Below are 60,948 nucleotides of genomic sequence, written 5' to 3'. Positions count from 1 at the left end.
GTCTGGGTGTGGGGTTGGAGGACCCACGGTTGTGACCCAGAGTCTGAGGTCTGGGACTTGGTTCAAGGTCTAGATCTGGGATCCTGTTTGGAGTGTGCGGTCACAGTGTTACCCAGGTCTGGTGCCATGTCGTGCACTGCATCCAAGATCAGGGAGTCACCAGGGTTATAGTCAGGGTCTGAGACCCAAGTCCCTGGGATCATGTTCTGAAGTGCCAGTCTTGGGGTCAGGGACATGGTCTATTGCGGAGCCTGGAATCCGAGTTTTGTTTGGCCTGGGGGGCTCAAGGTCTGAGTCGAGCGTTTTCTTCTGTTGTGGTCCAGGTCTGGGGTAGGGTGACGGCTCTCGCCCGCCCGCCCGGGGTTGGGGTCCAGAACGGGACGCGTCTGAGATAGGGTCTGAGTGGCCGCGGGGGGTCAGGCCGGGTGCAGCCCGCGCGGCCTCCAGGGGGCGCCGCCGCCCGCCCGTCTGGCCCCTCGCGGGCTCGCTGGCGCTGTGCGCGGCAGGCGGGGCCGGAGGCGGCTGCGGCTCCGGGGCGCGGGCGGCGGCGGCGGCGGCGGCGGCGGCGGCGGCCCCACTGCAGTCCCGGCGGGAGCGGAGCGAGCCGGGGCCGGGCCCAAGCCGGCGCCATGGGGCGGCGCCGCCTGTGAGCCGCGGCGAGCGGAGCCGCGGGCGCCGAGCGGGGCTGGGCGGGCGGCGGCGCCCGAGGCCGACGGAGCGGCCGGGCCGAGCGCGCCGAGTCGAGCGGAGCGGAGCGGAGCTGAGCGGCGGGAGAGGCCGCTGCCGCCGCCAAGATGGCGGACCTGGAGGCGGTGCTGGCCGACGTGAGCTACCTGATGGCCATGGAGAAGAGTAAGGCCACGCCGGCCGCGCGCGCCAGCAAGAAGATCCTGCTGCCCGAGCCCAGGTAAGGCGGCCGCCGGCTCCCCGGCCCCGCGCCCCGGGGGGCGCCCCGGCGCCCGGACCCCGCAGCCCCAGACCGCCCGGGCGCTGTCCCGTGACCCCCTCTGCCCCAGCAACCGCTCCGGGTCCAGCAGCCCTGACCTGACCCCTTCGACCCAGGCCTTGTGCACCTGAACCTCGGGCACCCCAACGCCAGCGGTTTCTAGCCTCAGCGGCTCCTCGACCTGCTCAGTGCCCCCTGCCCCGCCATTCGGCCTCCGGTCCTTCCTGCACTCTGCCCGGCCCTCGTCTCTCCCTTGTCCCAGAGGAGCCCCGCGCGCCCCCCAGCCTCCTCCGGCAGCCCTCGGTCCTTCCACAGTCCCCTCCTCTGCCCCCCACCGCCTACCTGGCCTGACAGTATTGCCCATCGTTTTGCTGCCTCTACTCCCAGCCCATCTCCCCTTGGGGTTCCTCTATGCTCCACTCTCAGCCCCTTCTCGGGGACACCTGTGTGAGGTTTAGGAGAGACAGAAGTCTTCCCCACCCTCTCTCTGGTGGGTCACTGGCTTAGGGGATCGCCGCGGTGGGGAGCAGGGTGTGGTGTGTGCCCCAGCCCAGTGGAGGAGACCCCCCCACCCCCTCGCTGCCCCTCTCCCCTCACATTCTTCCTCTGGAGGGCCCTGCTGTATGGTGCCCCATGGTGCTCTTTACTGGGGGACATTCCAGCACCCCTGCAGCAGCTGGACCACGCTGTCACCTCTCTGTGAGACAACTAATGTCATTAGACCTGGTACCAAAGTTGAAGCTGTGCACGCAGGAGGGAAGTGCAGAAGTACACAGGGTCTGGGTGGTAGCTGAGGCTTGTCCGGCATGTCATGGCTTCTAGGGTGTTTTCTCATTGTTTGAGCCTCATGACCACCTATGGACAGGTAGGATGGGTGTGGTTTTGGCCCCGTGGAACAGGTGGGGCACCTGAAGCCCCAGAGGTAAGTGGCCTGCCCGGTGTCACAGGTAATCCTGGGTGGTGCCTGGCCAGCAGATGAGGGCTTCCGGCTTCTAGCTCCACGTTTCTTCCATCACTCTGGCCCGGGCCAGGGTCTGGCTGTTCCGCATCTGCGGGAGCTGTGTGCCCACTACGATTTTGCGTGTCACGTGGCCATACCTGCCTGAGACTTGGATGCTGGTGCCGGGCAGCCCAGGAGCCTGGGCCTGTCCTAGCTGTCGTGGGCTTATCATGCAACTTTGGGTGAGTCCCTTCATGTTTCTGGGCCTCGATTTTCTCATCCGTGAAATGTGAATGGTGAGAAATAAGGCTGTGACTGTGCAGGATCCCCCGTCTTCGAAACGGGGCCCAAAGCCGCGAGGGGGACCGTGCTGTCGGCTCCAGCGCCTTCCTCGGGGCCCTGTTCGCTGGGTTTCAGGTTGACTGGACCCTAGGCCTGAGAGAGGAAGATCGGTCTGCGTTCTGAAAAGGCCGTTAGGGCCCTTTTTTTCCCTAGCCATTTGCAATCAGATTTCTCAAAACAGGAACCAGACTGACTGTCAGCTGGGGGCTGTCCAGGGAGTAGTGACAGTTGGAACAAAAACGAGTTCAGAAATGACAAAGCCACGCGGGAGGAAACGGGGGAGTCAGCTTCTAGGACTTGCAACGGTTCTCCTCGGTGGCCGAGACCTCGAGACCCTCCTCCTGCAGGTTGGAGTTCTGCAAAGGGCGAGGCGGGGCCTTTTCTGGAACTCTCTGCCTTTGGGCAATCTCTCCCCAGAATGCAATGCTCCTGGTGGGGCCCCACCTTGGGCTGGCTCTGCAGGTGTCAGCACCCCGAGAAACGAGCTGTTCCTCTTTCCCTGTATGCTTCACCGTCGGTGGCCGTGATGGCAGTGATAGGAATAATGGTGGAAATGACAATAATTTATTATTTATTTTGACATCTGTCATCTCAGTTGATCCAAAAGCCCACACGTGAGGTTGGCAGGGCCACGCCTGGCGTGTAGCAGCGGCACGACAACTGCCGGCACTGTGCCCTGAGGATGGCCGTGAGTTTTAGGGGAGCAGCAGGAGACCGAGAGCCAGGTGTCCTGGGCTTTCGGGTAGGATCACCATCTGGCAGCGTGACGTTGGGCGCATCGCCCACATCTGCGAGATGGACTAGAGGCTCTGAGCAGTGACCGTCGGTGAGCTGCGGCCAGGGCCGGGCCGGGCTGCTTTGGGCGGCATCCCCGGGCGGCCCCTGCGAGTCCAGACCTCCTGCATCAGGGGACATGCCGGCCTTTGCTTTATGCCGCCCACACCCAGTGGGTCAGACGCCTCCTGCCCTGGAAAGTCATTAGGACTGTCGTTGCCTGGCATTTCCCAGTTTACAGTGCTTTTTACGCCATTTATCTTTCCCATAACTGTGGGCAGCAAGCACAGCAGGTGGTATCCTTCCATTTAATCGTTGAAGTGACTGAGGCTCAGAGAGGGGAGGAGACTTGGGGCGGGGGAGGGGGAACTGGAACCTGAACGTGGGTCCCTGGACTCCCAGGTGCTCCTCCCTGCCGTGGTCCCTTTCCTCCGCACCCCCCTCTACAGCTCTGCTCTCCTCTCGCCCATGTTTTGTGGAATGTGCCAGGCGGCACCCCTCCTCCAGGGAGCCATGGGGCTGGGGGGGGTGGCCCGGGAGCAGCAGGGCAGCGCCCAGCGCTGTCAGCTGTCCTGGTTCACTAGGCCCAGCCCCCACCTCTCTGGCCGCCCTGAGAAGCGAGCGAGTGCCCAGGGGAGGCAGCTCCACACGTGGCGTCACGTCGCTCCCTTGCGCGCTCGGTCAGGGGCCAGGAGAAAGGCTGTGTTTTGTCCGTGACGAGGCGCCATTTGGAGTTGCTCCCACCTCCAGGTGGTCCCTCTTGGCAGCCTCGCTGTGGCTGGTGCCCGGGTTGTGGCTCGGCTGGACACTGGCCTGTCGTCACAGCCCTGACTTCTCGCGGCCGGGGGACAGGAGCTGTTGGGCCCAGGGCCACTTCGATTTGCTACAGGGGCCTCTGCTCTGTCACCCTATAGAATTTGAGAAAACAGACCCATTTTTCCGCCTGTAATGGAAGGAAGCAACTGGAGTTGTGTAGCTGGGAGACAGGAGGCTCGGCTTCTGATCCTGCTGCAGTACCATCTCACAGGGGACCCAGGCACGTCCCTTATCCTGGCCGCGCCTGCCTCAGTTTCCATTCTGGTGAAGCGAGGAGCTGCGCCTTCACCAGTGACCTCTCCGGGTCCATGGTCTGTGCCTGTCCCCGAGCGAGCTGTGTGCTGTCTCCCTTTCCAGCAGCGGCGGTCCTGTAATTATCGTCATTTGCTTAATATGACCATGGGGGCCTTGTGTAATTAATCTCTGGGCTCCTGGCTGAGGAGGCCGGCTTGGGCGGTCCCAGGAGGTGCCTCTGCCCTCCCCGGTGACGGTGGCAGTCCCAGCAGCAGATTGTCAAAGCCCGTGCCTCTTGCAGCCTTCCATTTTCTCGGCTCTTTCCTGGTCCCTCCCCTGGTGGATTTCCTCCTTCCTGCCCTCGTCTGGCTTCCCTGTCTCCCAGACCGCGCTCTTCCTCTGCTGCTTCTTCGTTCCTGTTAACCCTTAGCCTCCAGAACTCCCTGCCCTTGATTTGTGGGGGGAAGGGGTGCAGGGGGAGGCTTCTTCCCCAACTGCTCCCTCCGCTTCTTCATCGGCAGCCTTTATCCCTAATCCAGAGCGTTCCACTCCAGCAGCAGCATCCTCCCTCCGCCTGCCCTTGAAAACAAGACCATCTCCCCGGCAGTGCCCCCCTCAGGGCCTTGAAGCGTCTGCGTTCCCCAGCAGTGGGTCTCTGGGCTGTCTTCACCCATCTGTTCTCCTCTTTCCGGCACCGGTTTCACATTTTTGCCATGAAGTTGCTCATCTGCCCACTGTCGAGGGATTGCGGGCCGCGAGCAGCACAGGCAGGCTGGACTCCGTGCAGGGGCCTCTGGGCTCCGGCAGCCCGGGGACAGCGTATCCCATGAGTGCACAGTCCGCTCCTAGCGGTGAATGGCCGGTGAGGCCGGGGTGTAGGCGCGTCCTGCACTCCGCGGTTCCTCCTGCCCCAGGTAGGCCCCCAGGTCAAGGGGTTAAGCGCCTGGGCTCGGGGCTTTGGGCTGCCTGTGTGTGGCCTGTGCTTCGAGGATGTGACACCCCTGCCTTGGATCAAACAGAAGCCATGGGCCGGACGGAGTCTCTGGGGAACGCACAACCTCCATCACACCTGCCCTTTACTCCTGCAGCCCTTCCCCCCGTCCTGTAGCCCCGAGGGACTGCGTCCTCCGCTCATCACGGAGGATGGAGTTACACTCAAGTTATTGCTAAGCTGTTTCAAACAGGAGATACCAAAAGGGAGTTGTTGGGCAGCAGCATTTTCTAGAACAGTCATGTGCCTTTCCTGCAGCATCTATGCAGGCAGGAGAGCAGGGCACCAGAGCGGGTTTCCCTGTGTAGACAACATGTGGGCAGCTCCGTCCCCTGAGGGGCAGTTCTCTGAGCCTGGGGCCGTCCCAGGTTCGGGGAGGGGCAGCCCCTCCTGGGGACGTGGGGCCACGGGCCCTGGAAGCGTGGTGTTGGTGCATTCTGACGCCGTGAGAGTGAGTTGCAGGGTGTGGTGTTCGTGTCATGTTCATGTAGAGGCCGTGACATGCGACAGGGCCACCAGAGCGCCTCTGCCCGCACATCCCACAAGCTGCTTTGTGGCCACCGTACCTCTGGGAACCTGGATGGTGCGGACCAGACATTCGTGCCCGGCTCGTGCGGGGGGAGGTACCAGTGTGTGTCCCGCCCTCCTCCCCAGCGGGGCTTGCTCCACATCTGGCCGTTTCCCTTGGTCTTTCCTATTTGGTACATGCCCTGTCCTTGAGCTATGAGGACATTGGCAGCCCGGGGAGAGTCATTGAGAAATATTAATAAGAAACCCCAGGGGACTTCCTCCTTCCACTACCACTGCGGTGCCAGGTTTCCTGAAAATACTACAGAGGAGTGCCGTAGCCTCCCCTCCGCTGGCTTGTTAGGTGTCACCTCCCAGAGCAGGGCGGTTCTGGTGTGGCGGTGCCGGATCTGCTGGTCACTGGCCCCCGCGCCAGCTTGCACTGTCCTGGGATTTCAAGGCCACCACCCCTGTCACACAGGTGCACAGGGACCTGGCCCGCCAGGTGCCGGCCAGCCAGAGCTGCCCACAGCCCCAGGCCAGTGGTGGAGGGGACGGCAGCCGGGTCACGACCTGAAGTTCCCTCAGACCCTGCACCCTGCTCTGCCACAGAGGTCATGGGAAGGCGCCTGCCTTTTGGGACGTGCAGTGGCACTCATGCCGTGCGGGGCTCTGGGCAAGCTGCCAGGTCCTTTGAGCCTTGATTTCCTCACTGTCCGAGTGACTGTGTTGGCCTCTGACCCACCTCCTGCAGCCCCTCCCAGTCCACGTAGGCCGCCGTCTGTGACCGTGAGTAGGAGTCACCTGGGAGGCCCAGCCCAGCCTGCCAGGCGACCGCACCGCAGAGCAGAACGAGAGCTTTTGCTTTTCCTGTGAACCACGTGGTGCCAGAAGGTACCGGAAGTTCTCACCCCACTCCCTGCCTGCCGACCCCGTCACCCCAACCCGCACTCTGGGCTGAGAGGGAGGAAATGCCCCCTCCACCTCGTGTCAGCCTGGCCTGCTCCTCAGAGCAGCTAGAGCCGGTGTGAACGGCCCTGGCTGTGGGTGCAGGGCCGGGCTGCTCCCCGCCGTGGTGGGGCAGGCCTCTGCCGAGGGCCCTCTGTACTTGGGCAGGGCAGGCATCGGGCTCCGCTGGGGCCCCTGGGCCAAGCTGCATGAGTGCGGGCGGCTGGTGTGAGCGGAGCCGGGTAGCAGCCACACACGTGGCTCAGGCCACGCTCCTGGGCTGGGCCACAGGCCCTGCTCTTTGAGAACACGGCAGGTGTGGGACAGAGACCCGCAGGGGACCGTCGCTTATGGTCACGGTCTGGAAGGACACGCAGGCTGTGGGCTGCCAGCAGGCGGTCTCCCTCCGAGAGGAGGCACAGCAGACGGCACTCACTGCAGGGCTGGCATCTTAGGAGGCTGCTGCCGCTGTGTCCTCTCAGGCTTTTTAAATGGCCAGCATGGTGGGGGCAGTGCAGCAGTTTGTTGACATCTTCATTTTACAAATGAGGAAACTGGACATTGAATGTTGGTGGCTCGCCTGGCCTCAGGGGAGGGAGGTGGAGAGAGCCCTTTGGAACCCAGACCTGGGGCCCCTGGGAAGCACAGGCAGCCTGTGGCCCTCCCCTGAGGCACCGGGAGCCTTTGGGGCTTCTGGCGGGGAAGGTGCGGGCGCCTGGCTCTCTTGACGACCCAGGACTGCTCTGGGGGCCGCAGGCTCCTCTGTTGGGGCTGCCGACTTGGGCGGGGGCAGAAATGCTGGGCTCCCCGCCGCTCCAGACCCCGCCAGGATCAGGGAGCGGGTGTTGGAGACAAAGATGACCCAGCCTGTGCGGCCACCACTGCCTCCCGTGCCAGCCTGTACTTGCTGCCCCGGTGGGGCCGTCCCCCTGGCACGTTCTCCTAACCTGCCGGCTCCTTCGGCTGCCGTCGCTGTGCGAGCGCACAGGAAACCCTAATGCTCGCGGGCCTTCCCTGCAAGGGCTCTGCCCGAGTCTGACCTTGTGTTTGGTTGGGGGGTGTGTTTATTTTATTTAGAAAACAGTTTTTCTTTTTAAGGAAGAAAGTGAAGTGCTATGGGCTGGGAAGAATGCTGTGGCCTCCCATGCAGGCTCCCGCCGGGGGCAGGGCCTGGCTGCCGAGGAAGCCCGAGTGGGGACCTTGGTGTGTCCGGCTCTTGGCTGCTCTGCGTGGCCCCCGCGTCTCGGGGTGGGGCAGCTCCCTGGCCCCAGGTGGGCACTCCTTTGCTGAGCTGGTGCCAGCCTTGCCCACTCCCAGGAAGGGAGTTTGGGGCTCAGGAGGGCTTCCCAGTGACTAGTGCAGGGGCGGCGGTAGGGTCCCCTGGGCAGGCTGGGGCCGTTCTGCCTGCTGTCTGCATTGCCTGTCTAGACATTCCTCCTGAGCACACCTGAACACCACCTCACCGTGCGCCTCCAAGGAGGATGGACATCTTGTCGTGCATTTTCCCTCAGTGGCTCTTTCTCATCCCCTTCCCTAGGAATGGGGGGCCTACGTGGAGAGCCCAGGGCTGGGCCAAGGGCCGATAAGGGCCCCCTTCCTGGTTGCCTCACGGGAGAGGCCCAAGCACTTGGCCTGTGCAGGGTTCCTGGGCCTACGCCCCTAACTCCCTGCTGCCTGGTCTCGCCGCCCTGCGGAGCCTTTGCTGCCTCGGCCTGGGCCGTCCTGCTGAGCTGAGCTCAGTCCGAGCGCACCCCCCTGGCTGTCCCGGTGTCCCGACAGGAGGTTCCCAGCGGCCCTAGCAGAGCTGGGAGCCCTACAAGCTGGGCCTGAAGCCTCCGGTCCCTGGGGCAGGGCTGTGTCCCAGTTCCACAGAATTTTCAGGCTCCCGCCGTGACAGCAGAGTGCTGGGACTCGGGACCCGGCCTGCCCTCCTGAGCTCTCCATGCTGCTGTTTTCTCTCACGGGACTGTTCCATGCGTGGCTCAGATGTGAGCAAAGGCCTAGCAAGGCCGGGGCCCCTCCCCAGACCACCTCAGGAGGAAAGTGCCGAGCGGAAAACGGCAGGAATCCCCTTCCTTCGAGCCCAGGCCCATAGGCCTCCCGCCGGCCTTGTCAGCCCTGCTTCCCTCCCTCGACAGCCTGGGCCTGCGCCCCACCCAGTTCTTTCCCTACTTCCTGGCCCAGTGTCATCAGATACCTGGGCTTCCTCCAGTGGGTACACCCAGCGGAGTCAGTGAGCTCACTCCCTGCCCTGGACTGAGCTTCCTAAGCGGCCCCTGGCCTGGCCTTCCCCTTTCCGTCCTCAGTCCGCCCACCTGCCCTGGGCTTCACCACCTGTTGACATCCTGTTGGCGCTGGAGGAACCCACTGAAGTTCCTCCTTCTCCACACAGCTTCCCCCGACGGCCCGGAACACTCTTCCCTTCCTGAGTCTCTTCAAACTTACTGGGTCCTACTCAGGCTTTGGTACACTCTGTCCCATGTCACAGAAGCAGGGCCTGTGCCCTGGGAGGGCCTGCCTGGAGGACGGGGTACACAGCACCTCGCCTTCCTGTAGGGGCCCTGAGCTCTGAGAGGGACCGGGGTTGCAGAGAGGAGAGGGCCCCGAGCCTGGACTTCACGATCCCCACATAGCCTGAGGGTCCCGTGAGCCTCGCAGGGCTTCAGGTGCGACCACCCAGCACGGCCCTCAGCACAGGCAGCTGAGAGTCTTCTGCAGGCGCTAGTGGGGGCTGGATGTGACCGCTGCTGGCCCTCACAACAGCAGGCCTGCAGGGCTGGACTGCAGGTGGCCCAGGAGAGGGGAGGAGGCGGAAAGGTGTGTGTGAGGCATGAAGCAGAGGCCCGTGTTGCTTTCCCAGGCAGGGCTCGGTGGGGCTGCGAGACGTGGGCAGAAGCGTGCGTTCGGGCTCCCCACTGCCCTGCTGCCGCCCAGGGCAGGTGTGAGGGACTTGGGAACTGAGGCTTGGCTTTGTTTTGTTTTCTTTTAATTATTTTTAAATATTGAGATATAGTTCACGTAACGTAACATTTATCATTTTAAAGATTATACGTGGTCAAGTAGGTTTGAGCACGCGCACTGTGGTGGGCAGCTCTCCCCGCTGCATACTCCAGAACACGTCCCCCACCCCAAAAAGAGACTCACACCCCTAGCAGTCCCTCCTCTTCCCTCCCCCAGCCCCTGGCACCCACTCATCTGCTTCCTGTCTCCGTAGATTTGCCTATTCTGGACATGTCATATAAATGAAACTATAGACTGCGAGGCCCTTCGTGACTCTCTCTCACTGAGCAGAATGCTTTCAGGGGTCATCCGTGCTGCAACGTGTCCGTCCGTGGCTGCGGCACTCCGTTTCACGGCCGAGCACTGTGTCTTCCATGGTCAGGACGGGCCACGCTTTGGTTGTCTGTCATCCGATGGTGGGGGAGTCCTGGCTTTTGAGATTTGGCCGAGTCCCCAGAGCCAGCATGAGGCAGCGCTGGGACCACACTTCTGGGCAGCCACCTGCTGGCCACTCTAGCTTTGGGGACAGAACCTTAGGGGGCAGGCACAGGCCTCCTCACGTCCCTCTGGTGTGACGTTCCTGGAGGGGGCAGGGACCTCCGCCAACAGGGCCCTCCACTCTGGGTTCTGGGAGGGGAGGCAGCGGCCTTCCAGGGAAGCAGGTCCAGGAGTCCCAACAGGCGTCACGGGGGCGGCCGGTCACCATGGCCCCTCTGTCTTTCAGCATTCGCAGTGTCATGCAGAAGTACCTGGAGGACCGGGGTGAGGTGACCTTTGAGAAGATCTTCTCCCAGAAGCTGGGTGAGTCCTTCCAGCCCCAAGGACTGGGGTGTGGGGGCAGGGGGACCCTGAGGCTGGCTCCCAGGAGGTTTGGCCGCCCCATCCATTGGGGCAGACTGCCAGCGAGCCCATGGGTGACAGCAGGGCTGTGACCCGCTGTGCCTCCAGCCCCTGGCTGTCGGCCCAGGGAGCCCTGTGAAGGGGTGGGGGCCCAGCAGTCTTCCAGGGCCACCGGGGAAGTTCCTCCTTTGGGGTTTTTGTTTTTGAGCGGTGCAGTTTCCCCTTGGCGCAGACACAGCTGCTCTGGGCCGTTGGTAGAGCTGACAGGAAGGGGCGGGGCCCTTCCTGTGGCGCCTGCCGCGCTGCGGTCGCCAGCCACGGCCCGTGGGCACTCTTTGTGAGCGACCTGCTCAGGCCAGGCCTGGTGCTCCGTTCCAGGCCTCCAGGGCCTTCATCTTTGAGTGGGGCCCTGGCCTTAGGGCATGGTCGGGGCGAGGGGGTCTCGGGGAGGCAGGCTCTGGCCACACATGGCTCTGGTTCTCTGGTCAGTTTTCCGGAGAACAGGATCTCAACTCTGGGAAGGGAGTAGCCTGGCCTGGTGGAGTCAGGCTTTGGAGGTCAGGCTAGGGGGGTATGTAAGGAAGCGTACCACTTGGGTCCTCTGCCTGTGTTGTGTGACCTCGGGCACATTGCTTTACCTCTCTGAGCCTGCTGGTGTCCTTACCTGGGACCTGCTCCTCGGGAGCCCTGCTCCCTGGGCCTGTGAGAGGGCCAGAAGAGGCGGTGCCAGTGGAGGCCCCTTGTCCACTGGGAAGCCCTGTCACCAGTCACTCAGAGGCACCGGAAGCAATGGCCACACAGTCTGGCGGAGGTGCCCAGGCAGTGGGGACAGTGCCCCACAGAGGTGTAGAAAACTGCCCAGCATTAGCTGGTCACCCAGGTTGGGCTGGAGGGCACAGGGACCCCCCGCTTGCTCCTCCTCTGCCCTCCACGGGTGCTCCTCAGGCCGCCACGTGCCGGGAGGGGCAAGACCTGGCCTGTCTCGGGTCTTCTGTGAGCCGTCGCCCAGCCCGCCTCACCTCTTCCCTCCCCCGGTGGCCTGTGCCCTTCAAGGCCCCACTCCCCAACCTGCCCGCCCCAGGATCTGCCATGGGGCCAATGAGTCCTGAGCTCTCATGGCCACCGCGTAACACAGGCCCGCCAGACCTCCCTGATCCTGTTCCCCGAGTCAGACCTGACTCCCTGTCCGCCTGTTTCTCGGGGCTGCTGTGAGAAGCAGCCAGGTGACTGAGAGTGCGAGGTCTAGGGAGAAGGGGCGGCCCCTCGGAGGCTGCCTCGCTCCCCTGAGCTGCCGCTCTGGCCTGTCCCAGGTGAATCTCCCGGTGCCGGTCCATTCTGCCCGCTGGGGGTGTCGCCCTCCGGGAGGAGGTGCAGGTCCCTGGACTGCAGTGAGAGGGCAGGGGGCCCAGGTGCCAGAGCCAGCCCCCAACCCCTGCCTCACCGTGGCGCCTGCCGCCTTCCAGCCACCGTCCGAGGGGGCAGATGCTGAGGGAGCACAAGCGCAGGCACCCCGAGCCCGTGTGCAAGAATCCTTAGTGGCGGCAGCCATTGACCCGTCTTGCCCAGCCCGGCCTGGGGCAGAGACCGCCCCTGCTCTCCTTGTGCAGTTCTGCCCAGGGAGCACTGAGCCCACGCCCCCTCCATGACGGGGAGGCCTCTCGGCGTGCGGCCCAGGACAGCCCGATGCTTGCTTTCAGGGTACCTGCTCTTCCGAGACTTCTGCCTGAAGCACCTGGAGGAGGCCAGGCCCTTGGTGGAGTTCTACGAGGAGGTGAGGCCGGCGCTCCGCCTGGAGCAGGGGGCGAGGTGGTACTGCTTTTGCTGAATCTACGGGATGCTGGGCCTAGGCTCTGCGGGGCTAGGGTCACCTCAGGGGTCTCGTCCCCCAGATCAAGAGATACGAGAAGCTGGAGACAGAGGAGGAGCGCCTGGCCTGCAGCCGGGAGATCTTTGACACCTACATCATGAAGGAGCTGCTGGCCTGCTCGCATGTGAGTGCCCCGGACCCGCCTGTCGGCCCAGAGCCACCTGGGCGCTGGGAAGGGATGAAAGGACCCTGCGGAGAGCTCACAGCCACCTCTGTCTTCCCCAGCCCTTCTCGAAAAGTGCCATTGATCACGTCCAGGGCCACCTGGCGAAGAGGCAGGTGCCTCCGGACCTCTTCCAGGTGTGTGCAGGGCTCAATCCCCGCTGCCTCCCGGCCCAGTCGAGTCATCTTTGGCCCCGGCCACGGAGCCGGTTGGGCTCCCCCTCTGGCACAGTCACCAACCTCTGCCTTCCTCCCTCAGCCATACATCGAAGAGATTTGTCAGAACCTCCGAGGGGACGTGTTCCAGAAGTTCATCGAGAGGTGAGAGTGGCTGCATGCGGGAGAGGAGGGGGGACGAGGCCCAGGGAGCGTCCTGAGAAGGAGTGTGGGTGGCGTGGAGGGAGGAGCCGCGCTGCTTTAGGCCCTGGGCTCATCTACGCCCCAGCGCAGGGGCTCCTGAGAGGTCGGCCTGGTCGTCGCCTGGGCTACACGCCTGCCCCTCCCTTCTCAGCACCAGCCCTGTCCCGGGGGATTCTCCAGGGACCAAGGGACCACCTGTAAGCCCCTCCCTCCCAGGGACTGTCTAGCACCTTGCTGGGCCTCTCTGGGCGGAGAAGCATCCGGTTGGGGGGGTGTGCAGACACGAAAGGACGCACTATCCCCCTGCCCCCACCCCATGGCCAGAACCGACCCGCTGGGTGGGCATTGTAGGCAGATTTCAGCTTAAGGTAAGGAACAGTTTCCTTAGGGGCCCAGCTCCCCAGCCGTGGTGTGGGGGCTTCCCAGGGAGAGAGTGCTGCATCGCTGGGGGTATGCAAGCAGGGATGCAGTGAGCGCTGTCCGTGCGGTGGTGGCAGGAAGTCTGGGTTAGGCTGGAAGACCTCCTCGTCAGGCCTGCCTGATCACAGCAGGGTCCCCAGCAGGGGTGGCCAGGCCCTGCCCAGCTAGTGCTCAGGACAGGGGCCTGGCTCGGGGTGGCCCTGTTCCTGGGCAGTCCCAGAAGAGGACCCCAGGGGATGGCAGTGGGGCGGGGCGGGGCGCACCTGGCATCATTCCACTTTGCGTGGCTCATCTGAGGCCGGGCTCTTCTCTTCCAGCGATAAATTCACACGGTTTTGCCAGTGGAAGAACGTAGAGCTCAACATCCACGTGAGTGGGCTGGGTGGGTGTGGGAACCAGGCCCCAGGGCTGGGCAGGTCGGGGAGTCTGCCCTTCAGCCCCCAGTGTCGTGGCTGTGGGGATAGTGCCAGGTTCCCCGTGGGGGTGGCTCACAGCAGGTAAGCATGTGGTGAGGGCGGCCCTGGGTAAGGGGCCCAGGCAGCCTCCGGTGACCCCAGTTGTTGCCGCCCTCGCAGCTAACCATGAACGACTTCAGCGTGCACCGCATCATTGGCCGAGGGGGCTTCGGTGAGGTCTATGGGTGCCGGAAGGCCGACACGGGCAAGATGTGAGCACCCATTTAGCTGCTGTCGGGTGGGATGCCTGAGGGAAGGGATGGCTCCTGGAGGTGCCCCGAAGCTGTGGATGTCCATGGGAAAGCTCTGGGGACATCAGGGTTGCCAGACCCAGGTGGCAGGGTCCCGAATGGACAGGTCTCTGCAAAGGGATATATGCCTGCTGTTCATTCCATGCCACCATCCCCCTCCCCCATCTTGAGTATTTTACCCCTGAGCCCAGAACCCCTGACCCATCAGCACATTCTCCTGTCCTCTCTCTGTCTCTGTATGTCATAAGCTGGTCATAGTGTCCAGTCTTACCTAAAGGAGCCCAGAGGACACGCTCCACCCCCAACCCTGGGCCCCAGAGCAGCCCTGGGCTCTGCACTGCGGGTGCCTCTGGACGGACTCTCTGACCCCCGCCCCCTCCCCCAGGTACGCCATGAAGTGTCTGGACAAGAAGCGCATCAAGATGAAGCAGGGGGAGACCCTGGCCCTGAACGAGCGCATCATGCTGTCCCTTGTCAGCACCGGGGTGAGCAGGGTGGGCTGGCCAGCCCAGCAGCCTTTCGCTCTGGGACCTTGGGCAGCGCCTCAGCTGACTTCCGTCCTGTCCGCCCCCCAGGACTGCCCGTTCATCGTCTGCATGTCGTATGCCTTCCACACACCGGACAAGCTCAGCTTCATCCTCGATCTCATGAACGGTGAGTGTGTGTTCCGGCCTCGGGCGCACTGAGGAGCTCGGGGCGGGCACCGGGACGGGGAGCTGAGCGCTGCCTCCCTCAGGCGGGGACCTGCACTACCACCTGTCCCAGCACGGGGTCTTCTCCGAGGCCGACATGCGCTTCTACGCAGCTGAGATCATCCTGGGCCTGGAGCACATGCACAACCGCTTCGTGGTCTACAGGGACCTGAAGGTGAGCCACCAGCCTGTGCCTCCTCCCCGGGCGCCTGGCCCACTCGGCCGCCTTGGGAAGAGTGTTTGCGACAGGGCCGCTGGCTCCTCCCCGCCGCGCCCTCCCGCCCACCACGCCATTTTCTGGATTCAGATTGTGATTGAGGGGAGGAGGTGAAGCCCCTGCTGGGGCCTAGTCCCTGGACACCCATAACCCTCTACAGTGAAGGCAGCAACCCAGCTGGCATCTTGCCCAGCTAGGCACTGTCCTGAGCCACCGGCAGCCACTTACTGGCGTTCCTCCACAGCCCGCCAACATCCTGCTGGACGAGCACGGCCACGTGCGCATCTCAGACCTGGGCCTGGCCTGCGACTTCTCCAAGAAGAAGCCTCACGCCAGCGTGTGAGTGCCCAGCCCCCGCCCGCCCCTCCCAGACCCTCTACTGAACCTGCTCATGGCCTCCTTGCCCCCACAGAGGCACCCATGGGTACATGGCCCCGGAGGTTCTGCAGAAGGGCGTGGCCTACGACAGCAGTGCCGACTGGTTCTCCCTGGGCTGCATGCTCTTCAAGCTGCTTCGGGGGTGAGCGGGGATGGGGGGGGTATGGGGGAGGCGGGGGCGGGGCCGGACAGAGCAGCTCCTCCCCAGTCCAGGTAGGAGGCTGGGGGAGGAGCCCACGGCTGCCTGGGCGTTAGGAATGGCACCGTCCCCGGCTTTGGACACAGGTCCTTGATGCTCCCTGCCTCAGTTTCCCCATTCCTGTCCTGTGACCTTGGCCTTTGGCCTCTCTTGCTCAGGCACAGTCCCTTTCGGCAGCACAAGACCAAAGACAAGCATGAGATCGACCGCATGACGTTGACAATGGTGAGTGTGGGGGTGCCGGGCGGCGGCCGTGGCGGGGCCCCCATGGGGCCGGAGTCTCCCCGGGGCCTCAGCGTTGCGGAGTCTTCATTCTCACCAGCGACGACCCCGGGCTGCTCATCCCCGCCCGGCCTCCTGCCTGTAGGCTCCCGTCCCCGTGTCATCCGAGCGACATGGCTGCTGGGTGGCAGTGAGGAAGCTGGGCCCCGTCTCTCGCCTGCCCTTCCCGGGCCCCTGCTAACGTCTCACGCCCCTTCCTACAGGCCGTGGAGCTGCCGGACTCCTTCTCCCCCGAGCTCCGCTCCTTGCTGGAGGGGCTCCTGCAGAGGGATGTCCACCGGAGACTGGGCTGCCAGGGCCGGGGGTGAGTGCTGGGCACAGGGCCCCCTCCCGCCAGGTCCCGGGTCCCAGCCTCCTCAGGGGGCTGCCCGGCCGGGCTACCTGGGCCCTGCTGAGGACAAGGGCCGTGTCCCATCCCTGGAACCAGCCTCCTTTGAGGAACTCACAGATTGGGCCACCGCCAGCTCTGTGTCCAGTGTCCGCGGGGTTGCAGCTGCTGGAGCCAGCTGGGGACTGGCTTCCGGAGAGGCCCTTGTAACAAAGATGTAACGATAATGATGATGACAGCAGCTTTTTGTGTTTATTAAACATTTACTAAGTGCCAGGCATGATGTTGCAAGATTTAGGATACTAAACCCACACCAGCCCCGCGGTGCGGGAACTGCTGTCCTCCCCAATCTAGAGATGAGGAAACAGGCGCAGGTTTAAGGAACTTGCTCAAGGTCACACAGCCAGAAAGTGGCTGAACAAGGAGTTAGCTGGGACCGCCTGCCCCACCCCTGGGCACAGCCCCTGCCCGGATGACCCAGTCTTCCCACAGGGCCCAGGAGGTGAAGGAGAGCCCCTTCTTCCGCTCCCTGGACTGGCAGATGGTCTTCCTGCAGAAGGTAACGGGTGAGGGGGGCCGGGGCCGGCGGCACGCCCTGCAGCCCCCGCCATGTGCTGATGCCCCCGCCCCGTGCCTTGCAGTACCCGCCCCCGCTGATCCCCCCACGAGGGGAGGTGAATGCTGCCGATGCCTTCGACATCGGCTCCTTTGACGAGGAAGATACAAAAGGAATTAAGGTACCGGGCCCTGCCTGGCCTTGCGCCTGAGCCCAGCCCCAGCGCGTCCCCATCCCTCCTCTGCCCTCGTGAGACCCTTTGGCCAGCCCTGTCAGCTGCTGGGCTCAGGCTCCTTCTCCCCAAATGTCCCTGGGGGTGGACCAGGTCACCCTGCCCAGGCCCACGATTGATAAATGTTCCTGCCCTGCTCCCACGGTGCAGTTACTGGATAGCGACCAGGAGCTCTACCGCAACTTCCCTCTCACCATCTCCGAGCGGTGGCAGCAGGAGGTAGCAGAGACCGTCTTCGACACAATCAATGCCGAGACAGACCGGCTGGAGGCGCGCAAGAAAACCAAAAACAAGCAGCTGGGCCATGAGGAAGGTGAGGATTTGTAGCTGTCACGGGAGCCCACCGCCCACGTTAGAGGAGAAAAAGGCTCAGGTTTCAAGAACCCAGCCAAGGTCATGGCCAGAGCAGCCAAACCCGGATTCAAACCTGGGCGGGGCCTCTCTCACTCTCTTGCGGCAGACTACGCCCTGGGCAAGGACTGCATCATGCACGGCTACATGTCCAAGATGGGCAACCCCTTCCTGACCCAGTGGCAGCGGCGGTACTTCTACCTGTTCCCCAACCGGCTCGAGTGGCGGGGCGAGGGCGAGGCCCCGGTAAGGATCCGGGCCAGGGGCCGTGGGGCCGGGGCTGGCTGGGCCTGTCCTGTGCCCTCACACCCCCTGCCCACCCCTGCCCGCCCCGCAGCAGAGCCTGCTGACCATGGAGGAGATCCAGTCGGTGGAGGAGACGCAGATCAAGGAGCGGAAGTGCCTCCTTCTCAAGATTCGCAGCGGTAAACAGTTCGTCCTGCAGTGCGACGTGAGTGGGGGTGTGGGGAGGCTGGCGGGCAGGGGCGGCATGGGGGCAGAGTGGCCTTCGGGGCACCCAGGCCCTACCTGACAGGCCCACGGGCGTATGCAGAGCGACCCAGAGCTGGTACAGTGGAAGAAGGAGCTGCGTGACGCCTACCGCGAGGCCCAGCAGCTGGTGCAGCGGGTGCCCAAGATGAAGAACAAGGCCCGCTCGCCCGTGGTGGAGCTGAGCAAGGTGCCGCTGGTCCAGCGTGGCAGCGCCAACGGCCTCTGACCCCCGCCCGCCCGCCTTTTATAAGCCTCTAATTTATTTTGTTGAATTTTTATTATTTGTTTTCCCGCAAAGCGGAAAAGGTTTTATTTTGTAATTATTGTGATCTCCTGTGGCCCCAGCCCCCAGGGCGGGGCCCGCTTGCCTTGGCTCCTGCTGCCACCAACCCAGCCGCCCTCAGCCCTGATGCCCCGGGGGGTGCCCGCTCCCAGTGTCTTCCTGTGGGGGGAGAGCAGCAGCCCCCAGCAGCCCCCGGCCCCTTCCTGGGGACAGTGCCACATCAGGCTCTGTGGGCTGTGCTCTGTGCACAGCACAGCGGGCTGGCTCGGCGTCCCCCGCCCAGGGGAGGCTGCAGCATAGGAATACTACCTGAAAATCCCCACCTCGTCCCCTCCTGTGACAGGGACATAGCCCTGCACTGTCCTGCCTCCAGCCAGTTGGTGGAGGAGGAGCCCACGGTCTCCCTGGCCCCAAGGCTGCCCGCAGTGACTTGGACTCCTGCACCCTCACTTGAGAAGAGTCCCTGCGTCACTGGCTGCCTACGTTCTCACCTTCCCTGGACACCGTGGGGCTCAGCCAGGAGGGGGGCGTTGGCAGCAGGTGCCGCCGCCGTCACTGCAGCCCCGCTCTTCCTCCCACCCCGTGCGCCCGGCTCAGGGACCACAGAAAGGCAACTACGGGTTACGCCACACTGGTCTAGCCTGGCCCTGAGGTCCCTCTGTCCCCAGACCAGGCAAGGCCTTGTCCGCCCAGGACCACAGGGGCCAGCCTGGGTGGCCTGGCAGCACAGCGGGAGGGGCCAGCTGCGCCAGCCTCGCCGCCCCAGGCCGGCCAGCGTGCCCCTGGGCTGTCCAGCCCCCGGCCCCGTGTCCCGTCAGTGCCACCACCCACAGGGCGCCACCTCGCCCGCCGCATGCCCCCTCGTGCCAGTCGCGCTGCCGTGTGTGGTGTCGAGCCTTCTCCCCCAGGGGCTGGGTTGGCTCGCCCTCCCCTCCCATCTGCTCACTCCCCGGGGCGTTTCTTTGCCGATTTTTGAATGTGATTTTAAAGTGGAAAAATGAGACTATGCGTTTTTATAAAAAAATGGTGCCTGACTCCTTGGCTGTGTCACTCTTTTGTGCCCGGTGATCATTTTCAGCCACCATTGGGCTGGGGCCTGGGGGTCAAGGGTCTTGCTGGTGCCACGCCCCCTCTACCGCCATGGAAGGCATCCAGGGCCAGCCTGCCCAGGCCCAAGCCCTCTTGGGCGGGTGGTGAGGCTCCTTCTCCCCCTCTTCCTCCCATCCCAGGGGAGCAGAGGGGTCTTCTGCCCACTGCCCAGGGAAGCAGGAGGGGGTGCCTGAGTTTGGTGCTCAGTGTCACATTTGGACTGACTGTGTACCCCAGCTCACCAGGCACAACGCCGAGGGCGCCGTCACACACAGACAGGCCCCTCAGCCTCCTGCCCTCTGGCTTCACGCTGTACCCTGCCAGCGTCGGGCCTCTCATTCACCAAGACAGTCTGATCAACCTCCTTTTTCTTTGTTCTTTTTAAACTTACGTATTGATTTGTGAGAGAGAGACCAATTTGTTGTTCCTCCTATTGATGCATTCATTGGTTGGCTCTTGTATGTGCCCTAACTGGGGATCGAACCCCCGCAACCATGGAGCATCAGGGTGACGTTCCAACCGACTGCGCTGCCCGGCCGGGGCGTCTGGTCAACTTCCTTTCCTCTGAGTCCCTGCCCTTCGGCCCCAACTCCCCTGCCCCGGGGTGATGTGTGTGGCCGCCTGCTCCGCCCCGTGTAGTGCTCTGCTGGGCAGGGCGGAGGGGCCCATGGCCAAAGCCCAGTGTGGCAGGTGGTGGAGGAAGATGGCCGCTGGGGGTGGAGGCTAAGGAGTCTTGGAAAAGACTTTTTTTTTTTTTTTTTTTTTAATTTACTTGTTTTTAGAGATGGGGGAAGGGAGGAAGATAGAAACACTAATGTGTGAAAGAGACATTGATCAGTTGCTTTTCACATGCCCCCAGCCAGGGGCCTGACCCACAACCCAGGCACGTGCCCTGACCAGGAGTCAAATCATAGATAGACCTTTTTGCTTCATGGGATGATGCCCAACCAACTGAGCCACACCAGTCAGGGAGGAAAAGGCCTTTGAACTGGGCTTCCAGCATTGGGGGGGTGGGGGTGGGGGATGTTTTGGATTCAGGGAAGAGTGAGGCAGTTGGGAGTGCTTCTGGCTGGCAGGAGCACTGTGGGAAGGAGCCAGGCCAGGGAGGCCTTGAATGCCGGGCTCACCATGGCCCAGAGCCCAGCATGCACTTTGTGACTCCCAAACGAAGAAGGGGAATGGACATGGAGTCTGAACTTGGATAGGCTCTGGGGAGGTCCCTCCAGGCTCTGGTCAGGGGCTGGGGTGATAGGAGCTGGCTGTAGAACAAGTCGTTGATTACCATGTGCAAGATGCGTGGAGGGAGGCAGAGGATAGGGGGCAGGGAGACAGCTTCTGCCCAGGGAAGAGATGTCATAATGTGGTTGCGGTTGGAGCAGGAAGAGATGCAAAAAGGCCAGGTGGGAAGGGCACAGCCTACCAGGAATGGGTGGGACCTAGAGCGAGAGAGGTGGGAGTCCAAGATGCCACCTGGGGAGGTCCATGGTGCCATTTAGAGTCATGACAGCAGGAGGAGGGGGGCACCACCAGTCTGAGGGAAAGAGGGTAAATGTGGCCACATCTGGTTTCAGACATGCTCATGTGATAGCATGGAACACTAGGCACAGAGATGTCCCAGTGGGAGCTGAAAGGCAGTCGTGAAGGGGGCATCGGTGCCTGTGGGAACAGACAAGCCTTCAGCCAGGGAGGCGCCTGATGAGGCTGGGGGGGCTGGGCAGAGGAGAGGCCCTGGAAAGGGCTGAGAGGACAATGGAATCAGGAATCGAGGGGCAGTGGGGAGCTGTGTTCCCTATGCAGAGGTCAGATGCTGGGCCGGAGAAAGTCCTTCTGGGGGTGGGGTGGGGATGGAGAGAGCTTGGGGGAGGGGCAGCCCCTTTTAGGAAAGGTGGAGTCTAGTGAGGGCTGCAGCTGTGACAGCCAGCAGGGCCTGGCCATAGACGTCTGGACATTCGGAGGCCTTTGGGCTGCTCTGGGACCCAAGGACATTACAGGGACCTGGTAACACCACAGGATGGGGTGGCAAAGTGATCCCAGATAGTACAGGTACCATCTGGCCAGGTGAGAGGGCAGGGGGAAAATGGCAACCAGCCTCCCAGCCCAGACACTCAGCTCGAACTTCTAGATCAAACCATCTGATCATTTTACCCACAGGGAGACTGAGACAGATGGTCAGCCTTGGTCAAGTCTGGCGCTGCCTCATCACCCAGCAAGGGTAGCACCCCAGGCTAAACCCGGGTAACAGGGCGAGGGCGAGGCCTGCGCGACCTGCACCTTGGTTCCGGTATGGGTGAGGGGCCGGTTCTGATTTCGAAACTCTCCTTCCTCCTCACCCTGGCAACAAAGGGCAGCCGCTGCAAAAGGGATCCACGCTGTGGATGAAAGCCCTTCACCGTGGACAGTCCTCCGGCAGGAGAGGTCTAGAGCTAGCCAGGCCTGCTCTCCTCACTCCCCAGTACTCCTGTCTCTGACTCCAGGGCCCTGGGGGGCCGTCTGCCTGCATGACTGGGCTCAGTCTTGTGGTGCGGCCACCACCAGACACGGGCTCTGGTCCCTGGGGAGGGTGCTTCATGCTAAGCTGGCCATCATTTAGAGGTATCTTGAAGGTGCCCGGGAGGGGAGCTAGCACCTCCCACTTCTCACCCGCACTCACAGGCATAGTCGGTACCCACGGTGTGCTGGAGTAGGAGACGGGCGGGGGCTGGGTTAGAAAGACAAGGGGTGCAAGGGAAAGGGGCAGGACAGTCGGAGAAATAGGATAACCCAGGAGCAGCCAAAAGGCGGCCGGCTGCGCGCGCATGTCCCGAGGTCCCAGTCCCCGCCCCGCGCCGAGCCGCCCCACCCCCCGATCCCCTCCTTCCCCTGCGGGACTCTCAAGGAGGGGTCTGCGCTGGGCCTGGGGCGCCCCCTGCAGGCCGCGGACGAAGCTGTAGTCAGGCCCCGCCTTCCGGACCGCCCCCCGCAGACCCTCGTTCCGCCGTCGTCGGTGGAGACAGGGGCCCGGCTTCCCCGGACGCGCGTGATTGCCCCGGCTGCTGGGCAGCGCCCCCGGCCCGACCCCCGCGCGCAGGAGCCCGGGTGCGGTTGCCATGGCTGCGGGTGGCGATGGGCGCGCGGTCCGAGGCCCCGCCCCGGCTCAGCCCCGCCTTCCAGGCCCGCCCTCCGCACCGCCTGCGCCGCCGCCGCCACCGCCACTGCCGCGGAGCTGCCGGGGTTCGGGGGCTGTGGTGGGCGTAGCTCGGACGCATTGAGGCTGGGCTGGACCGCCCCCGCCACGCCCGCCCGCCCGCCCGCCCGGGATGCGGCGCTGAGGTCCAGCATGGCTGGCCCGGGCCCCACCTTCCCGCTGCACCGGCTCGTCTGGGCGAACCGGCACCGCGAATTGGAGGCCGCGCTGCACACCCGCCAGGTGAGGCCCGCCGGGCACCACGGCCGTCCTCCGGGCCCCCCAGCCAAGGCCGTAGCCTCCATCCTGGAGGCCTCCCGTCCCTGCTTAGTGCCGCAGACGCTTCCCCGCTCACCCTTCCCGGCCCGATCGAAGCCTAGGTGATCTGCCCCTCTCGCTTGAGCCTCTGGTCTCGGCTCCCGGCGTTCGGCCTGGTCCGTCTCCCGGCTTCGCACTGCATCCAGCCTCGGATCCCTCGCCGCGCCACCCCCGAGCAGGCTGAGAACGAGCAGCCTGGTTCTTGACATCCGCAGCTCCACCTTTGCCTGACCAGGCCCCGCCGCTGGGCCCCCTGCTCTGTCCCTGGCAGAGCACAGGAGAGGTGGGCAGGCCCTTCCCACCTGCCCCCTCCCCATCCCTGCAGGGACAACCAGGCTGCCCTCTGCCATTTCCATCGCCTGTCTGCCTTGCTTATTTCTCGTATCGGCTCCCAACTTCGTTCAGCCCAGCGGTCTCATCTCTGCCTCTCCTTACTTGCCCTGTGCTAAGTGTCCCATCTTCCCCAGCATGACATTGAACAGGAGGACCCCCGGGGGCGCACCCCCCTGGAGCTGGCCGTGTCCCTGGGGAACCTGGAGTCTGTGAGAGTCCTCCTTCGACATAATGCCAACGTGGGCAAAGAGAGCTGCCAGGGCTGGGCAGGTACTGCAGAGGGCAGGGGCTCCCCCGAGGCTGACCCTGCGGTTGGTGAGTGGCCGGGCCTGGGACCATGGAGAGAGCGCCCCTTAGCGACCTGGTGCCCCCAGTCCTGCAGGAGGCAGTCAGCACTGGGGACCCCGAGATGGTGCAGCTTGTGCTACAGTATCGGGACTACCAGAGGGCCACTCAGAGGCTGGCCGGCATTCCGGAACTGCTCAACAAACTCCGCCAGGTACAGCAGGGCGCAGAGGTGTGGCCAGTAAGAGGGGGGAGTGCCATGGCAGGCGCTGTGACAGACTGCACGGGGGTCACCCTGGTCACGCATGCCACACTTGGCATCAGAAGGGCACCCAGCTTGTGCGGCATGCTCTCCCAGCACTGTCGACGAGGTCCTCTCCTTTGACCCCTGCCCGGGGTCACGTAGCAAAGAGAGGAGCACATGCCCACGTGGATGAGAGGGGCCCCTTTGGGAGGAAGGTCCTTGCCAGCATTGAGGGTCTCCTAGTGCCAGGAACCTCAACAGACCTTTAGACCACGGGCTTCCTGGGGAATGCAGATTTTCTGGAGGGAGGATTTCATCCAACTCTACGGATGTGGCCTGGACTTCTGGAACACCTGTCCACCCCTCTCAAAACATGCAGGGTCAGGCCTGGGGGCAGGGGGCCAGGGGCTGGAGCTGGGAGAGCACATTACCTCCTGCTCTGCACCCTAGCGGCAGGCGCAGAGGAGGTCCTGGTGCCCCCTTTACAGATGAAGAATCTGGGAGCCAGAGCAGGCAGGAGCTCCCCAGGGCCCCCAGCGGGCCAGTGGCCAGGTGGAGCCTGGCCCCCAGGCCTCCAGATGCATATAGCCTAACGACTCAAAGACCTTTGTAGGGCCCCATCTGGCCCACCCTCTCCTGGGTGGAGTTTGGTTGTGATGGGGGCATAATGGGGCCACAATAGCACATCAGGACTTGCTGAAGGGCTGGGCTTCCAGAAGGGAGTCCGCCGACCAGGAGCCGCCCGGGCCCACCTGCCCCCAGCGCTAGGCAGGGTGATGACAGGCGCTCTCGTCTGTCCCAGGCCCCTGATTTCTACGTGGAGATGAAGTGGGAGTTCACCAGCTGGGGTGAGTGGCGGCTGCTTGGCTCCCAGGGGCCTGGGGTGGGGCCCTTGGGGAAGAACCCTGGTGACCTCTGTGCCCCCTTCAGTGCCCCTTGTGTCCAAGATGTGCCCGAGCGACGTGTACCGTGTGTGGAAGCGGGGTGAGAGCCTACGGGTGGACACCAGTCTCCTGGGCTTCGAGCACATGACCTGGCAGCGTGGCCGGAGGAGCTTCATTTTCAAGGGCCAGGGTGAGCTCAGGGGGGATCACTGTGGCCTCCGAAGACTCTCTTGTCGCGTGTGTAGACAGTGCTGTCCTTTCTGTCCCCTCTCCAGATGTAGAAATGGAGGCTGGGGGTGGAGGGAACCCAGGGGCTGAGGCCGCACTTCCTCGGCAACAGGCGGCTGAGGGCACCATGCTGGCCTTCCACCCGCTGCCTGGGGCCTGGCGCTGACTCGTCCCCCCTCCCCCTGCTGGCAGAGGCAGGAGCCCTGGTGATGGAGGTGGACCACGACCGGCAGGTGGTGCACACGGAGATGCTAGGGCTCGCCCTGCACGAGCCAGAAGCACTGCTGGCCGCCATGCGGCCCAGTGAGGAGCACGTGGCCAGTCGCCTCACCTCTCCTATCGTCTCCACCCACCTGGACACTCGAAATGTAGCCTTTGAGAGGTTAGCTGGGGCTTGGCCACACTGTGGGCGGTGCCCTTGAGGCTCCTGGTTTGGGGGTTCGGGAGGCTGAGCCACGTACAGAGGCTGCCCAGAATAGGGGAGAGGGGTTATTGCAGGTCCGGGGCCCCCCCCGCGAGACGGGTCACCTGCGTGTCCTGTGGCAGCCTTCGAGCCCGCACATGCCTGGCTATACTGGAAGCTGGCTTCCTGGTCAGGGTGTCCCCAGTTTCTTGACTCCTGACCTCACATGTTTTCCCATAAAAACAAGAGTTTGGGCTGTGGTTCAGAGCAGCAGTTGGCACCAAAGTGGGCTCTTCAGTGGTGCGGCTGTGTCCGGGCCAGAGTCCCTTGTGCGTAGCCTAGAACCCGGCTCTTCTCGCCAGAGTGTCACTTCTGTGACTACATATGCCCCCTTTCCAATAACAGACTTCAGAAACACTTAACAGGAAAACCAAATAGTTTTACTGAGATATAATTTTCATATACCATCCAGGTCACCTATTTCACGTGTACAATTCAATGGTTTCTAGGACATTCACAGATAGGCGAATTTTAGGACATTTCATCACCTCAGAAGGAAACCCTGTATCCTTTACCTTTCAACCCTGTCCCCGCACCCCTATCCCCTGTACTTAAGCAACTACTGCTCTACTTTCTCTCTCTGTAAATTTGCCTATTCTGGGCATTTCCTATGAATAGAATCATATAATATGTGGTCTTTAGCTTCTTTCACTTAGCGTAGTGTCCTCAGGGTTCATCCAAGTTCTAGCGTGTAACTGCTTTGTTCCTTTTATACCTGAATACGTTGTGTTAATGTACCACATTTGGTTTATCCATTCGTCCATTGACAGACATTAGGATTGTTTCTACCTTTGAACCATTATGAAAAATGCTGCTATAAACATTAGTTGTACAGGTTTTTATATGGACATATGTTTTCATTTTTCTTGGGTATATACACCTAGGAGTGGAGCCACTGGGTCAGATGGTAACTGGATGTTTGATTGTGTGAGGAGCTGCCAGGCTGTGTACCAAAGGGGCTTCAGCGTTTTACATTCCTGCCAGCCGTGCATGAGGCTTTCAGTTGCTCCACGTCCTCGCTAATGCCCATTGTTAACTTGCTTATTTATTTTTGGATTATAACCATCCTATTGGGTGTGCAATAGTATTTCATTGTGGTTTTGATTTGCATTTCCCTAATGACTAATGATGTTGAGCATCTTTTCACAAGCACTTCGGCCACTTGTATATCTTCTTTGGAGAAATGGTCTGTTCAGACCATGTGCCCATTTAAGAAATTGGGTTACCTTTTAATTATTAAGTTATAAGAGTTCTTTATAAATTCTAATATAAGTCCCTTATGAGACACGTGATTTGCAAATGTTTTCTCCCATCCTTTGGCTTGTCTTTTCACTTTCTTGACGGTGTACTTTGAAACACAAAAGTGTTTAATTTTCATGAAGTCCAGTTTACTTATTTTTTTCCTTCTGTGGCTTGTACGTTTAGTTTCATATCAAATAATACTTTGCCAAATCCAACCAAAGTCGTGAAGATTTTCTCCTGTGTTTTCTTCAGAAAGTGTTACGGTCTTTGCTTTTACATTCAGATCTTTGAGCCATTTGGAGTCACTATTTACATATGGTGGCGAGTACAGGCTCGACTCCATTGTTTTGCGCGTGACTGCCTCGTCGTCCCAGCACAATTTGTTCTCAACACTGTTACTTTCCTACTCAACGGTCATGACATCCTTGTTCACAATCAGCTGAGCACAGATGTCTGGGTTTATTTCTGGACTCTCAATTCTATTCCATTCACCTATATGTTTGTCTTTGTTCTAGGACACATTTTCTTAATTGGTATTGCTTTGTAGTAAGTTTTGAAATCAGAAAGTGTGCATCTCCTTACTATTCTTGTTTTTCAGGATTATTTTGGGTATTCTGGGTCCCTTGCAATTTCATATGAACTCCCGATTCAGCTTGTCAGTTTCCGCAAAGAATTCGGGTTGAATTCTGATTCCAATTTTCAACATTGTGTCCCAAGTGTGGACTTTCAATTGGTTGAATTTATGGATGCAAAGGGTGGACTGTAGTTAAGTTTGGGGAGCAGTCAAAAGTTACACATATTTTCAATTGCATGGGGGTTGGCACCGCTAACCCCTGCTTTGTTCCAGGATCAACTGCATATGTTTTGCATTTTTTTGATAAATTTATTTTAAGTGTTTTATTCTTTTTGATACTATTGTAAATGGAATTGTCTTAATTACAGTTTTGAATTGTTCATTGCAAATTTATAAAAAATAGAACCAATTTTTGTATATTGATCTTATATCCTGCAACCTTGCTAATCTCAAAGAATTCATTTTTAGTTGTAATGGATTTTTAGTATATTTCTTATTATTTTTATATGTAAGATCATGTCATCACTTAATAGAGATAGTGTTACTTGTTTCCAACCTGGATTTTTTTGCTTTTTAAAAAGAATTTTATTTATTGATTTGAGAGAGAAACATCAGTTTGTTTTTCCATTTATTTATGCATTTACTTGTTGCTTCTTTTATGTTTCCTGACCTGAGATTGAACCCACAACCTCCGTGTATCAGCATAATGCTCTAACCACCTGAGCTACCTGGCCAGGGTTTGGATTTGTTTTACTTCTTTTTCTTGCCTAGTTGCTTTGGCTAGAATCTCCAGTAAAGTGTTGAATAGAAGTGGCAGGAGTAGACAGACATCTTTGTCTTGTTTCTGATCTTAGGGGAAAAGTATTCAGTCTTTCACCATTAAGTGTGGGTACCCTTTATTAGGTTGAGGAAGTTTCCTTTTATTTGTACTTTGTTAAGTGTTTTCATCATGAAAGGATTTGAATTTTGTCATATGTTTTTTTCTGTGTATATTGATATAATCATGTAACTTTTAAAAATCCTATTGATATGTGTTACATCAATTGATGTTCAGATGTTGAGTCAACCTTGTATTCCTGGGATAAATTCCACTTGGTCATGCTGTATTATTCTCTTCATATGTTGCTAGATTTGGTTGGCTAGTATTTTATATTCATTTAATAAAGGATTTGTTCTGTAGTTTTCTTGTAATGTGCTGGTTTTAGTATCTGGGCAATGCCTCATAGGATGAGTTGGGCATGTTACCTCCTTGTGTAGTTTTTGCAAGAGTTTGTGAATAATTGGGATTAATTCTTCTTTAAATATTAGGATTTTTTGGTGAAGCCCTCTGGGCCTGGGCTTTTCTTTGTGAGTAGTTATTTTATTACCACTTCAATCTCTTTACTTCTTACAGGTCTATTTGATTGTTTCTTTTTAAGTTTGTTTTGGTAATTTTTGTCCCTGTAGAATTTTTCCATTTCATCTAAATTATCTAATTTGTTTGGGTACAATTGTTCACTGTATTCTTTTATAATCTTTTTTACTTCTGTAACATCAGCAGCAATAGCCTCTTTCATTTCTGATTTTAGTAGTTTGAGTCTTGTCTCTTTTCTTGGCCAGTCTAGCTAAAGGTTTGTTAATTTTGTTGCTCTTTTCAAAGAACTAGCTTTTGGTTTAATTAATTTCCTCTGTTGTTTTTCTATTCTGTATTTCATTAATTTTCACTCTAATATTCATCGTTTCCTTCCTTCTGTTTGCTGTAGGATTACTGTGCTCTTTTCCCAGTGTCTCAATGTGGAAGGTTAGGTTACTGCTTTGGGATTCCTTCTTTCTTACTATAGTCATTTATGGCTATGAATTTCCCTCTAAGCACTACTTTAGCTATATCCCATAGTTTTGATATGTTGTGTTTTCATTTCCATTCACCTCAAATTATTTTCCAATTTCCCTTTTGATTTATTCTTTGATCCTATAGTTACTTAGTTACTATATAAATATATAGTTATTTAGGAATGTGTTGTTTGCTTTTCACATATTTTGTGAGTTTCCCAAATATCTTTTTCTGTTACTACATTCTAATTTCATTCCATTGTGATTGCAGATCACAATGTGTAATTTCTCTCCTTTAAATTTCATTGAGGTTTCTTTTATGGCCTGACATATGGTGTATCCTGAAGACTATTCCATGTGCACTTGAGAAGAATGTGTATTCTGTTGTCATTAGGTGGAGTGTTCTAAGGAAGTCTATTAAGCCTAGTTTATAGTGTTGTTCAAGTCTTCTGTTCCCTTGTTGATCTTCTGCCTACTTATTCTCTCCATTATTGAAAGGGAAATACGGAAGTCTCCAGCTATTACTGTTGAATCAGACATACTTTTATTTTTAACTTTTTATCATGGAAAATTTCAAACATATATGAAGGAAAGAATATTATGATATACTCATTACCCAATTTCAACATTTATCAATATTTTGCCAATCTTGTTGAATCTGTCCTTCCTTACCTTTTTCTTTTTATTTTTCTGGACTGTTTTAAAGATTTTACTTATTTATTTTTAGAGAAAAGGGAATGGAGGGAGGGAGAAAGAAAGGGGAAGAAACATCAGTTGGTTACCTCTCACTCATGCCCAATGATGGACAAAACCCGCAACCCAGGCAGATGCCCTGACCAGCAATGAAATGGCAACTTTTTGCTTTGAGGAATAACACCCAACCAACTGAGCCACACCGGTCAGGGCTCTCTGGACTGTTTTGAAGCATATCCCAGATGGCATTATCATTTCAACAGTAAACATTTTTTGCACGTGCCTCTAACAGATAAGGATGTTTTTATCTTACCCAGCTCCAACACCATCATCATACCTAACAAAATTAACAGTAATTCCTCAGTAGTTTCTAGTCTCCAGTCCTTATTCAGTTGTCTCAGCTGTCCAGGCATCCTCTTCTAGATCCCCTGTGGGGCCCTGGCTGGTGTGGCTCAGTGGATTGAGTGCCGGCCTGCAAAGCAATGGGTCACAGGTTCAATTCCTAGTTAGGACACATGCCTGGGTTGCAGGCCAGGTCCGCAGTAGGGGGCACATGAGAGGCAACCACACACTGATGTTTCACTCTCTCTCTTTCTCTGTCCCCTCCCCTTTCTAAAAACAAATAAATAAAAATCTTTAAAAGATCCCTGTGGGTTTCACAGTGAGAAGGCTAACTGGAGGGGGTCTTTGGAAGGGAAGGTTTTGGCTAGGGTTGGGAGGGGTGCATCCTCATGAGCTTCTGTTTGGTCTGTTTCAGGAACAAATGTGGTATCTGGGGCTGGCGGTCTGAGAAGATGGAAACCGTTAGCGGCTACGAGGCCAAGGCAGGAGAGGCTAGTGGTGGGGGCTGGGGTAGGAGACAAGGCCCAGGAACTCCATTCCTTCTCCACATCCACCTATGTGGAAGGAGAGACAGAGGAGCCTGTGAGCTCCGGAAGCCCTGTGCGGCCATGGGGACTCCATGGGGCCCGAGCACCCAGCCCCTGCTGAGCACATAGGGATCACCGACAGCACAGGCCCCCACCAGGGTACCAAGATGAAACCGGGACCATTTCCCCCTCATTAGTGACTTCCCGGGGTTCAGACCCTGCCTCCTCCACTGCGGGGAGCGAGATCCCATCTGTTCCTCGGAACAGGAGGACTTGGGTCCTATGCTGTGAGGCTGAGTGTGGGGAACTGGCTCTGAGCCCCCAACTCCCCCTGCTCTCCAGGTGTACAGTGCCACCAATGTGGAGCTGGTGACACGCACACGCACGGAGCACCTTTCTGATCAGGACAAGTCGAGGAGCAAAGGTAAACCCAGGTGCGCCTGCCTGCTGCCCGGTCATACCACGTGGTGGGGTCACCCCGGTCTGGGGGAGCCAGAGTATCTGGGACAAGCCCAGAGGTCACCCCATTCCCGTCTGCTCCGTCTCCCACCTGACAGGAGGCTCCCAGGGTGAATGGTGGGTGGGAACAGTCTGGGCGCAGTGGCCCAAAGGCCCCTCATGGGTTCCCACCCTTCTCTGTAGGGGGAAAGACTCCATTCCAGTCCTTCCTCGGGATGGCCCAGCAGCACTCCTCCCACAACGGGGTGAGCCGGGGCTCCGGGGCAGGGGCCGGGGCCGGGGCCGGGGCCGCCGGGCAGGGCCAGGCAGGCGCCGTCCTGAGTGCTAAGCCAGGTCCTGGGGCCCACCCAGGTTCCCGTGCAGCAGACAGCCAGCCCCACCAATCCCACAGCCATTTCCCCCGATGAATACTTTGACCCCAACTTCAGCCTGGAGTCGCGGAACATTGGCCGCCCCATTGAGATGTCCAGCAAAGTACAGAGGTGAGGTCTGGGGGCTAACTGGGGACTTCCCTCAACGACAGGGACCCTGCCTGGTCCACCTGAGCTCTAACAGACTCCTGTCACAGATGAGCCCACTGGACTGGGGGACCCGCTCACTCAGCTGACTTCCCTCTAGACTCTACTCCTGGGCGACAGGAGCCAGGTCTGTCCTATCCATGGTCCTTGGCACCCACCTTGGGGCTCTCCTTTGGTGAACGAGTGAACGAATGGGTGACCAGAACCACCCATGGATGGGTTTCTATTCAGTTTAATGAGCACTCGTGGGGGCCAGCTTGGAGCAAAGAGGGAAGGGCCCACAGCTCTACCACCTCCTGGCTTTGTGGCCAGAGGAACTATTTTCCCCTCCAAGAGCTTGGTCTCCTCAGTAAATGGGGAGTCACACTTGGCCACCTGCTCGTGAGGGTGCCGTGAGGGTCTGATGAGCCGTGACATGGAGCTTACGCTGGGCCCAGCACTGTCCCAGGAACCGCATGTGACTTTCCCAGCCACCCAGTGCATTCGAACCCCAGCAGCGCTGACCCATGGGCTGTGCTGGACCCTCCGAGTCTGAGGCTCTGGCAGCTGTGGGCTGAGGGGGAGGACGGGGCTGTGGACGAGGCTTGAGGCCCGGACCGAAGCCAGCAGCCCAGCCTTGCCCTCATCTAGACCAGCTGAGCTGGCGCAAACTGTCATAAGCTCCAACCTGAGCCCAAGGCCTGGGGACAGCTTGGGTCACCGGGTCAGAAGGACACAAGCTCCTGGGGGAGGCAGGCAGGCGCAGCTGAGCGGAGAAGCGGGTACCCCGGGCCAGGTGAAGGGCGAGGTAAAGGCAGGTGTCCGGTGTGGGTGGGCTGTAGCAGAGGGGCCACCAGAGGTTCCTTGACCCACGTCCCATGGTTGGCTGGGTAGATTCAAGGCAACACTGTGGCTAAGCGAGGAGCACCCGCTCTCCCTGGGTGACCAGGTGACGCCCATCATTGACCTGATGGCCATCAGCAACGCCCACTTTGCCAAGCTGCGGGACTTCATCACCCTGCGCCTCCCACCTGGCTTCCCGGTCAAGATTGGTGAGCCGGTGGTGGGGAGGCGGGGGGCCCCAGGCAGCGCCGGGGAGTGGGGTGGATGCGGCCGCAGGGGCCAGGCCCAGGTGGGTCTGTGGCCACAGTGGCTCAGGCTTGGCTGTCTCCTCACAGAGATCCCCCTTTTCCACGTGCTCAACGCCCGCATCACCTTCAGCAACCTGTGTGGCTGTGATGAGCCCCTGAGCTCGGTGTGGGTGCCGGCCCCCGGCTCTGCTGTCGCAGCTTCAGGTACGACTGTGGAGGGCGGGGGCCACGCAGCTTGCCGGTGCCTGAGTCCCGGGGGCTGAACGTGGCCCCTTGCCGCCCCAGGGAGCCCTTTCCCCTGTGAGGTGGACCCCGCTGTGTTCGAGGTGCCTGAGGGGTACAGCGTGCTGGGTGCAGAGCGCAGCGAGCCCCTTCGGGACGAAGACGACGACCTGCTGCAGTTCGCCATCCAGCAGAGCCTGCTTGAGGCAGGCACAGAGGCGGAGCAGGTGGGGCACGGGCAGGGCCGGACACTGGTGTGGGCAGGGGTGGCAGAGGTGACAGCTCTGGGCTCTGGGTGCTGCAGGTGACTGTCTGGGAAGCCCTGACCAACACACGGCCTGGCACCCACCCTCCTCCCCAAGCCACGGCGTATGAGGAGCAGCTTCAGCTGGAGCGGTGAGGTCCTCTGGGACCTACTAGGTCCATGCCTGAGCCCTGCCCCCCTCTGGGACCTGCTGTTGGGGGCGGGTAGCAGGGAGGTGCTGGTTCCAGGACCCCATGCCCTCTTCAAGGTCGCCTTCCATCAGCATCACTGCCTAGCAGCGAAAGCAGCACATGGGATGGAAAGACAGGGCCCCACCTTGTCCCTTCTCTCTGGTCTCCCAGGTCCCAGCTAGCCCGTCCTTGTCCTTGTCCTTGTCCTTCAAAGCCATGTCCCAGCACTCGGCCCCCTCCCCCAGCTTTGGCACTCACTGGTGTGTTCTCCCTGTCACACCCTGCCTGGAAGGGCCCTCCAGGAAAGCCTCCAGATGTCCACTGAGCCCAGGGGCCCGGGATCCCCTCACAGGACGCCCCCAGCCCCAGCCCCGCCGAGCTTTGAGGAGCAGCTTCGCCTGGCCCTGGAATTGTCCTCGCGGGAACAGGAGGAGCGGGAACGGCGAGGGCAGCAGGAGGAGGAAGACTTACAGCGGATCCTGCAGCTCTCGCTCACGGAGCACTGAGCACTGATCACCCAGCCCCTGGGAGGGCTGTCGGAGCCACTCCCCCACCCGCTTTTGTAACTTATTTATTTATAAACTGTCTGCTACAGAGTTTGGGGCCTGGAGCCCTGGGTGTGGGCTGGCATTGGAGTCCGAGGTAGAAATAAAGAGACCTTCAGCAGCAGGCTTGCTTGCTCGATGTGGGGGAAGGGGAGACATGGTGGGTGGCCCCAGACCTGGGTTTGAATCTTGGCTGCGATCCCCCCTTAGCTTCTCTATGCCTTAGTTTCCTCAGCTGTAAAATGAGGCTACTTTCCACACACACACCCCCCCCCCATTCTCCACCCTCAACCGGAGCTGCTGGGAGGGTAAAATGAGTCAATGTGCCAAGTGCCCATACAGCAGAGGTGCTCTGTAACTTCAATTCCCCTGAGCCCTGTCCCACCTACTAGAGACCCAGGCTCCTCCTGCTACCGAGTCTGGCTTCCCCAGAACCCACCCGTGCCCTTGTCAGGAGCGGGAGAGGCTGGGCCTCCAGGCTCGACTTAGAGCAGAGCCCCCTGCACCCCAGGCCTGGGTTCCTCCTCCGACTCTAGCGCGTCCTATGGGAGTGATCAGGGCAAGTCGCTACCCTCTGTGACCTGCTCAGCCCTGCCCTGCTCACCTCCAAGGTGGCCTTGAGGAGCCCCAGCAGCCTCAGGGGCTAGTCCTAGAGGCCTGCTGACTCCCCCTGAGGCTCTGCGTGTCTCCCAGTGCTTCGCGCAGACACTGGAAGCACCAGCCAGCAAGAAGAGATACGTCTCGGGTACCCCTCGACTTAACAGCCACTCTGCCTCTCAGACCTGGGTTCCCAGCCCCGCCTTCCCTAGGCCCCTCCTCCGCTAGGTAACAGACCCGCCGCGGCCCAAAGCGGAGCCCAGGTGACCTAACTGGGCGGGGCAGGGACACAGGTGTTTCCTGGGAGGAGGGACCGAACCTTCCGGCTCCTTCCCCGCAGGTCTCGGGGCTCCGCACCTGCGCCCCGCCCCCTGCTCCGCCCCCAACGCGTTTGCGGGCGGGGGCTAGGCGGGCAGAAACCGAGGAGACGGGAGAGGCGGGGCAGCTGCCTCTCGGTGTGGCTACGCTGGCTGGGCTGGACGCGCGTCTGGCCCTTTAAGGGCCGCCCCCGAGGAGGTGCCAGGCCCTGGTGGCTCCCGTCTCTCCTTCCTGGTCCTGCTGGGCAGGAACTGTCCTGTGGCTGTGGGAGGGCTCTGTGCCCAGTGCCGACCAGGGTGTCCCCCGCCTGACCCCATGGCTCTGGTCACAGTGAGCCGCTCGCCCCCGACTAGCGGCTACTCCACGCCTGTGGGGCCCCCGGTGAGTCTGGCTTTGCTGTGCTGCTGCCCGCGTAGTCGGCGGCCAGCTGGGCCCGGGGGAGCACGTCCCGCCTACGGGCGGCCGCCCCTCGAGGCTGCGGGTGTGGGAAGGGGGACCCCAGGTCTTAGGCTGTAGAGGATTGGGGGGAAGGGAGCTTGAGGCGTCCATGAACTTTGACCAAGGCAAGACCCGGAGCCCTGAGCGCCATACCAGTCAGCGGAGGCCTGTCCCTTCCTGGCCAAGCCCTAGCACTCCTCCCACCTTTACCCCCGCTGCTGCCTCCCTGGACCAGGGCGCAGGCTCCCCCAGCGCCTCCGGGGGCCAGTAGACTGCGGTGGGAAGGGTATCTGACACCTTTTCTGGTTCCACTCCCCACAGGGGTGGGTGGGGGCGGCAATTTCCCGGCCCCCGCATCCCCTAACTCTTCCCTGGGGGCTGCTTTCCCAGCAGGACCAGGCCTCCAAGCGGAGAAGCCGGCTCCAGCGAAGGTGAGCACCTTTCCGCAGCACAGACACCTCCATCCAGCCCCCAGGCCTGGACGCTGCCTCCTGGAGGGCTGGCCGCCAAAGCCAACTGCTGGATACGCTGGGGCGATGTTGCCAGTGGGCATGGCTGGCTGGCAGCGCTGGCCAGGCTGCCTTTGCTTTCATCTTTCCCCTGGTCAGTTGGGGTTTCTGCACCCACTCTCCTAGACCTGGCTCACACCAGTGCTCACAAGCCAAAGGGCAGGATGCGACCACAGGGCGAGAGGACTCCTGGGTCCCCATCAAGTTTACAGTATCTTCTGAGCTAGGTAGTTGGGAAGGGAAAGGGAGCGACATGCGGTCCCTCAGATAAGAATAGATGAGCTGGGGGCTCAGGAACCTCCAGGGCAGGGGCTCTCAAAGTGTGGAGGTCACATCGCCTGGGCACTGGCTGGCGATTCACTTTCTCAGGCCTCTGCGCTCCGTACCTGCTGACCCGGTGCAGGTGGGGCTCAACACCTGTTTTAATGGGCCCTCCAGGGGGTCCTGAGGCGCCCCTGCCCTCAGGGTCTCCTGCAGTGGGCCCTAACGGTCTCCCCACTGCCCTGGCAGGCAGAGCTTTGCAGTGCTCCATGGGGCTGTCCTAGGACTGCAGGACGGAGGGGACACAGGAGATGCAGCCGAGCCTGTCCCCGAGCCTGCGGAGGAACCCTTGGGTGAAGAGCAGCTCCACAGGGACCAGACAGACAATGGGCATGGGCCCCAGAGTCCCCAGAAGCAGGAGCAGAGTCAGCACCTCCAACTCATGGTAGAGCTGCTGAGACCGCAGGACGACATCCGCCTGGTGAGGGGCCCTCCAGAGACCTTGGAGGGGGGAGGGAGCCACCCTGGGGTGGGGGTAGGAGAGGGCAGAATGGGGCCAGTGTGCGTATGTCTTTGGGGAGCAGTGGTGTGAGGGAAAGCGGCCCCCTGGGGAGTGAGGGGGTTACCCAAACCCTGACAACCATGCTGGAGTTGTTTTAACAGGGTGAGGGCTGGTCTTCAGGTCTCTGAAGGGCTGGGGAAGGATATGGAGGTTTGTTCAGCCTGAGCCCGTAGGGCCCACTTAGGTCCAGGAACTGGGATTGCAGAGGGACGGGTTTCTGTGCAACCACAGCAAGACCTCCCTGAGCATGTGAGTTGCCCATAAACGGACCTGCGTGCTCAGGGGGCCTGCTGGGCCCCCATCAGGAGCCAGTGTGCGCGAGGGGCTGAGTGGGCGGGGACACAGGTGGACGTGGGAGGACTCGTTCCCAGCTGCCTGTGGGACCTCTTCCTGCAGCCAAATGGGAAAAGAAGGCGCAGTCAGTCTTTTGTAAAGCCAATTCCACAGAAACACCATCTTTTATTGTGAGATTGTGTCCTTAGTATTTCTTTGGTGAGAAACGTTTCTTGAATGAAATGATGGTAAGGGCAAGTGAAAGGGCTATTTTAAACCTCCTTCCTGGGCCAAAATTAAAAATGGGCAGTCTTTGTCAGGCCCATTCTCCCCGTTTTTACACACACACACCCTTTAAGAAAAATCTTTTAAAGCATTTTGTTGGACCATGAAATCCAAATGTTGGGAGCCACTGGAATGTAACCACTGATCTGGTATCTGGGAAGAAGGGGGTGGGCGGGGAGGGAGCAGGCAGCAGGTCTGTTCCAGGCCCTGGTGTGTGTCGGGGTGGGGGTAGGGGGAGCAGGGCCCTCTGGACCACTGTGACCCTGGGCTTCTCTCGCCCCATCTTCCCCAGGCAGTCCAGCTGGAGGCAGCACGGCCTCCCCGGCTCCGCTACCTGCTGGTAGTTTCCACAAGACAGCGTGTGAGCGAGGATGAGACAGTCCTCCTGGGGGTGGACTTCCCTGATAGCAGGTGGGAGCAGGGAGAGGAAGCGAGTGGGGCAAGGGAGCGAGGCGCTGGGGGACAATGGCTTTCCTTCTGTGTCCCGCCAGCTCTCCCAGCTGCACCCTGGGCCTGGTCTTGCCTCTCTGGAGTGACACGCAGGTGTACCTCGATGGAGATGGGTAAGCAGGCGTAACTGGAGGGAGGAGAAGAGGGGGCCGGGGTGTGATGTATGCGCTGGGGGTGGGGCACTGGGGAGCTGCTGCCAAAGGCCAGGCTGTATGTCTGGGGCCTGGGCCTACTCCCAGCTCTACCTCAGATTTGCTGTGTGACCCTGGGCAAGTCACTTAACTTCTCTGAGCTTCAGCCGCCCCGCATCTGGCAAAAGGGCTTATTCTGAAGCCCATGATGTGTACATATTCTGAGGGCCAGCCTCATGAGGTGCCTAGTGGGTGGGCCTCTCAGGGGCTCTGTCCCTGGGCCCAGAGTGGGGTCCCACACCTGCTTGGTCTCCCTCAGGGGCTTCAGTGTGACGTCTGGTGGGCAGAGCCGAATCTTCAAGCCGATCTCCATCCAGACCATGTGGTAAGAGCCGGGGTAGTCCAACCTTGGGCTGGCTTCTCTTCAGAGGTGGCTGCAGGGAGGACAGTGTGACCCAGCCTCTCCTCTGTCCCAGGGCCACACTCCAGGTATTGCACCAGGCATGTGAAGCGGCCCTAGGCAGCGGTCTTGTGCCAGGAGGCAGTGCCCTTACCTGGGCCAGCCACTACCAGGACAGACTGAGCTCTGACCAGAGCTGTCTCAACGAGTGGATGGCCATGGCCGACCTGGAGTCCCTGCGGCCTCCCGGCGCTGAGCCCGGCCGGTCAGTACAGGGAGGGGAGGAAAAGGGGGGCGCCATGGCAGCGCAGCAAAGGGGCCCCTGGACTGATGGTCTCGGCTCCCAGACCCTCGGAACAGGAGCAGATGGAGCAAGCGATCCGGGCTGAGCTGTGGAAGGTGCTGGACACCAGTGACCTGGAGAGCATCACCTCCAAAGAGGTGGGCAGGGGCCCGGGGCCGGGCGGAGCTGGGCCCGGAGAGGGCAGGGGGACCCTCCCGCGGGGGCCAGAGTCTCCCTCTCCGTGGAGCCCTCCCACCTGGCTCTCCTCCCATCTGGAGCCAGTTCCAGATGCTTAGCCTCAGCGCCCCGGTTTAAATGGGACGATGCCATCCTCAGAAGCCCTGGAGGGAAGGATGAGGCCTCAGGAACCTCTCGTCTCCTTCCTGGCTGCAGATCCGCCAGGCGCTGGAGCTCCGCCTGGGACGCCCTCTCCAACAGTACCGTGACTTCATCGATAACCAGATGCTGCTGCTCATGGCTCAGCAAGACCGGGCCTCCCGCATCTTCCCACACCTCTACCTGGTGGGCTGCAGGGTGAGGGGTGGGAGGTGAGGACCGTGCAGCCAGGGCGGAGGAATGAGGGTCCTTCTTTCCCTGTCCACAGGGCTCAGAGTGGAATGCAGCAAATCTGGAGGAGCTGCAGAGAAACAGGTAGGGCTCCGGGCCCCCTCAGGACAGCCTACCCTCTGTCATCCCTCTTGCTTGGCCTCCTCTCTAGGGGTCACCTGGTCAGAAACCCCTAGACTCCCCTGATCAGCTGTCAACTCAGCTTCTGGCTCTGGCCCTGGGGCAGCCCCTCCCCTCAGCATGGGCTCAGGCCAGGCCAGAGCAGCCACCTGCTGGCAGCTCCCGGCCCACTCCTCTCCCTCCCCATGCTGTAAAGGGGGGATGGGAGTGCCCGCTCTGGGGACCCCTGGCCACCTGCTCCCGTAAGTTCCTCTCATTGTCCTCCATGGGCTGCTCGGAAACCTGTTAGGGCCCCTGTCACCCAGCTGCTACAGACCCACCCACCCTCAGGTGAGCTCAGAGGTTGTCCTCAAGCTGACTTCTGAGGCCAACAGGAGGCTCAGCGTTGCAGGCCACCCAAGCAGCCGCCTGGACTAGACAGGGAAACAAGCCTGGTGGGGTGACGTGATCGGCTTGGGGTCAGAGTCTTCTCCTCCCACCGTAACTGTGCCATCCCCCACCGGACTCAGAACCAAGAACTAAACAGGGACACCGAGGTCGGCCAGGTCCGCTGGCCAATGGGCCGGGGCCACCGGCCCCGTCAGCCTGGCCTCGCACTCCCTGCTGCAGGGTCAGCCACATCTTGAACATGGCCCGGGAGATCGACAATTTCTACCCTGAGCGCTTCACCTACCACAACGTGCGCCTCTGGGATGAGGAGTCAGCCCAGCTGCTGCCTCACTGGAAGGAGACACACAGCTTCGTGGAGGCTGCGAGGTCAGGCTGTCCCCATCCCCACTGCCTACCCCACCCCAGGTTCAAGAGCTCCCATCCCCTCCTCCTGGCTGCTCTGGCCCTCGGATCCATCCTTCCTTCCCCCTCTGCCTGGGTGGTAGTCGGCTGTCTGCCCTGCCCCCACACAGCAGTGCCCCTCACAGAGAGAGGGCAGGGAAGGGGGAGCTGACCGAGTCCTGCCTCCACAGAGCGCAGGGCACCCGAGTGCTAGTTCACTGCAAGATGGGCGTCAGCCGCTCAGCAGCCACGGTGGTAGCTTATGCCATGAAGCAGTACGGCTGGAGCCTGGAGCAGGCTCTGCGCCACGTGCAGGAGCTCCGGCCCGTCGTCCGCCCCAACCCTGGCTTCCTGCGCCAGCTGCAGACCTACCAGGGCATCCTGACTGCCAGGTACAGGGTGGAGGACGAGGGGGAGACGGGTGGTGGGGGTGGCTCCTGGGTCACCCAGAGCTGACTCAGGGCCACCTTCTCACAGCCGGCAGAGCCACGTCTGGGAGCAGAAAGTGGGTGGGGCCTCCCCAGAGGAATCCTTGGCCCCTGCGGTCTCTACACCATTCCCACCCCTTCCACCAGAACCAGGGGGCAGTGGGGAGGTAATGGCTATGGGGATGGAGGAAAGCCAGGCATCCGCAAAAGAAGAACTTGGGCCAAGGCGCCGCATCAACCTCCGTGGGGTCATGAGGTCCATCAGCCTCCTGGAGCCCCCCTCGGAGCCGGAGAGCACAACAGAGGCTGCTGACCTGCCAGAGGTGAGGTTGGGACTAAGGAAGGAGCCCACGCTGGAGGTGGTGGTGTCCAACAGGAGCAAGGGGCAGGTGGCAGGAGGATGAGAAAGACCAGGACTGGTGCTCCGGCTTTCGGCCCTGAGCAAGGGGCGCCCAAGCAGGGGGACCATGCCCCAGGCAGCTCCTTTGGTCCCCTCAGAGCCTCAGAGCAGCGGAGCAGACCTCATGAGGGCAGGTGAGTGCTGCCTTCCATGGGAGCTGGAGAGCAGCTGCGGGACCAGGGGCTCCCAGGGGCCTCCCCGGGAGCCAGCCCCAGGCTGCAGGCTGCAGGCAGTTTAGGATTTGCTTCCTAAGGGACAGGGCTGCCCCGCCTTGCAAGAGCAACCTCCCCAGGCCAGGAGCTAGACCACTGATTGCTGACTCTGATGGGGGTAGATAAAATGACCTTGGCAGCCCCTCCCAAATTTGAGAGGCAACACTTTAGAGGGGGAGGCGCAGAGGGATTACAGTGCTAATGCAACCATAATCCTGGCTGACCTGGAGGACCAAGCCTTCGAGTGCTAGTCTCCCAGAGGGAGGGAACATTTGGGAGAGCCTTCCTGGAGGGAGTGGCGCTGGGTGTGGAAGGATGGGGAGAGATGGATGCTTGATGGATGGGTGTGGGTGCTCCTAAAGGCAGGGTGTCCTCCCTCCGCACCCAGCTCAGGGCCCAGCGCCGGGAAGGTGTTTCAGAATTGACTGTCCAAAGGCGGAGGGTGCGAGAGGAGGAGGTGAGGGCCCACCTGGCATGGCAGGTGCAGGGGAGCTGAGGAGGGCTCCTGGGGCCGGAAAGAAGCCGTGGACAGGTGAGGGCTGAGAAGCGAGGGCAGTAGGGTTGGGGTGTTGCCTTCCCTCCTAGGGAAGTGTGGCTCATGAGTAGCTTAGTTTTTTGAATTCAGTCAACGTTCTGTACCTGCCCTTTTCTAGGCCCTGTGCTCCATGACTCCTCTTCCTTATACTTTCACCCTTCCAGGTTTTCTCTTCAAACGAATCCTCAGAGAAAGACCCTCCACAGCCTTTCCCTCAGCTCTCAAAGGCTGAGGGAGGCCAGCAGGTCCACAAGGGGCCTTGGCCTGCCCTGAAGTCTCGCCAGTCTGTGGTTGCCCTCAACAGCGCCGCCCTGGTGGCCAGCCGGACCCGGGCCTTCCAGGAGCAGGAGCCGGAGCCTGAGCCGGAGGTGGCGGGCCATTTTTCCACCCCCAGGGTCCGCAAGGTGGTGAGGCAGGCCAGTGTGGATGGCAGCGGGGAGGAGGGGGAGGCCTGAGCCCTCGCTCGCGCCCGTGGCCCCCTAGCCACAAACAGAGTGCCTGAGCGCAGCTCCTGGGGTGAGCACTCCTCACTCCTGTCCGCCGGTGTGCGCTCCTCTTAGCTCCTCCCCAGGAGGCCCAGACCCCGTCACTAGAGCCTCAGCTCCTACAGCCTTAAGTCTCAGACCCATGTCCACCTGTCCAAGGGCTCAAGACTTTCTCTGTAATTGGGGATATGGTAGAGAGACGGAAGGAGCTTTGGGGGGCATTCTCAACTGTTGCCTGAAACACTTGCAGCCACAGAATAAAACACCGTTTCCCAGCACTCCTTCATGCTCCCTCCCTTACCCACCCCGTCTGCCTGTCCCTGTGCCCTTACTTTACTGGGGCCCTGTAGGCCAGAGAACCAGTGGCCCCCAAAGGCCTAGAGTAACCTCAGTCCTCGGTGCCCAGTCCTGGGAGGCTCTGAGGAGCAGAGAGCGGGGTCCTCTGCCAGGGCTGGCAGGTTGGCTTCCCTCACGTGCCCTGTAGCTGGCCGGAGTCTCTTGCTGCTGCCCCCTGTAACCCCCCTACTCACATCCCTGCTGTGACAAGGCCCTGGGACACAGGGCAGCAGGCCAAAGAGAGTCTTCTTTTTGTCCTTCACGGCCTCTGACCAGTTTTTCATAGTCTTAATAGTATCTGGCTTTGTACTTAGAAATAAAAAACATTTTCATATTATTTTCAACTTCATGATAAAGCCATCTACCTGTCAGTCCAATTCTTACGTGGTTGCACAAGGAGTTTGGCCTCTCTTGACCTCTTCCAGTCTCTGCACAATTCCCAGGTGTCTCGAGACAGGCCTGTTTGGGGTGGAGTGGAGGGAAGAATGGGAAAGAGGAGAGGCCAGTGTTGTCTCCCTAATCTCCTAGGGCAGGGCCTGGGTAAATGTTAGCTGCCCACGGCCCCCTCAGGCGGGTTGGCGGGGAGCAGGTCTACACTGGGCAGCAGGTGCTGGGCTCTGCTGGGGCAGCTGAAGGGAGTTACCTATGAGGAAATGGAAGCTGCCAACACTTGTCTGGACAGGACCAAGCCCATTCCAAATATTAAGGCTCTTTTTGGACACCTGATGCCAGTTCTTGAGTACACTGAATCCCAAGAATCCTTTTCCTGCCACAGTGCAAGAGAGACTGATTTTCCAAGCCAGCCCATCACTACCAGGGAAGAAGGATGCTTGATGGCACTCCCCTTCTGCCTAGGGGTTCCTTCCGCCAGTTGTAGTGTTCAAGAAGAGTTAAGTGGCTCTGTCTTTATTGCTTCTAGCCCCTCTTCCCAAGATTACACACACTGTCCTATGACACACAAAGCAGGCCCTAGGTAGGAGTTGGCACCAGATGTTTTTGTTGGTTGAGACCTCATGCCCAGTCTTAAGAATGAATCTCTCACCCACACCCTGGTGCTCTCACCCCAGAGTTCCCAGAGGCAGGAGACTTGGGTTCTAACCCAAGCTTTATGACTTACAAGTTACTTCTCCTTGGGTCTCGGTGTCTTTCTATAAAATAAAGGGATTAGACCAAAAAGCCCCTAGGCGCCCCCTCCCACTTTGGCAATGCATGCCATTATGCATTGACAGAATTCAGCCTCAACATGCCCTCTGGAAAAATCATTTATACCTGTGGTCGGCATGCCTAGGGTCCCCAGGGGGCAGGGGACAGAGAAGCTAGTTCTGATTCTTGACCCACTTGGCTGGTCCACCCAGCCGAGCAAACACTGGGGGCTGACTGCCACCCTACAGCCAACCACGATTCCCACCCAGATGGCCCTTTTCGTCCCCTAGGCTGCTGCTGGAGCAGATGGCGGTGACAGTGTCAGGAGGGAAGCCAAAGCAGGGTCCAACTATGAACTCTGAGCTGTGCGGCCCCTAGAATCTATGGAGAACTCTTGAGAAGTGAGAGTTCAGCATGTGGGGCAACAAAAACTGGAAACTGCATCAAAAATGCAAATGATTAAGAACTATATGTATATACAAACTCACAAATTGCTAAAGGGGCAAAAAATGGTTTTTAAAAAAAGATATAAAATGAAAAGTGTCTTCCTCAGGTTCTGTCCTCCAGTTCTTCACAGGCAACCATTGTTACCAGCTTCCTGAGTCCCCCCAAAAAACAGTCTGTGCTTATGTCATCAAATATATTTGTATATTCTTTTTAAAAATATAAATTATGAACTTCCGGTCAAGATGGCAGCATAGACATGGCTTGCCTCTTCACACAACCACATCAAAATGACAACTAAAATATAGAACAGCCATCACTCAGAACCATCAGAAAACAAGTTGAATGGAAGTCTGACAACTATGGAATTAAAGAAACCACATCCATCCAGACTGACCTGGTGGGCTGGTGCCATATCTGAGACTACATAACCTGGCTAACACTGTTTGATCCGACTTGAAGATTCCCAGAGACTCTTCCCCACCTAAATTATGGGCCCACCCAAGCTGCTTTCCATGTGAATGGCTGGTCTTGGCTCAGGCTTCACAACTTCCCAAATACTATCAAACGAGCAACCGCTGGCCTCCGTGAGCCCCAGGCCCAGCATTAGCAGCAGCCATCTTAGATTCACAGCTTGGTTTCACCTGGGAATCTCCAAACCTAGCGCAAGCAGCGACTATCTCAGGTTGCTTTACAGCTCGGGCAGGGTGGCCCCAGGCAAGACACGGGGAGGCTGACCTCGGCCTACACCGCCCAGAAAACCCCAGAGCCTGTGCATCCAGTAGACAGCTATCGACCACATTGGAGCACCACCACCCTGCTCCTGCATAGCTGATCCTCCACAGAGGGTAGAGGTTGGTGGCCAGTGATCACAGCTAGTCCTTGCAGCTGACTGGCCTGGGTCAATCCCTTCCATTGATCTGCCAACAGCAACCAGGGCTCATCTATAAGAGGAAGGTGTATTCAGCCCACATGAAGGGCGCACCTCTAGTACCTACCTTGGGTAATAGGGGAGGCTGTGCCACTGGACCCTATAGGACACCTACTACATTAGGGTGCACTACCAGGACACGGAGTCAAAGCCGCTCTACCTAATACATAGAAACAAACACAGGGAGGCTGCCAAAATGAGACAAAGAAACATGGCCTGAATGAAAGAACAGATCAAAACACTAGAAAAAGAGCTAAACAAAATAGAGATAAGCAATCTATCAGATGCAGAGTTCAAAACACTGGTTATAAGGATGCTCCAGAAACTTGGTGAGGACCTCAACAGCATAAAAAAGATCCAGTCAAAAATGAAGGTTATACTAATGGAAATAAAGAACAATCTACAGGGAATCAACAGCGGAGTGGATGAGGCTGAGAATCAAATCAATGATTTGGGACATAAAGAACCAAAAACAACCAACCAGAACAAGAAGAAGAAAAAAGAATCCCCCCAAAATGAGGATAGTGTAAGCAGCCTCTAGGACAACTTCAAGAGGTCCAACAATCACATCATAGGGGTGCCAAGAAGAAGAGAAAGAGCAAGAAACTGGAAATCTATTCAAAAAAATAATAAAAGAAAACTTCCCTAATTTGTGGAAGGAAATAGACATGCAAGTCCAGGAAGCACAGACAATCCCAACAAGATGGATGCCAAGAGGCCCACTCCAGGACACATCATAATTAAAATGCCAAAGGTTAAAGATAAAGAAAGAGTCTTAAAAGCAGCAAGAGAAAAGAAGTTAGTTACCTACAGGGGAGTTCCCATAAGAGATTCTTCACAAGAAACTTTGCAGGCAAGAAGGGAATGGCAATAAACATTTGAAGTCATGAAAAACAGGGACCTACAGCCAAGATTGCTCTACTCAGCAAGGCTATCGTTTAGAATCGAAGGGCAGATTAAGAACTTCTCAGACAAGAAAAAACTAAAGGAGTTCATCATCACTAAGACATTGTTATATGAAATGTTAAAGAGGCTTATTTAAGAAAAAGAAGATCAAAAACTATGAACAATAAAATGGCAAAAAATACATACCTATTAACAATTGATTCTAAAAAACAAACTAAGCAAACAAGAAAATCGGAGACAGAATCATGGATACAGAGAGCATTTTGATGGTTGCCAGATGGGAGGGGGTGAAGGAGAACCGGTGAAGAGGTGAGGGGAATAAGCAGTACAAATAGGGCCCCGGCTGGTGTGGCTCAGTGGATTGAGTGCCAGCCTGAGAACCAAAGGGTTGCTGGTTTGATTCCCAATTAGGGCACATGGGATGCAGGCCAGGTCCCCAAGCCAGAGTCTCACAAGTGGCAACCACACACTAATGTTTCCCTCCCTCTCTCCTTCCCTTCCCCTCTCTAGAAATTAAAAAAAAAAGTACAAGTTAGAGGAAAAACTACAGAATTTACATGGGGATGTAAAGTACAACATAGGAAATGGAGTAGCCAAAGAACTTATACACACGACCCATGACCAATGGACGTGAACAATGGTGGGGGGATTGTCTGAGGGAGTAGGGGGTTCTGGGAGCAGGGGGTTCTGGGTGGAGGGGGCAAAGGGGGAAAAATCAAGACAACTGTAATAGCATAATCAAAATATAATTAAAAATAAATTATAGCATATTAACTTATACTACTCTGCACTTTCAAAACAATATCACAAAGAGTTGCACATCAGTACAAAAAGCTCCGTCTTTTATTTCTTTTTTTTTAAGAATAAAAAGCATTTATTTGAACAAAAGGAGCTGCTGCTCTGCTTTATTTTAAAAAATAACCACACACTCCATTTCATTGAATCCATCATTTACTTAAATGGTCTTCTATTGATGAACATTTAAGTTGTTGATGGTTTGGGTATTTTTTCCCCACTCCGCATAAGTGCCCTTCTATAAACTTTCTTGTGCACACATGGCCACTAAATCTGTAGGACATACCAATTTCTAGAATTGCTGAAGCAAAGGCTATGTGCACTTTCTCATTTTGAAAGGCATTGCCTAACTTCCTACTAAGAAGTTGCACCAACATAGAGCGATTGGGAATGGCTGTGTATGTCCGTAAAGGACTGTCCAGCCTACTCTACACATCAATGTCATCTCATCTGAACCTTACGACACTGCCAGGGGGGAAACGGCAGGCGTTATGATGACCACGGTTTCAGAGATAAGGAAAGGAGGCCCAGGGAAGTAGCCGAGTCTCCGGCCCACCCTGGAGTCAGAGCCTGGGCTTCTAGGTCTCAGTCCAGAGACCTGCCTCGGGAGGGGAGAGGGCGGCTGCGCTCACGGCGGGCCGGGGGTCCGGAAGCCTGCGGAGCTCCCGGGGGGAAGTCGGGGGAGGACCTGGAGCTGACCCCTGCTCACGGAGCCCCCATTCAACTCCCACCTGACACAGGAGCCTCTCAGGAGCGGGAGCCGTCGCCCAGCCCCGACTTGAACACTTGTGCGACGAGGAGCTCGCGTCCCTCGGGCGGTCGCTCCCAACCTTCAGAACGTCCTCCCTCCGCCGGGCTCGGCGCAGCCCGGCCCGGCCCAGGCTGGGACGGGCCCAGAGCCAGGGCGGCCCCTCGTCAGGACAAGTTTTCGGAAGGCACAAGTGAACGCGCCTAAGAGACCGCGCCCCCGTCTCTGCCCCCGGCGTCCCAGACACCTCCGAGCGACACCTCAGAGCGGCAGCTGCCAAGAGAAACTACTTTTCAGGCCTCCGCGGCCTCTCCTACGCCGGCGGCGCCCGGGCGCCGGCAAACCCAGCGACTCTGAACCCACCGCGACGCTCGGGCGCCATCGTGCGTCAGTTCCTCTCGCCGCCGAGTGACAGCCCGGAAACAACATTTCTCAGAGAGCCCCGCGCATCCGCGCAGGCGCCTAGAGCCTTCTCTGGTTTCCATGGGAACCTCGCTCTTCTGAGTCCCGGCGGTTTGACCGTGGAGCGGGAAGGTGTCGCTCCCCCTCAGGTGCCCTGGCGCTAGGGCGGGGTCTGCAGCTGGTTGTCGGGGGGAAAGTAGGGGACTTGCGGGGAGGAGGCCAGACAGCCTCGCCTCCCGGGACCGGCGCTCCCGAATTCTCCTCAACGTGCCGGCGGCCGCGCGCTCCTGGGGCCTCCGCGCGCTGAGGCGATGGGGCCTGGCTGGGCAAAGCCAGTGTCTGCCTCTGGTCCGCCCAGCCCTGCCCGTTCCGCGTTAGCGCCTTGTCACCCCCGGCCGAGGGCCTGCGCGCCGCTGACAGGTATCCCCGCGGCGCGGGCCGGGCGCGGCAGCCGCCGGGATTGTTGGCGCCGCGGGCGGCAACGAGCGCGCCCGGGGCGGGGTCCGGCTCTCCCCTTGAGGGGTCCGGGAGCCGGGGCTCACCCTTCTGGGCTTCAGAACCTCCCTCTTGTCAAATGAGGGTTTGGGCTGGAATTCTAGTGCACGCGTCAATTCCGTTGCACAGTGGCTCTGTGTGACCCGAGGGACTCCACTGTGGCTCTGAGCGCTAGTTTCCTTCTCTCTAAAGTAAGGAGGTCGTAGCAGGTGATCCTTAAGTTCCCTTCTAGCGGATATGAACTCGCGCTGCACGCCAAGTTCAAGAAGAAAGGGACCTGGATGGTTTGAGCTAGAATCTCAGCTCAGGGTCTAACCAGAGAACCTTGGGTGTGTGACTGCGTGACTGTGGGCAGAGTTATATCTTTTGAGCCTCACTTTCGTCTTTGCAAAACTGGGGGTAATAATGGCTCCACTTCAGGTTTTTGAAAATTAAATGAGACAATTCGTATATAAGTTTAGCCAGAGGACTGGACATAGCGCCCTCCCAAGTCCAGCCATCATTTTTGATTCTTAAAAAAAAAAAAAAAAAAAAAAAAAAAAAAATTCCTTAGCCACCGTGAGACCTTTTCCTAATTTTTGGAGCCACTTCTTTTTGTCGGGCAAATCCATTTTTCCAGACGGGATGGTTTTGTAGGCTGATTCTGGTGGGGAAGCCTGAGTGTTCGTACCCAAGACTGGACGCCTCTGGCGGGTGCATCTCCTACCTTCAGCTGCTGTCTGGGTTTTAACATCACCACGCAGCACCCAGGGAGGGCGCCACGCCCAGCACCACCGGTGCAGAAGATGCTGTGCTTTCCCTTGGCGTTCGTGAAGGATGTCAGCACTTGCGAATCGTGGTGGAGAAAGAGCTGAATAGTACTCCATGTACTACTATAACAATATTACATAAGACTGGATACACGCTGTTCAAAGGAATACGTGAGAATCCTATGCTACTTGTCCTGAGCTCAAGCTTTGTGTTAATGGGGGAAAATCCTAACAAGGAGTTTTAAAGTAGTTAATAAAATGTTTTTGTTTTGTTTTAAACCTGGGAACTCCCAGTAGTTCCACAAACAAGCCCTCACTCATCCAACAGGCATCCATCCTTATGTGGAAGTGTGAGTATTTTTTGAGCACCTCTTATGTACCTGGTACTGTGTAGGGTACTCTGAGGGATACAAAAATGTGTAAGACAATATTTGTGCTAAGAAACATAAAGTAGAGTAGAGAAGACCAATTATGTATCTAAACACATCTAATACAAGTACTTCTCATAATGTGTCGTGAGAGAGGTACAAGTAATTGTGTGGTGAACTTTTAGAGGCAGGAGAGAACACTGCTCAGTGACTATATAATGAGAGCATTGGGGAGGAGACAGCATTTGAGCCAGGCCTTGAAGGATGTAGAAAATGTGGATATGCCAAGAAGTAGAGAAGAGATATTCTGGGCACTGTCCCCACAGCCCCGAGACCCAGCGGAGAAGTGTCTGTAGCCCTGACTACATGGTGAGCTCCTAGAAGGCAGGGACTGGGTTTTGGTCAGTATTTTATTCCCAGCTCAGTACATGGATGGCACACATTAAATAATGCAGAAACAGGACCTATGAGTTTCCTGCAGAGAGGAACTGAGATGTGGTCTCTCTATTACCCTGAGGCCCTTCTATCAGGCTCACACACCCTCTTCTAGCCACTCTTCCCAGGAAGAATGTGAACAGACAGAATACCATGGGGTAAGGGCCAGATTGTTGGCATATTTAATGCAGTACCAGCCAACTGGGAGCAGAGTGAACAGGGTCTTGTGAGCGGGTAGGAGGATTTGTAAGCCTCTTTTTCTGGAAATGACTGCAAAATGCAAGGGGAGGAAACTGCAATACAGGGTCCCAAAGCAGTTTGGACAACCACTGATGGATATTTCTTTGGCTCTTGTGGCATTTGTGTCTTTTCTTGGCCCTTCTTTTTCTGTGGCTCACTCCTCCCCAGAGACAATTTCTCCAATCTGTGACCCACCTGGTGTGGGAAACTGTTCACCATGCCAAAAGATTGCCAAGACCTGCAGCTGCCGCAAAGGAACGAAGCTGGATTTAGCAGGACCATCTTCAGGCTGACTTCTGAGCCCTGGCCTTCTTGCAGCCCTACCTAAGGTTGAACCTGTGCCAGGAGTGGGCACTGAAACAGCGCACACAGAGCAGCTGTCCAATGGCCTGGGGAGCAGAGAATTACCTTAGGACCCGGAGTGGAGGTGTCACTTGAGGAGGGCAAAGCAGAGAAGACTGAAAGGAGAATATCTTGAGGACAGGGAAAATGCTCCTAAGTCCTATTTAGACTTCTCCTCTCCTATTTAGGCTCGCAGAGGGTACTAGATTTTCAGAATGAGGAATCTGGGGACAGGTTAAGTGAGTACAACCAAAGAAGGGATAGGGAACTACTGACTGCCAATTTTGTCCCTAGGTGTGGGATGATGCAGGACTTCTGGGAAACATAGAAGCTCTTTATCCTGGTGCTGCAACCCAAGACGAGCTGTTACACCATCTTCCTGACAATGACAGTCTGTGCTCTCCCCCCCGGAGGTGCCCTTCCTCTTCGTCCTGCCTCTCCAGTTTGCTCCCCCTCCACTGGCTGCAGGTAAGTGCCTGCCAGGTGTGTCCAGATTCTTTCGTAGCTAAGTGCCATATGAAGCCTTAATAACTCTAGAGAAGAGGTTACAGCAGCTCAGTGCTTGCCGTGGAGGCCTACTTCAGGCTACTTTGGGGCATGATGATCCTCCACAATTTACAACAGCCAGAAATCTTGTATTACAACTTTTGCTTTTCCACCTGAGGGATCCGAGTTCTTAGGTTGTAGGTCAAAGATCATTGAGACCAATGATTTTTCCATTGCTTCAGTTGTCATTGAAGGGGTGCACTGTCTATTGGAGAGGGCACAGTCTTAGACTAACCTGAAGTTAGACCAAGACTCACCTTCCTTCCCTTTTCAGCAAGAGTTTCCTGCCCATTTTCCTTGGTTCTCCAGCCGAGCCTACCTTCTCTCTGTCATAAGACATATTTGATGAGTTTCTCACTCTCCAGCACTTGGACTGATATGTTCCCATGGCAGCAGATCTCATCAGAGAGCTGGTGCTCCTCCCTTTGCTCTGCCAGGTTTGTCCGCTCCCAGGCGGTCACCCTGGGTAGCTGGGACACTTCAGGGGATTCTGTATCTGGGCTAGAGGACCAAGAATACAAAAGCTCTTCTCCCACTGGGTAGGGAGGCAAGTTGGCAAAGTTTGCCCAGTGGGATTCCCTGGCCTGGGGACTAACGCCCCATTGACGCCCCTGGCAGCAGCTCAGTGAGCCTCAGAGGTAAAGGTGGGGAGGTGGGTGTGGCGGAGACGGGCACGCAGGACAAGCCCAGACTAAAGCAAGGCCCCACATGCTGGCCTAACTTGAGCTAGATGTAATTGTGGGGGTGGGCAACAGGCTGAGTGAAGGAGGGTGCCCCTGAAGGCTGGGGTGAGGAGACAGAACTGATTGTGATTTTCATGCACTATCTTCATGTGGCCTGAGAAGGCTTGCAGCTGGGCTGGTGTGCCCAGGACAGCAGCCGTCAGTCTCCCCAGACAGCTCACACTGCTGGGCAGCTCAGCTCTTGGTCTGGCAGTCAGGCCCCCATCCTATGAAGGCCTCGAGAGACCTTCTCCGCAGCTTCCGCTCTTACTGCTGGCTCAGCTAGACGCTGCCTTCAGGCCTGTCCACAGCCTGATTATCTCAGGATCTCAAATGTTCCTGTGTGAGACCTCATCACAATGTCTGCACTCCTGCCAACCTCTTATTTTCTACACAGAAATGGGAAACTGGAAGAGGGAGGTGGAGTGCCATGACAGAGTCAGTGGTTTGGGGTAACAGATGGAATTATCCTGGGGTCAGTGGGATGCCTCAGCTGGCAAGCAGAGATCTCCGCCCCAGGACCGCTGTCTATCCCGTATGGAGGGTGGCATTAGTGAGAACATGGCCAGAGGCTCTCCCTGCTGCCAGCTCTGCTGCAGGCAGCCCCTGCTGCCCCACCCACCACCCTGCTGTGGCCGCCCCTCCCCCTCAGCCCTGCTCTTTATCAGCTCCCCACTCCATTCACCCTGGCCTACCCACAGATGAGCTGCGTAGGGGTGCCCATCTTGGCCTGCATGCTGCAGGCCTGGTACTCCTGGGCAGACACCTCTGAGTCCTCTCTTACAAAGGAGAAAGGACTCAGATAAGAGAGGAGGTTATGTCAAGAGGATAGAAATACATGGAGGTGAAGTGGAAAGGAACCAGATTGATAGGGCTGTACCAAAACAGTACTGGAGGTACCAGTTAGCTCTAAGGGCCTGCTGATCCCTAGGGTGGGTTGTGGGGCCAGGTGAGGCTGGTCTGATGGAGAAGCTGTCCTTAGAAAGAGAATTCTATTTTAATTGGACTCCTGTTTGACAGGCTGAGGGCCTGTTACGTATCCATTTGACTGGAAGGCTGGAATAAAACTAAACCCATTCTTTTTTCTTAAAATTCATTTTTTTTTTTGAGTCTTGAGCTGCAAGCTAGCCCCTCCTGCTGACTTTTCCCGTTTCCTCTATTTCTCTACACCCAGGTATAAACCTCAGGGTGATAATTCTCACTTAGTACATTTAATCAGTTACCATATTCTGCTGGTCCTTCACAAAAGCAGCTGCCTTTTATTCCTGCTTTCTCCACCTAGCCCAAGTCCCTGCTCTCATGCCTCCTAGCTGCTTACATCCTTTAGTTCTGTCTCCAGAACATCATGACTCGAGTACTCTTTTTGGATATTTCATGAAACACGTTACTCCCATGTTTATTGCCTTCTGTGGGGCTCCCATTGCCTGACAAGTGCAGCACAGATTCTGTTCTTTTGCTCAGGGACTTTCCCAGTCTGGCACCAGCTGGCCTTTCTGGCTTCATCTCCCAGAATGTCGTAGTACACACCTTTCACTCTTTTTTCACACTGTTCTCTCTATTGGTAGGAAGGGGGATAGGGGGATACCCTTTTGCGTTTATTTATTCCTTTAAAAAATTCGTCGAGTATTTTCTTTTTATTTTGAAAAATTTCAGAGCTACAAAAGTTGGAAGGATAGTACAATGAATACATACATACTCTACATCTAGAATCACCAGTGGTTATCCTTTTGCCACATTTCTCTTTTCTTTCTCTTTTTTTCTGGACCCATTGAAAATAAGATGTAGACATTAAGACACTTCACCCCTAAATACTTTGGCCCATATCTCCTAATAATAGGGACATTAACCTATGTAACCACAATATACGTTCTTTGAAAAATTGTGGTAAAATACGCATAACATTTACTATTTTAACTTTTTTTAAGTGTATAATTGTGGCATTGAGTACATTCACAGTGTTGTACAACCATCACCACTATCTATTTCCAGAACTTTTTCATCATCATAAATAGAAACTCTCTACCAATTAAATGTCCCATCCCCCCAATAACCTCTATTCTACCTTTGGTCTATATTGTTTTGTCTATCCTAAGGACTTTATATAAGTGAAACCATACAATATTTGTCCCTTTGTGTCTGGCGTATTTCACTTAGCATGATGTCTTCAAGGTTCATCCATGTTCATATATGTAGCATGTATCAGAATGTCATTCCTTTTTAAGGCTAAATAATATTCCATTGTAGGTGTATGTGACATTTTGTTTAGTCATTTGTCTGTTGATAGATTATTTGGGTTGTTTCTACCTTTTGCTTTGTGCATAATGCTGCCATGACCATGGGTATAGAAGCCTCTGTTTGAGTGCCTGTTTTCAGTTCTTTTGGGTATGTACTTAAAAGTGGAACTGCTGGATCATATGGCAAGTCTATGTTTAACTTTTTGAGGCACCACCAAACTATTTTCCATAGCGACCAAGAAATTTCACAGTGATGCAATATTATTATCTAGACTACAAACCATAATTACATTTCTCCAAATATCCCTAAATTTTCCATTACAGCGTCTTAGAAAAATTTGATTCAGGATCCAATCAGAGATCACAGGCTGTATTTGGTTGTTATGTCTCTTAGTTCTTCTTTAATCTAGAATAGTCCTGTCTTTTTGTTTTTCATGACCCTGACATTTTTGAAGAAACCAAGCTAGTTGTATTGTAAAACATATCTCAATTTGGATTTATTTAAATGTTTCCGCACAATTAGATTTAGGTTAAATCTTTTGTAAGAATATTACATTACATAAGTGACATGTTCTTTCTGTTGCAGTACTTTAGTCATTTAATATTGCTTTATCCAATTATTGTTGATACTGAATTTGCATACTTGTTTAAAGTGGTATCTGCAAGATTGCTCCATTGTCAAGAAAGCCTTTTCCCTTTATAGTCATAAGTAATCTTTTGGATGATAAATTGTTGGGTGTTGAGATGATGTGAATATGCCGTCTTCAACAGTCTGTCAGTTGTTAATTTCAGCATCAAATAATGATCTTTGCATAAATTATTTAACTCATTCTTTCTACATTTAGCATGCATTTAATATAATAAGCTATTATTCTTCAGTAAAGGATTTTCCCTTGTTCCCTTTTCAGTATCGCTATAGATTAATATATTCTTTTTTTTATTCAGTGTGTTGTAAGCCATTACCATCATTATTGTTTTAGATGATCAAATTGTCTTATATTAGTCCAGTGAGAGCTCCTTCATGCTGGCCCCAAGTCCTTCTGTCATGTTCCTATTAGTCTTTGAGCAGTTTGTTACACAACATAATTTTCCACATGCACCTAGGATTTTCCCTGTCCAAAATATGGAATCAGCCATTTGTCCAAAGATCTCGTTTCTTTTATGTGGGGAAAGGATCTTTAGAAACTGAGGCTAGGTTCTAGGTATACATGTTGCTACTAGAGTTTTATTACTTCTAGGCTTTGTCAATGACAGAGAATGAATTTTTTTAAATCATTGGATTCTAGGACTCTGCTTTTGATCATGCCAGAGCCTTCCCATTATAAACAACTATAAAACTGGGGAATATATATAGGGCAACTATTATAAGGCTCTGAATAACAGGCAGGGTTGTGAGTACTGAGAGAAGGAAAACATTTGAAGTAAGCCCCATAGTAACCCTGCCCCCGAACTTTCGACTGGGGACAATTTGCTGACCACAGCACAGAAGTGGAGCCCATGCAGGGCACAACAGCTCTCCTGAGCTGATAAGACAGAGATCAGAGTTAAGGACTGCTGAAGCAGCTAGAAATTTCAGGCCTGGGTGTCAGAGAGGTGGCAGCTGTGTAGAGGGCAGAATGCCCAGAAGTCCATAAGTGGGTTCTGTGTGGGTCCTCAGCTGAAGGTTGGGCTGCATATGTGTAGGGTGAGACTCCTTGAGACCTGGCAGAGAGCTGCTGCTGTGGATTTGGGAGTGGAATGGAGATGCTAGAGATCACACAGTGCTGGGACAAGATGAGTTCTGTCCTAGCCAGAGTGGAAATACTTCACTGACACTCTGGGTATTGGGCTGAGAGACCAGAAAGGCCATGACCTAGAGCAGGAATTGGCAAAATACAGCCTGGCCAGATCTTGCCTATGGTTGCCAGTTGCCTGCTGTTTGTTTACATATTGTCAGTGGCTGGTTTCACACACTGAGTAGTTGTGGAAGTAAATCTTTGGTGTAAATTTCTAGAAGTGGAATTGCTGGGCCAAAGGGTAAATGCTGTGTCTGAATAGTACTACCAAATTCCACACCCTCCCATAGAGACTCCTATGTGTTTCCCCAAGTCTTGCCAACAGAGTATACCATCTAAGTTTTTTAGCTTTTGCCAGTCTTATTTCGAGCGAAGGGTAGACTGAAAACTCTTCTAGACTGGGGACCCAAGCTCTATGTTCCTCATATTATTCACTCTAACATGTGGTCCGTATGCACTTGATAAACTAATAAGGAATCAGCTAGTTGAACTTACACTGGACTCTTGTGAAACCTGTTGCCATGACAAGTTAACTCTTGAGGAAATATATATAGGGCAACTGTATACTGAGATGAGCACTCAGCTGACTGGCCCAGGCCGGGGTGGGCGGAGGGCACAGGCTTCGGAACAGGAAATGAAAAGGAGCCTGCTTGCTTCTGAAGATGCTTCGATGCCTTCCTTACTGAAAAGGTTCTAGGAAAAGATGGCTCCTGCTACCAAAGCCCAAGGCCAAACAACCCCCAGGAGAACTGACTTAGAAAGAGAGCAGATTTCACTGTGAAGGACTGGCCTTCACAATTGGTGCCTCAATGATTCTCACAGGTCAGACAAGACCAACAGACCAAACAGTATGTATGAATGAAGTGGGAAGGTTCTGTTAGCTTTGAGTGCTTACTGTGTAGCTGGCCCCGTGTAGGTACACACAGACAAGGATAAAATACTCTCTGGAGGTAATGAAATGCATTGTTGTAGCAATGTGATGTACAATAATAAAATATAAACAGGTTACCACAGGGAGCAGAAGATGAATCCTTAACTCTTCTTAGGGAAGGCAGCACAGAGAGAAACAGCATGAAACCAAGGGTAGGACTTACGGAACGAGGAGCCACCAGAACCTCCAGGTGAAGTGAGGGAGGCATCCACCCTGGAGAAGGTTTCTAGGAAATGTCTTTGCCTTCAAGAAACAAAGGACCAAAGGACTCAAGGACCGAGGACTCAACACATGGTCCAACATCACTTGTCCATCTTGTGGAAACCCCTACTTCTCTTTAAACACTTAGCTAAAGGGCTGTCTTCAGGAAGCCTGAGTTCCCTTCCTTTGTTTACTTGAGTCTCTTGGTAAATTAGCTCCTTTAAGCCTTCACACTACTAGTGAGTTTGTCTGAGTTTGAAGGTAGGTAAATGTTGCCACACCTGAGTCAATAAAGAATGAATCAGTATGGCCCTCATTGATGGGTGTAGCCCTGGTAGTTATTTACTATGACAGCTGGGGATGCCAGAGAGAACTACAAAACAGGGAGAGAATTAGGGGACAGAAATGCCATCCTATGGTGTTTCCATCTCCTCCTAATGATATATATTTTTTGACATCTTGGCAGCGTCACACCACTCATAGCACTTTTGAAGTTCTTGGGAGCCTCCCAGACACTGCTCTACCTTGACTCTCCTGCCACTCTGACACCCGCCTCTCTCAATTGCAGGTCTTCCACCCAAGGCCATTTTTGGTCCTGACTTTGCACCCCCTTCCTGTCTCTCTTCCCTCTCTCAGAGAACTCATCCATGCTCATGGGCTCAAGTGTCAGTTCTATGCAGGCGATTTCCCTCTGTCCCCTGGATATCACATTCTCTCCTGCCCTCGCTACTAGAATTGACCTCTAGGTTTCCATGGCCAACTAGATGTTTCCATGTGGGTGCCCTGTCATCATCTCAAACTAAACATGCCTGAAATTGAGCCTCCCAGTTTCCATTTCTCTGCCCATGGCATCAGTATTCTCTCACCCACCCAAGCTCAAAAGCTGAGTCATGTTTGACGCCTCCTCCCCATTCTTCCTTACCCAAGTGCAAGTCTTGCCAACTTTCTTTGGAACATCTCTTTAGCTCTTTGTTTTTTTCTATTCTGTCTGCTATTCCAGGGTCCCAGTACCCATGTCTTGAATACTTAATGGCTTCCCACTTGGTCTTCCTGCCTGCAGTTTCTTCTCCCTTCCCCTTCAGTCTTTCTTTCACACCTGTTGACAGATTCTCCAGAATGATTATTTTTTATCTTCTCTCTCTCTCCTCCTCAAAAACCTTCAAGAGTGCTCATCACCATAGATAACTCCAAACTCCTCAGGCCAAAGACCCTGTGTTTGATCCCAGCCCCGTCTCACTGGCATCATCCCTCATGATACGGGTAGAGGTTGTGAAGCCCAAGTCTGGGATCATATTTTATTCTTGACCCTGGGTAAGTACTTAACCCCTCTGTGCCTGAATTTCTTCTTTAAAATCACTTGATAATTTTATAGTCATTTCTGGAGTTGCTGTGTGAATTAAAGACATTTAGAACAGTGCTGGACGATTAGCCAGCACTAAAATGATAGTTTTTATTGTGCTGATGTTCATAGAGTGTGTGTTACAGTCTGCACACCTCTCCTCTGGGTGCACACGTCCTCTTCTCGTAGTTGCCTTTGCTCAGCCCACTCCCTCAGTCTAGAATGCTCTTCTCTGCTGGCTGACTCTTACACACCCTTCAAGGGTCGCTTATCTCCCATTTCCTTCTGGTAAACACGTATGGGGCTTTCTTCCATGTTGCGCAGCCTGGGCTGGGTGGTGGTGGACATGTCAGGGTATGTGAAGCCAACCATAGGCCACATGTGGCACATCTTCCTGGAGGGTTCATTTTACTTGATAAGCAAGTTTATTCATTTTTATGTCCAGGTGTATCATGGAGTAGAATGCAAAATTGACCAAAGGTTTTTAAGATCAAACACACAACTACTAAGAATATGCAGAGTGGAGGCGTCTTGGGCCACCCTCCCCCCCGCCAGCCCTAGTGGGTAGTCTGCATTCATCTTGCTGCGGACAGGTCTGAGAAGCAGGAATGTGGTAAGTAGAAGGGGTTGGGTGCAGATGAGGTAAGGCAGAGGTAATGCCAATGCAGCAGAGGTGGCAGTCCTTGCACTCAGGGTCCCTGAAGCAAGGGTCCCTTTAATAAGTGGTGCTCTCGCATTCCTGAGAATTCCTGTCTATACCGCTCCTAGTTGCCCCAAGGTAGCACTCATATTACATTGTTTTTTTCAACTTTCTGCGTGGGTAGATCTGGTCTCTCCAATACCTTCCAAAGTACCTGCAGCACAGGTGCAGGTGGGAGTGCAGGTGCAGGGTAATAGGGTGAGAAGACAGACCTGGATGTGAATTGGGCCCTGGGTTTTACTAATTGAGCAAGTCACTTTTCCTCTCAGCCTCAGTTTCCTCATCTGTGAAACATGAGTAATACTTATGTAATGAGATTGTCCTAGGGAGTCGACTAGAAAAAGCAGGTGCAGTGTTCAGCACAGCAGATGACATGGATGGCACTTAGTAAACATCAAATCCCTCCTAGTCATACTAAGCTCCCAGCAAACATCTGATTCTTGAATGTTCCCACTCCTAACTGTACCCCTCACCTGTGTCTAGCCCTCATCCTCAGCCTCCCTTCCTATCTCAGTGGGTGTTCCTATCCAAGGTCAACCTCTTCCTGGCTCTTCTCACCTCCACAAAGACCTCACTCATATAACTGCCTCCTGAGCTTCCCTCTCTGTTGGCTCACTCTGTTTGCCATGTAATTCTATTATTATGCTGTACTTACTAAAACAAAGGACAAAACACAACAATAAATTTAAAACCCTCCCTTGGTCCCACATCCCCTTGTAGCTACCACTCTATTTCTCCACTCCCTTTATAGTGAAAAGGTCCCAAAAGAGTTGGCATGCTTCCTGTTTGCACTTCTGCCATTCCCTCTGCGCCCACCCCAGGTCCTCTCCTACCCCCAGCACTTCAAGAATCTGCTCACCTTCAGTGACCTCTGCACTGCCAGCACAATGTGCTGTTTTCCGGCTTCTTTTACCATGAGACCTTGAAACACCTTCTGCCCAGGCCTCCCAGGCTCTAACCGTCTCCTTATTTTCCTCCAGTCTTGCAACTCCTTAGCTGCCTTTGCTACATGCCCTCTTCTCCCTCCCTTTTAAGCATGGAAGGCCCCAGAGCTGTCCTTCGACTACTTCTTGCCTCTGTCTGTACTCATTCAGGTCATCTCATTCACACCCATGGCTTTAAATGTCATTTAAAAGATTCCCAAACTCGCCCTGCCTGGTGTGGCTCAGTGGATTGAGGGCTGGCCTGCAAACCAAATAGTTGCTGGTTTGATTCCCAGTCAGGCAATATGCATGGGTTGTAAGCCAGGTCCCCAGTAGTGGCGCATGAGAGGCAACCACACATTGATGTTTCTCTCCATCTCTTTCTCCCTCCTTCCCCCTCTCTAAAAATAAATAAATAAAATCTTTTAAAAAATTTAAAAAGATGCCCAAACTTATGTCTCAAAGCCAGAGCTCTCCCCAGAACTCCAGGCTTATATATCCACTGCCTGCTTCCATTTCAGCTTGGATGTGTCACAGATGTCAAATCCAAACTCTTGATTCCCACCCCACCCTACCCTTCCCACAATCTTTCTCATCTTCGTAATGGGAACTCTGTCCTTCCAGTTCCTCAAGCCAAAACCTTTGGCGTTATCCTTGGCTGCTTTCTCTCAAACTCCACAGCCAACTAATCAGCAAGTCCTGTCAGTCAGTTAGTTATTCCTTCAAAATATAGAAGGAATCTGGCACTTCTTACCACCACCATTTCCCTACCATGGTCCAAATCACCTCTCACGAGGCCAACCAAAGTAGTCTCTTGAGTGGTTTTGTCTCTTCTCCCAACCCCACGATCTGTTCTCCAACAGTCAGAGTAATGTTTTCAAAACATGTTTGATTATGTCATTTATTGGCTTCATACCCACCAATGCCTTCCTCTGACTCAGAATAAAATCCAGATTCCTATCCTGGCCTGCAAGGCCCTCTGGGACCTACCTGCTGCATCCCTGGCCTCATTTCCCACCACACTCCCCTTGCTTCCTCTGCCCTGGCCACACTGGCCTCCATGCTGTTCCTTGACCAGGCTGGAGGCATTCCTGCCTTGGGGAGGGTGTACTTTGGTTCCTTCTGTCCAGAGCACTCGAGTGGGTGCAAGGCTCACTCCTATACTTAAAGGCCATCTGCCAGAGAGCCTTCCCTGACCAGCCTCTCTGGCACTCTGGCCTCTAACCCTAATCTCGCTTACCATGGACCCCTGCCGGACATATTATTTACATGGTTGTTTTTGTCCACCTCCTCACCACTAGTAAGACCCAAGAGAACCTCTAGGTCCAGCACATCCAGGCGTTTATCAGATGGGCAGGACGTGGTATATATGGGAAGAGCCTGATACACAGGGACCCATCCTGGCACCACCGTGCCCCTGCTAGTGCTGCCAGGCAACTTTGCACAACCTTCCCGGGCTTCAGTTTCCCTCTCTGTAAAATCTACCTTGAAGGCTTTTAAGGGAGTTCAGAGATAAAACATTTAAAGTCTTTGAGGCATGACGAGTGCTCAATAAAATCGGGGCTAAGAATACCACTTGGTCGTTCTCTAGGCCTGTTTCCAAGGAATTCATAGTGCTTCTCTATCTGCTCCAGGAGGGAGGGCTGAAGCAGCAAATGAAGGTGACATCATGTAAAGAGTACTGATTACATTCTTCATGTCATACTGCCCCAGGGTACCCTAAATGTTGCTTCTAGCCCCAGCCTGTTCTTTTCCATCCCCAGCACTATCCAGTTCCCTACCAAAGTCCCTCAGACGTTGGCCATCTCTGAGCAGGTCCTGTGGGTTGAAACACCCCCCCTAGCCCTGCCTTGAACCCCCCTGTGGGAAGCAGAGGTGCTTGCTGGGAAGGCATTGGTGGGGCAGAATGTCT

At 56.3% G+C, this 60,948-nt stretch overlaps 3 protein-coding genes across 4 annotated transcripts; all 3 read left to right on the top strand.

Moving 5' to 3' along the window:
• Positions 1 to 545: 545 nt before the first annotated feature.
• On the top strand, positions 546 to 18,871 carry GRK2 (G protein-coupled receptor kinase 2). The gene is made up of 21 exons (XM_054570804.1): positions 546 to 907; positions 10,223 to 10,299; positions 12,036 to 12,109; positions 12,228 to 12,329; positions 12,431 to 12,505; positions 12,627 to 12,688; positions 13,465 to 13,516; positions 13,723 to 13,814; positions 14,239 to 14,338; positions 14,429 to 14,507; positions 14,590 to 14,720; positions 15,007 to 15,101; positions 15,175 to 15,282; positions 15,498 to 15,564; positions 15,825 to 15,925; positions 16,442 to 16,508; positions 16,591 to 16,686; positions 16,888 to 17,050; positions 17,198 to 17,334; positions 17,426 to 17,539; positions 17,642 to 18,871. Exons 1-21 carry the CDS (start codon positions 795 to 797, stop codon positions 17,804 to 17,806), a joined length of 2,070 nt encoding a protein of 689 aa, XP_054426779.1. The 5' UTR covers positions 546 to 794; the 3' UTR covers positions 17,807 to 18,871.
• A 3,397-nt stretch (positions 18,872 to 22,268) lies between these two features.
• Positions 22,269 to 33,430, top strand: ANKRD13D (ankyrin repeat domain 13D). Its single transcript, XM_054570555.1, has 15 exons — positions 22,269 to 22,358; positions 22,901 to 23,036; positions 23,141 to 23,265; positions 24,098 to 24,143; positions 24,226 to 24,369; positions 24,600 to 24,789; positions 29,946 to 30,012; positions 30,400 to 30,481; positions 30,700 to 30,761; positions 30,868 to 30,998; positions 31,908 to 32,065; positions 32,192 to 32,308; positions 32,390 to 32,553; positions 32,631 to 32,722; positions 33,054 to 33,430. Exons 1-15 carry the CDS (start codon positions 22,269 to 22,271, stop codon positions 33,265 to 33,267), a joined length of 1,818 nt encoding a protein of 605 aa, XP_054426530.1. The 3' UTR covers positions 33,268 to 33,430.
• A 1,017-nt stretch (positions 33,431 to 34,447) lies between these two features.
• On the top strand, positions 34,448 to 41,926 carry SSH3 (slingshot protein phosphatase 3). 2 transcript variants are annotated; one of them, XM_054570554.1, is made up of 14 exons: positions 34,448 to 34,602; positions 35,053 to 35,090; positions 35,679 to 35,910; positions 36,842 to 36,960; positions 37,041 to 37,112; positions 37,450 to 37,515; positions 37,607 to 37,795; positions 37,878 to 37,971; positions 38,207 to 38,335; positions 38,418 to 38,464; positions 39,110 to 39,256; positions 39,463 to 39,663; positions 39,749 to 40,022; positions 41,011 to 41,926. In XM_054570554.1, the coding sequence occupies exons 1-14, from the start codon at positions 34,537 to 34,539 to the stop codon at positions 41,299 to 41,301; spliced, it is 1,965 nt and encodes a 654-aa protein (XP_054426529.1). In that variant the 5' UTR covers positions 34,448 to 34,536; the 3' UTR covers positions 41,302 to 41,926. The 2 variants fall into 2 exon arrangements, with proteins under 2 accessions (XP_054426529.1, XP_054426528.1); XM_054570553.1 differs by having other exon boundaries at positions 35,050 to 35,090.
• The last annotated feature ends 19,022 nt before the right edge of the window (positions 41,927 to 60,948 follow it).

This window comes from Pteronotus mesoamericanus, unplaced genomic scaffold (assembly GCF_021234165.1).
Source record: "Pteronotus mesoamericanus isolate MK-2021 breed Mesoamerican mustached bat unplaced genomic scaffold, CSHL_Meso_final contig_214, whole genome shotgun sequence".
NCBI lineage: Eukaryota > Metazoa > Chordata > Mammalia > Chiroptera > Mormoopidae > Pteronotus > Pteronotus mesoamericanus.
The sequence above is the reverse complement of the archived record's forward strand: the minus strand, read 5'-3'. Positions and strand labels throughout refer to the sequence as shown.

Coding starts and splice junctions, on each gene's coding strand:
- SSH3 (XM_054570553.1), top strand. CDS start 34,537: ATGGCTCTGGTCACAGTGAGCCGCTCGCCCCCGACTAGCGGCTACTCC. Junction 37,516..37,606: donor ATCTCCATCCAGACCATGTG/GTAAGAGCCGGG, acceptor CCTCTGTCCCAG/GGCCACACTCCAGGTATTGC. Junction 40,023..41,010: donor AGGCTGCTGACCTGCCAGAG/GTGAGGTTGGGA, acceptor TCACCCTTCCAG/GTTTTCTCTTCAAACGAATC.
- ANKRD13D (XM_054570555.1), top strand. CDS start 22,269: ATGGCTGGCCCGGGCCCCACCTTCCCGCTGCACCGGCTCGTCTGGGCG. Junction 30,999..31,907: donor ATGTCCAGCAAAGTACAGAG/GTGAGGTCTGGG, acceptor TTGGCTGGGTAG/ATTCAAGGCAACACTGTGGC. Junction 32,066..32,191: donor TGGCTTCCCGGTCAAGATTG/GTGAGCCGGTGG, acceptor GTCTCCTCACAG/AGATCCCCCTTTTCCACGTG.
- GRK2 (XM_054570804.1), top strand. CDS start 795: ATGGCGGACCTGGAGGCGGTGCTGGCCGACGTGAGCTACCTGATGGCC. Junction 15,283..15,497: donor CTCTTCAAGCTGCTTCGGGG/GTGAGCGGGGAT, acceptor TCTCTTGCTCAG/GCACAGTCCCTTTCGGCAGC. Junction 17,540..17,641: donor AGTTCGTCCTGCAGTGCGAC/GTGAGTGGGGGT, acceptor GGGCGTATGCAG/AGCGACCCAGAGCTGGTACA.